The 72,089-nt window shown below is 42.6% G+C and overlaps 1 protein-coding gene across 1 annotated transcript; it reads right to left on the reverse strand.

The window, feature by feature from the left end:
* Nucleotides 1-13,321: 13,321 nt before the first annotated feature.
* Nucleotides 13,322-38,021, reverse strand: LOC147610162 (uncharacterized). Its single transcript, XM_086786457.1, has 3 exons — nt 37,658-38,021; nt 24,094-24,398; nt 13,322-13,628 (listed from the first exon to the last, which is right to left on the reverse strand). Exons 1-3 carry the CDS (start codon nt 37,847-37,849, stop codon nt 13,463-13,465), a joined length of 663 nt encoding a protein of 220 aa, XP_086642583.1. The 5' UTR covers nt 37,850-38,021; the 3' UTR covers nt 13,322-13,462.
* Nucleotides 38,022-72,089: the final 34,068 nt, after the last annotated feature.

The following is a 72,089-nucleotide window of genomic DNA, read 5'->3' on the forward strand; positions in this document are numbered from 1 at the left end:
CCCTAAACCCTAAAACCCCTAAACGCTAACCCTAAACCCCTAACCCTGAACCCTAAAAACCTCGAACCCTAAAAATCCCAAACCCCAAATCCCAAACCCTAAACCCTAACCCAAACCCCAAACCCAAACCCTAAAACCCTAAAACCTAACCCTAAACCCTAACCCTAAATCCTAAACCCTAGACCCTGAACCCTAACCCCTAACCCCGAACCCTAAACCCTAAAATCCTTAAACCCTAAACCCTAAACCCTAAAATTCTTAAACCCTAAACCCTAAACCCTAAATCCTAAACCCTAAAACCCTAAAACCTTAAACCCTAAATCCTAAACCCTAAAACCCTAAAACCTTAAACCCTAAACCCTAAACCCTAAAACCCTAAAACCCTAAACCCTAACTCGAAACCCGAAACCCGAAACCCTAAACCGTAAACCCTAAACCCTAAACCCTTAGCCTTTAGTTTGCGTCGGCCACGTATTTTTCGGCTAGCTATTGTCCTCGTGAGGTGGGATTTTGGACTTTTTGGTCATAGTGCGTGGCCATCTTAAGTTCATACTATTCACACCTCAACACCATATCTTACATACACTCCACTTGACATCACCTCACTATCACGTAACCGACCCCCGAAAAATTTATTTTTTGCTGCCCCGCAGCTACTTTTAGCTGCCGCCAACCACAGCTACCGGTTATTTATCTTTATCACTCCACAACCGCACACCTGAGAAAACCCAAAATCCTAAACCCCAAAACCCCTAACCCCTAAACCAAAACCCCTAAACCGTAAACCCCAAACCCAAACCCCAAACCCTAAACCCTAAAAACCCTAAAATCCTAAACCCTCAACCCTCAACCCTAAACCCTAAATGCTAAACCCTAAACCCTGAACCCTAAACCCTCAACCCTAAATGCTAAACCCTAAACCCTAAACTTTTTCGGCTTTGCCAACAAAATCTCGAGCTGAAGCATATACCTAGACCTATGATTTGCTGGAGAAATCCAGGGAATCTGCACTCCTATCTTGTTAGATCAAGGGTTCGAACCTCTAATTTGTAACTTTCTATTTTTAGTGTAAATACTATTTTTAGTAAGTACTATTTTTAGCGTGGACCCACCTTGTAAAGCAACCTTTGGGAGCATCGGCTTAACAGCATATGAGACCTCCCATGCTTGGTTCTGCTATCGAGAAAACCCTTCACCTATTTTATGCATCTCTCTAGTCTTATAGTTACCTTATGTAACTTATTTTTGCATGTAGAGTCAACATGTCCAATTTAGCCTAATGGTTAAGGCTTGTGACTCTAATGAAAGGGGTCATGAGTTCAAAACCCTTAGTTTGCATGAGATGCTACTGAGCTTCTTTTATTTGTTTAGAGAGCTCTACTTATCCGATTTGAGCGCCGTTTCGCGTTGGATTCTTCATGTCCCAAGCTTGCTTTTTCACAACAAAAGGCTGAATTATCCCACATGCAAAGAGGCAAAAGCTAGCCCTCCCCTCTCTACATAAGGGAGAGCTCTCATTCTTGTACTCTCAAACTTGGGTTTTCCACTGAAGAGCTCACTCTAGAGCGAAACTAGTCTCAAGTTAATACAAGAAAATGACTTTTTTAAGTCCTTTTTGTCTCTTAAATCAAATTTTGTCTTGTGTTTTTGTGTATGTTAGGCACTTAGTCCTTTTTTGGGCTAGTAAAGTGTCTTTCTTGTGTGTGTGAGTAAGGCCATTGTTTTGGTGCTTAGCAAAAGGCACTTGGTCATTAATTTGGCTTAGATAGAGTCTTTCTACTGAGTATGCTCCTTCGATCTGGCATAATATCATATTGCGTGGTATTCTAAGTGTCATTTCGATTCATGCACCTTCCCTTCCCCTTACCTTTATTTTGGAGGGCAACTAGTCGTTCTTTTGCGGCAATTTGTTGTCCCCATGTCTTAGCCTTTGGTTTGGTGGGCAACTAGTCGTTCTTTTGCGGCAATTTGTTGTCCCCACATCTTAGCCTTTGGTTTGCGTGGGCAACTGGTCGTATTTTTCGGCTAACTATTGTCCTCGTGAGGTGGGAATTTAGACTTTTTGGTCATAGTGCGTGGCCATCTTAAGTTCATACTATTCACACCTCAACACCATATCTTACATACACTCCACTTGACATCACTTCACTATCACGTAACCGGCCCCTGAAAATTTTATTTTTGCTGCCGTAGCTACTTTTAGCTGCCGCAGCTACCGGTTATTTATCTTTATCACTCCACAATCGCACACCTGAAAAAAACCCCTAAACCCTAAACCTTTGCTATCATGGTGCTTTTGAACAATATCCCAGAGGCAGCAAACGAAGGTCAAGACAACCCTTCTACCAGCCAGGGAGCGTTTCAATTTGCTAGTGGAGAAAGAGAACGTGCTAAGCGAAGAATGGATGATTCTACAGATACTGCTAATGCACAGAACCAATACAGGTTTACACTTGGTGCTTCATCATCATCCTATGATCACCTTTTTGCTCTACCTACTCTTCCCATCGCTCAACCTTCTCACCTTAAAGATTTCTTGAAGAAGTCTATCGAGGAGTACAAGAAGATGTTTTTAGCTTTTGAGAAAAGTCAAGCTTATCTCAAAAAGCTTAGAGAGCAAAGAGAAGAAGGCACCGTACCTAACAGTCTTCGACTCAAACCACCCCGCCTTACTGTGCAAGATGAACAAGGACAGGCCTTTCTCAATCAAACTCTACAAGATCTTTGTAATAATTACAGGAGCAGCTGCTTGGAAGTCCTCATCGAAGCCCAGGCAAAGCTGATAGAGAATCAAGAAAAGAAGCTGGATGCTTATGCCTCCACTTTTGAAGCCAGTCTCCAGGAAATCCTGAACCTCATGGCTGCTTTAGAACTCATGGACAGCCCACACGCTTTATGGGAAAACACCATGAAGACTTGGAAGAACAAGCTGGTCAAAGATGTCAAAACTACCATAAATAATTTCAGGGTCTCTCATTTTCTTAACTCTAAGATCAAGCAAGTTGCTTTCACCAAGAGGAAAGCTGCACAGGATCAAGCCATGGGAGATGCAGAATCTCTTCCTACTGAACCCTCTATAGCCAAGCTAGTCAAAGAGCAAGTTTAGAAGCAAGTTCAAGCACAAATCAACAAGCTAAAGAAAAGTCTAGCAAATGACACAGGTGGGACAAACAAAAAACGAAAAGATAATCAACAAAAGAAAAGCCAGAACAATAGCCAGAACAACAACAAGAAGAAAACTAGAAGCAACCAAGCTTCTAAAAAAGGCAATCAACAGAAAGACCGGCAAAACAACCACCAAGGTAAGCAGCAGGGAAACAAGCCAAATAAAGGCAAGTCTACCTAGCCAAAAAAAGGCAAGTCTACCCAGCCAAAAAACCAGCGGGAAAACCGGCAAGGGGGTGGAAATCAACCAAGAATTGTATTAACTATTATGGTGGTGGTGGTGCAGTTGCATTCTCTAGTAGGTCTTGTGTTTTTGTTCGTGGCACCCTTTCAGTTCAACACGTCCTTCAGAGCTCATCACTTCAAGCTACATCGACAGATGGGGTATGCATTTGTGCATGCATCCCTTTTTTTAACATTCACACAGGTTCAACCACCATGCTTGTCAGCTCCGAATTTGGGACTTTGGGATGTCTTTTTATGGCCATCGCATCCATCACCCTCCTTATTTGCCTTGCTCGTGTTGTGGCCACCACAGCAAAAACAAACAATTTCAAGCGCATAGGCATTGGATGATTGGCACTACTATCATGGGGTAAGCATTATCTAAAAATACAAGCATTGCATTGGAGCAAGTGCTCAGTGTTTGTGTGTGTATGTGTGCGTGTTGCATGTTGGATGGTGGGGGTAGGGTATCGTGATTGATCCCTCCCATTTGAAAGGATGTTGCTTGGTACCAACAAAAAAAAGCCTTGCATTACAAAAAAGAAAAATGGTTAAGAATCATTAGAGCGCTTTTTCCATACTAGAACAAAAAATGAGAGGGACAATTATTTACAACTTGGATTCGCCCAAAGGGTAGAGCCAACCTCTCGCTTGGGAGAGGCTATGGGTGTGATCCTATAAGCTTTCCCCAAATTTAAAGGGTGGGCAATGGAGCCTACCCTTGAACATATGGAATGTAAATATGTATACAAACTATTATCATTTTAAGAGGGTAGAAACAAGGCATCCTACCCCTATGTGTATGCAACATAAATATCTATAAAATATTTGTGTGTGTGTGCTTGTGTGTGTATGTGTGGGCCGAGCTTTTTCCCTTTTATGTATGTATGTGTGGATTTGATGAACGAAAAAAGAGGGGACAATCACAAATGTTTTTTGAAAGTAAGTGTAGCCCTCCTCACATAATCTGCAATTTGAAGATAGCCATATTGGATTCTTATTCTTAAATGATTTGTACCTAAGTAGTTAGAGCCTCATAATTTCATTGCATGCATGAATTGGAAAGAGAGTGGATTTGAGATATACTTAGACATGACCTAACTGGTGTTTGCTCATAGGAGTTTGGTAGCTTTATTGAATAGGTAATTACCTTATAAGTTTGCCATTTCTTGGGGAAGTGTAGAGTTTAAATATACAAGTAAAATCCCAAATGTTATAAAAGCATGAGCATTGAGTATAGAAACTCGCCATTCATAGAATGGGAAAACTTTAAATTTAGACGTGAAAACCAAAATGTTACAAGAGTAAATGCTTGTAATTTTTCTCTAAGTAGAGTTAGCAAATTAAAATCTACCTTCGTGATTTTAGGGAGCTTAGCTCCCCTCATGCCTTTTAACAAACATCACAGTGGACAAGGTTATTTTTGACAAGTGGCCTTGGATGTACTCTGTGTGTGTGTGTGTGTGTGTGTGTGTGTGTGTGTGCACCCCAAGTTTCCAAGCATTCTCTCAAATAAGTGACTAACAAGATCATTGACATACACGTGGATAACTGTTGGGAGCTGTAGTGCTCAAAGAACCCAACTCTTGCGATCTAATTTGCTCAATTAAAGTTTAGATATCCTGGTTCAAATTTTGGGTTGCCTTGAGCTGCAATCTTTTAAAATATAAGCATTTATTTATACATTGTGGCATTTCAACAAAAGCTTACAAAAAAAATGTAGTTGTTGTATGAGTAGCCTTGGATTTTCCCAAGTAGGAATATGCTTTGTTTAATTTTTTAGATTATAATATTCTTTTTCTTTGACATCTATCTAACAAAAGTCTTGGTTTACCTATTTTGAGTGTTGCTAACTACTCGATCGCCATCTCCTGGATAATAGGTGTTGTAATTATTGAGTCCTACATCCAGAAGTATTTGAAAGAGAAAAGGGTAGATTAAATTTTTTCCTTTATGTAAAAATCATAACTCATTAGCTTGATGTTTTTACTCCTTCATGCTCGCAAAATTTTTTTTTCCCTTGTAACATTTAGAATTGTTCAGAATCTTGTACTTATATAACATTGTATATATGTGATCAGAATGACCTTTTGTCATGGGCTCCATCCCCCTTAATAACCCCCTTGCACTGATCTCTCTCTCTCTCTCTCTCTCTCTCTCTCTCTCTCTCTCTCTCTCTCACACACACACACATTTAGGTTAAGTTAAATTACGTCTCATCAAGATCCTTCACACGCCAAATTGGACTTCCTTTTTGCTTGTCAAATTTGGGGAACCTAGTTGAACCCAATGTTTTGATTTAAGTATAAGAAGGGGATGTAAAGGTTCCTTGCAAAAGAATTCTCCTAAAAAAATTGTATTGTTAAGATTGTGAAGTAATGGCCTTTTTTTTATTTTTTCTTGTTTGGTGATAACCGGTGTGTTGTTTAAAATTTTGAAGTTAATTACTCAATACACTAGCAAAGGAGAATGTTGCATTATGAACTCATGCATATTTCTATTTCTTTTCAATTGGTGAGAAGTGTATTTTTTGAATTTGTGAAATCTCTCTCTCTCTCTCTCTCTCTCTCTCTCTCTCTCTATATATATATATATATATATATATATATATATATATATATTAATATATATCTCGCTAGTCTAATATCTTGAAATGCTTATTCTAAACCTTTTTCTTCTTGAAGGGAATGTAACAACATGAAAAAGTACACAAAGTGATGTATGGACTAGATAACCATGTGAAATTGCTTTCTCACCTATTAGTCTCATGATATATGTAATTTATGATGTTATGGAGACCCATAAATACAGTGATTTCTTGTGGAAAACAGAATCGTTTTGCTGTCTTGAACTCTTGGTGATCATATGTGTTATTTTAATGATTAATTTGAGCTATTTGCTGATAGAAATTGAGTGCTAGGTTGATTGCTAAGAGGTAGTTCCCCTACCACACATGACCTTCAAATTATTATGAATGGGCCACAATATTGTGGGCAAAAGTTTTGCACATTTTTTCTAACTTCAAAATTTGAAATTTTGTCTAAATCACATTCTTTTCTCAAATAAATTTTACTTTCCTTCTTGAAGGAGAACACTAAATCTCAAATTTATTATAGATGATAAGATAACCTCTCTCTTTTCTTGAAAGATATTGCATGTGGCACATTTTGGCATACAACTTGCAAAAAAGGCCACCATATAAATGAAGGTAAAAGGAGTGTATCCAATTACATGCTTAGCACTAGTCTTAGCAAATTTCAATTAAGGAAGGCTCTCGTATTGATTGGATTGTTTCTTACTATTACATCTCAATGTATTTTCATGCTTTGGGTAACCCTCTTAGTGAGATGATATCTCTCTAGATGGTTTATAGTTATGAGCATTGATAATAATACTCAACTTGTTAAGCACTATATTGCAAAATAAGTAACACATATCATGTTTAAAGCCTTTAGAGGCCTTTATAGTGGGTGGAAGTACCTAAAAATCCTAGTTAATGATCCATGTTTTGGGAGAAACAATGAGCCAAGGAAAATAGGTGCAAGAACTTGAAGATGGAGGAAGCCATGGCATGAAGAGAGAGAAGCATTGGAAAGTAGGAAGTGGCTATGAGAATTGGTTACTAAATTTTGATCCTATGTTTTGAGCACATAGTGAAAATTCACCAAAGTGGATAGGTGTAATGGAAGCCCATTACAATCTCAACTATTTCTATCTCCTTTTAAATTTATCCTTTTTACTAGTTTTGTCCACCCAAATGTGAAAAGGGCTAAAGTTGGAAGCTGAGCTATAAATGTGGGCATTATCCTTTTTACTAGTTTTTTCCACCCAAATGTGAAAAGGGCTAAAGTTGGAAGCTGAGCTATAAATGTGGGCATTATCCTTTTTACTAGTTTTGTCCACCCAAATGTGAAAAGGGCTAAAGTTGGAAGCTGAGCTATAAATGTGGGCATTGCTAGTAGAATGGGACTCTTTTTTGGGTGTATCTATATTGAAGGAGCTTATGCAATGAAGTTCTCTATCATTGTCTCTTCTCTAAGCCATTTTTGCTCCAAGCATTCTTGCTTAAACTCAATCTCTTGTAATCTTTATGATGAATAGAGTATTGCCATGGCTTCTCTCTTTTTGCCTACAATTCAATCAATGTATGATTTGTGTTAAGCTTTGCTTGAAGGGATGAATTAGTTGCTTAATACTTAGTGTATGCTTGATTAATGAAGTGGATGCTTGATGCTTGAATACTTGTGTACTTAATTAATCTTGACATGGGCATACTTGAGAATTTGCCTTGCTTGCAGTAGTGATGTAAATGAAGAAATGAATAGAATGCTTGGTTGAAGTCTTTTTTGCTTATGCTTGTATTGATTAGGCTTAAGAGGGCAAGAATTGTTCTTAAGTGCTAATCTAATCTCATTTTCAATAATGGGCAACCATTTGAAGGAGGCTAGGACAGTGCATGTGGGCCTTTGATATATGCTTGTGGGTTCACATCAGTACTCTTTTCATCATTGATCACACATTGCTTCTGAGTGTTGTGGGTAAGACAAGAGAGTGAGTGGGTTAGCACATTCATTGCTAATCCACTCAATAAGTGAAGTGTTAGATAGGTGGAGTCATCTAGAGTCAAACCCAAGGGCAGGCTAAAGATTCCCACATTCTAACAAGGTGTGGATTCTTACATGAGCAAGTTCGAGCGAAGCTCTCCTAAGTCGAGCTCTTTATTTGAGGAGTGTTGGGTTAGAGCCACTAGCTATGGTGACCTTAACAATGGCACCGTAGATGGGGAGCTCTAATATAAGCTAGTGAGTCTTGGGTTTGCTTTGGGTAGTAGATTGCTTCATTGGTTGCAAAAGGGTGAAAGCAAGAAAAGGTGGTATAATTTTGACTATCTTGGACAGTACCTTGAAGGTGCTAGAGAAAGTCAATTCTAACCATAGTATATAAAAATCTAAGATGTGTAATAGTATTGAAAAGTGTTATTTATGCACATAAGTACTTCTAAGGCTATTGGTAATGCCATTGGCGCTATTCTCAAAACTCAAAAACATCTTTCTTTTTCTACTTTTTGAAGTACCTAAAAAGTACTAAAACTGTATCACATTTTCCTGCTTTTATCCCAAAACCATTAGATTAGGGCATTGGATTGGGTGTGTGATCCAAAGGCCAATATTAGATTATGATTTGTAGTTAGTGTCTTTAATGCAAAAAAGAGAGTTGTGGAACTCAAAAAGCCCTCACTTTGGCATAACAATTGAGTGTCTCTCTCTCTTGAGTAGATTAGTGCTTTTTAGAACTTTATTCACTTTGGCATTTCAAAATTTAATTCAAGTTTAAAAGTCTTACATAGTGTAGCTTTAGAGTCCATTAGGCACACTATAATTGATAAAATTAAAAAGTAGGTTCACATAGGTATTTTTCAGCTTCATTGTGTGTTTTTTGGCTTGTAGTACAGATTAGAATGTGAAAAGCAGTTCTTTGCATTTATATGATTAAAAATGTATTGTACATGGTATGCATTGGCCTATAGAGTGTATATCTACTCTTTGGATGACCCATTGACAAATGTGGAAAAACAAGGATTTAGGATTCTACTTCTTCCTATCAAATGTGCTAGGGCATATGCCTAGGGCGTGGGGGATTGTAGATTGTGCATGTAGCCCAAGGTGTAACACATTGTCGATGGACCAACTTTCTGATTTTGTCAAAACTAACAACTCAATAGTGAATAACACTATATGACCTATCTGCCCACAAAATTTGAGCTTCATTAGAGCTATCGATGAGTCATCTAGATTGTTAATTTTAGATGGGATGATAGACCTTGTGTGACTAGCATAAGGTGCCACAGTACTCAAGGCAATAAAAAGTTTACCTAAACATAAGCTAAGTCCAAGATTGTGTGGCTGAAAATTGATATTGTAGTCCTAATGTTTCGGGAGAAATGGAAAGTAGACTACATGTACAAGTGTGGGCACAAGGTTGAGGATTAAGAGAAGTCAATGCCAAAAGAGAGGGAGAGTTACAAGAGAAAAGAGGAAGCAGCAATAGGAATGGGAATGCAGGAAACTATTTTTAATGGCTTTTCCCACATTCAAGTAAATCTCGCCTAAGTGCAATGTAAATACATATTAAGCTAGAATGTGGGCTCGTAAGAGTTCCAAGTTGTAATACTCTTAGCCCATTAATGTGATTTATCATTTTTTTTAAAGAATGTCCACTCACATGTGAAAAGCCGAAGTTATTTGAACCTAGGTATAAAAGTGAATACTCTTTATAGGAATTAGGGGCATTTTGGTCATTTCTCTCAAAGAGATCTCCAAGTCTAGCTCTCCTCTATACTAAGCTTACCTCAAGCTTCCATAGCTCGAGCTCTCATTGTAAGTGATCTATTCGATTAATGAAGTGGGCAATAGCTTCTCTTTTCTTCTCTTTCACTCTTACAATGGTTATGTGAGCAATGCACGTTCTTTGCTTATGTGTGATCAAGTAATTGATGCATGAGCGTGTGCTTGCTTGCTTGCTTTGTTGATTAGCATTGTTCTCTTTGATTAGAGTGGTATGGGTTGATTGTATTAGCATTTGGGTTTGCTTGCTTTCTTCATTATTCTCTTTGATTAGAGTGGTGTGGATTGAGTGTATTAGCATTTGGGCTTGCATTAAATCATTGTATGTATGTGTGGGCATGTTTAGATGAAGGAAGGCCTGTCTTTGAGTGCTATTTCATTCCTTCATTGCTTTGATTAGAAGTAGGGTGAACTTTCTTGATTAGTACTTGTGGGGTCATTAACTAATCTATTTCACTTGTGGGCAATCATAGGGTGAAGAGAATAAATTAATAGCCCATGTGGACTTTGATCGAGTGTGTGTGGGCTCTTGAATGTGATCATTAATAGCTTAGCACATTATTTGAGAGTGAGGTTGAGTCAATTACAGTTAGTGGGTTAGCTTATCCATAGCTAATCTATTCAATTAGTGCAATTGAGTTAGTGTGGAGAAGTGACCATTAGGCTATCCAAGTGCAGTGCTGGAGATTCCTTTGCTTTGACAATGTGAGGTTTCCTCCATGAGCTAGCCGGGTTAAGCTCTCCATAGACACTCTTCTTATTATGAGGATTGTTGGATAAAGCCGTTATGCAACCCAATAATGGTGCAGCTTTACTACTACTGCTGGGGAGCATCAAGTCTTTAGTTGAGCATCGAGTCTTTAGTTGAGCATTGGGTCACATGTTAGGCTCCCTTGGTTACAAATCCATTAGATTAGGACATTGGGTTGGGTGTGTGATTCCAAGGCCAATAATAGATTAGCTTTATGGTTAGCATTTTTAATGTAACAAGAGAGTTTTGGGACTCAAAATACCCCCTCACATTGGCATAGCGATTAAGTACCTCCCGCTCTTTAGGAGTTTAGTGTTTTTTATGGTTTGTTAACTTTTTCATTTCAAGTTTTCTGTGAAAGTTCTATTGACATGGGAACTAACCTCGAAGGCCTCCGCTCATGAATAATGTTGCAAAAGGTAGATGAGGCGAATTTACGTATCGCCATCACTGTGGAAGATAGGAGCGGTGCAATAATGGTATGAGAATGCACACTGATAGGTATGCCAGAAAGTATCTATATATAAGGGAGATGTACACATTCCTAGACGGGTTTAGTGGATACAACCAAGTAAAAGTGGCATTAGAAGATCAAGACAAAAAAGCCCTTATAACAAAATAGAGAGTGTTTGTAGCCACACAGTTATGATGTTTGAGCTAAAGAATGCCCCCACCACCTTTCAGCGGTAGCGGATGGTTCAGGAAATATTCTATAACTATCTAACGAACTTCATGAAAGTCTTTGCGGATGATTTTAGTGTGGCAGGAGAAAAGGCCAAGCATCTATAAGGTTGTTCTTGCACAGATGCAGGGATACAAGACTAAAGCTAATCCTATAAAGTGTGCTTTTGTTGTGAGGTCAGGAGTCTTACTAGGGCATATGATCTTGAAAGAAGGCTTAACCATAGACCCTGATAAAGTAAAAGCAATCACGAAAATGGACACACCATCTAACCTTAAGCAATTGGAGAGGTTCATAAGAAAAATAAAGTGGTACATCATAAGATTTCTCAAGTACTTGGCTCATGTAGCAAGTCCCCTATATCATGTAGCAAGTCCCCTATATCAAGTACTTGGCTCATGTAGCAAGTCCCCTATATCATCTCCTCAAAATGGACGTGACGAGAACCTCACAAGGGCTCAAAGAACAAAACCCGTGAAAGCAAGAAGCACATAGCAAATAGTGCCCTCTAATAGCAAATCACCATGGCCACCAAACAATGGGCAAAGAGAAGGTAAAGGGATTGCAATTTTTGAAGCTTGTGTTCTTCCCAGATTTGAACGAAGCACTGCATGCAAAGTGGGAAACATCCCTAGGATTTGGTGGGATGATAAAACAAGATTGGGATTCCGTTGCAAACCTTGAGGGAGCAGAGCAATAGTTGCAAGGTTTTGCCCTTGAGTTGGTAGTGGTGGTACACTTGGTGCATAATCCACGCTTTTGCAATTGTCGATCTATGTATGCTCCTTGACAGATCCTTGAAAGATTTGTGGCATCAAATTCTCTTCCCTCTGATTCATGATAGGTAACACTAGTCAAGATCATAGACTCAAAGAAAGGTGTTATCATGAAGCATGTCCCTTTTTTTATGCTCATATACTGGTCACCTTGATAGTTGACCCATACCTCCAATGCAAAGGGGGATGGAACATCCTCCATTTTCATTGTGAACCAGTTCAAGGTGTCTACATATAGCTTGGCTCCGTATTTGTTATGCCTAATGTATTTGAACCATATGTCAAATTACAGACACCTCACTTGGCCATGTGGTGGTGGAGTTTGTACTTCCAAATCATAGAAGTTATCCCCATGAGGACGGATACTTTGCTTTCCAATACACAAGATATTTCACTTGAGTCCGAAGATGTGTCTTCTCTATCTAGCTCAACGAGCTCTACAAATCTATCGCCACTTTCTTGGTGGGAAGGGACCCCAGTAACAATTGAAGATCCAAATGTAATGGTCCTTCTAGATCATGAATGCCTCTACATAGATGCCTATTTGATAAGTCTTCAGAAGTTAGCACATGATCACCAAGAGTCTAGGATAGCAAAAACATCATATTTTCCACACGAAATCACTATATTTATTGATCTCCATGACATCACAAATTACATATATCATGAGACTAGTAGGTGAGAAAGAAATTTCACATGGTGATCTAGTCGATATCACTTTTCGTATTTTTTCATGTTGTTACATTCCTTCAAGAAGAAAAAGGTTAAGAATAAGCATTCCAAGATATTAGGCTAGCAAGATATATATATATATATATATATATATATATATATATATATATATATATATATAGAGAGAGAGAGAGAGAGAGAGAGAGAGAGAGAGAGAGAGAGAGAGAGATTTTACAAATTCAAAAAATACACCACTTCTCATCGATTGAGAAGTCAAAAGAAATAGAAAAATGCATGACTTCACAATGCAACATTTTCTTTTGCTAGTGTATTATGTAATTACATTTCAAAATTTCAAACAACACACGGCTTATTACCAAACATGAAAAATTAAACAAAAGGCCATTACTTCACAATCTCAACAATACAATTTTATTGGGAGAACTCGTTTGCAAGGAACATTTATATACCACTTAAATAGTCAAGTCAAAACATTGGGTTCAACTAGGTTCCTCAAATTTGATAAGTAAAAAGGAAGTCTAATTTGGTGTGTGAAGGATCTTGATGAGACCTAATTTAGCTTAACCTAAATATGTGTGTGTGTGTGTGCGTGTGTGTGCATATGCACATAACAAAGAGAGAGAGAGAGAGAGAGAGAGAGAGAGAGAGATGGGTGCAAGGGGGTTATTAAAGAGAATGGAGCCCATGAAAAAAGGTCATACTGATCAACGTTATATAAGGATGAGATTTTGAACAATTCTAAATATTACAAGGAAAAAAAATTGCGAGTGTGGAGGAGTAAAAACATCAAGCTGATGAGTTATGATTTTTACATACAAGAAAAAATCTACTCTGCCCTTTTCTCTTTCAAATACTTTTGGATGTAGGACTCAACAACTACAACACCCATTATCCAAGAGATGGCGATGGAGTAGTCAGCAACACTCAAAACAGGTAAACCAAGACCCTTTTGTGCAACCATTAGAACAATTCGTGAATTTATAACTCCGTACCTGTTCATGTGCATTGTACCAATTAGAAGGCTAACATTACCATTGAAATGACATTAAAATACAAATTTCAAAAAACCCTATAGTCCTTTTGGAAGAGAAGACTTTGGTTGATCACGTTTAAATTTTAATCACCAAAAACCTCAACTCCCTGGTTCTGTTATTCTTTATTTAGAATGGACTGTTGTAAAGTTCATATATTGAATCCAAGCCCATGAGCTTGATATTCATTGCCAACATTTCAATCTAGATTTGGGTAGCCATTCTCCTCTCTTATAGCTATTTGCAACAAGATATACCCTAGTTATGGGAGTTCATACTTGGATCCCAAGAAGAAATGCTATGTGTTTAATTCTTGTTGTTGACGATGATCTTTCTAAAGGCATCTATGTAACCAATCCCCTCTTGTTTTGCCACTAGCATCATTAGGTACCTTGAATTCAAATTTGAACACCAAGAAGAATAATTACAAAGACCTATTAATCAGCTTTTAGTCATGCCTAAGGACTTAAGGAGAGCTAAATTAGATTTCAAAGGTTTAGCTAGTAATTTAAAAAATCATGCTTGGTGGGGCAAAATCAATTTGTGAGGTTTCAATGATCATAAAGAAATAATCTACTGGTGGCTCTTTTGCCTTCAATGAAGAATGCCACAAGTAAGGTATGCCCTTGCCATTTGTTGAAGGCTGCTCATAAAAGTACTTATACTCTTCTTGAGGCCTCACATCATACATATAATCCTTCCAAAGATGGGCTAACTTTTTGAAAGGCAAAATTGCTAAACTTTTCAAGGATAGACAAATTTTTGCTCTTCGAAGGAAAGGATCCACTTTTTAAAGATCATTGAGTAAATTTTGTTAGATAGATGTCAAAGAAAAAGAATATTATAATCTAAAATTCAATGAATATCCAAGGCCACCCTTCCAAAAATGATCCTTAAAGGGGTTAAATTCAATGAATATATAAGGCCACCCTTCCAAAACAATACTTATGGGGTTTTTTTTTTGGCAAGGGAGATATGGGTGACTGAACCTCCCTCTAGGGGGAGATTGTGAATTTAATTCTCCAACCTATTCCAAGATATGAATATTGTGTGTACGTCTCAATTAGAGATAAAGATTATTTTTTCTCTGTGTTTGTCGCGTTTAATTAGAATTACTATGTTCAAAGAACCTTCTTTAGAGATTTTAAAAAAATTCCTTGAAGGCTTCAAATTTTAGCCTTGGACCACGTTGGGCATTACTAGTGTAGAGGATGGTGGCCTTATTGAACAAAGCATATTCCTACTCGGGAAAATCCAAGGCTATTCATGCAACTAATAAATTTTTTTTGTAAGCTTTTGTTGAAATGCCACAATGTATAAATAAATGCTGATATTTTAACCAAGATTGTAGCTCAAGGCAACCCAAAATTTGAACTAGGATATCTTAACTTTAATTGAGCAAATTAGATCGCAAACTCGGTTCTTTGAGCACTACAGCGCCCAACAATTATCCACGTGTGTGTCAATGATCTTATCAATCGCTTATTTGAGAACGCTTGGAAACTTCAGGCGTGCACGCGCATGCACACACACACGTACACACACACACACTACATCCAAGGCTGCTTGTCACAAATAACCTTGTCCACTGTGATGTTTGTTAAAAGGCACAAGGGGATCTATTTAAGCCCCCTAAAATCACCAAGGTAGGATTTTAATTGCCAACTCTACTCATAGAAAAATTACGAGCATTTACTCTTGTAGCATTTGGGTTTTCATGTCTAAATTTAAAGTTTTCCCATTCTATGAATTGCTAGTTTCTATACTCAATGCTCATGCTTTCATAACATTTGGGATTTTACTTGTGTATTAAAACTCTACACTTTGAAGAAATGGCAAACTTATAGTTGTAATTACCTAATTATAAAGCTACCAAACTCCTATGAGCAAACACCCATTAAGTCATGCCTAAGTATATCTCAAACCCACTCTCTTTCGAACTCATGCATTGTCACATGCACTCTGAACTCAGTGCATGGTGACAAGATGGCTCATCATCAGAAGTGCATCAGTTGTACAGTTTTAGAACCCAATAGGATGATATTTGTCGTACGCCGTGACCCCATTGTACATCCTCAGTCCAGGATAAGCCAGGCACGAGCTACGTAGGTCATTCCTCAGCCTTAGTGGGTCAGTCAGTCAGTCAAGTCCCTTAACCCACTTGGAGAGAATCATTCATGCATGTAGAGTCAGTAGAAGCCTTAGGGTTTGCATCAGAAAGCACTCTGCATCTTGCATAATATGCATACATATGCCTGTGCATCATTTAGAACATCCCCAAAGCCTTAGGGAATTTACTGGGATTTATCAGGTATTTTTTCCATATTTATTGGTATTTATTTATCATTATTTGCATTATTGGGCATTTATAAATATTAACTTTATTAAATGACCAACCCCCAGTTAGTATAAATAGGCTTGCCTAGAGCCTCTTTTGCTCATTCAGTCTTCATTGTGCTAAGAGCTCTCCTCTCTCTTGCTCTCAGCCCAAGACTAATCCAACCCTAGAGCCCATAAGCTTGCTTCTCCAGCCCTTGAGAAACCCTAGCTTCATTCAGCCCTAGGTGCTTGCATTCAGCCCTGATTCAGCCTCAGTTCAGGCCCAGATTCAGCATACCCTTCAGCTCAGTTCCACGCCAGAAATCAGTAGTTTGCAGCCTGCAGATACCTGCGTTTTGGTGCAGCCGTACAGCAGTCCATCTGCGTTTTGCTCCAGCCGTACAGCAGCAGCCCTGCAGTCCCCTGTTGCTCATGCGTTTCAGTCCACAGCCCTCTCTAGCCCTCAGCGTTTCTGTCCACAGCAGATTCCAGCCCTGAAGGTTCAGTCTACAGCAGTTTCCAGCCCTGAAACAGTTGTTTGCATCAGTGTCCAGCCTTCTATGCATCATCAACACATTCAGCAGTCATCTGGTGAAGGTAACACAACATTCATATGTGTTTTCAGCATTCTAACAGTGTGTAGAACAGTCCACCTTCTTCTTCTTTGAGCCTCAGGTGTGCAGCCCTTCCTCATGCCCTTGGGAGGAGTGCATAGGCTCGAGATCAAGTCATTGAGGTGTTTCTACAGCAGTGTACAGATCAGCCGCTCTCCGATCCTCCGAGATCTTGCGTTTGGCTTATCTACAGTCCAAAGTCATTCTCTCTAAAGTAATAAAGCAAATACTATCTCGTTATCGGGATAGGGGGCCCTTCAGTGGGTAATTCGGGACCCAATCTGGTGTACAGTTCTCATCTATCTCTCTCTCAACTCTTTAAAGTTTGAAGTAAATGAAATGGATTGCTAAACTCACGAAACTCAGGATACAGAAGACGGTGTGAGCATATTGTGTGACAGGATCTTCCAATACAAAGACTTCCGCTGCATATCACATTGGTATTAGATTCAGATTGTCCACACACACCGTATCCTAGCGTGGGGGCATCCTTGGATGGTTAGATTGCGTTCCGGCACGACCACCGACTTCAGCATCATGTCTACAGGAGAGAGTACTCATCAGCCGGAAGACGTCTCCCCCGAAGGAGACCTTGTTCTTCCGCCTACAGCAGACACCATAGCTCTTCTTAGAGCTCAGAACCAGCTACTCATGGAGCGTCTCCCACTCTTGGAGGCAGCAGCAGCACGTCCTTCTACACCTCCAGGAGCACCCGACTACATCTCCCTCTTCTTTCAGATGGAACAACAAAGGAGAGAGGACGAGGCCCGAAGGCGAAGAGAAAAAGAAGAAAGACGGGACTATGAGGAAGCCCAACGCAGGATCGACGAAGACCGGCGTCAGGCTGAACTCGCCGCTCGGGAACACCAACGTGAGCTTGATCGAGAACGTATGTTACTCGAACACCAACGGGAAAAGGAGGCCATACACCTGAGGTATCAGCAGCTCTCCTCAGTCTCCCCAGTCATAGGTGTCACCAACCAGCATCCCGCAGCAGCAACCACCATCATTCGCAGTCAACCAAATTTCAGCAAGTATGATGGTAAGTGTGATCATTCTTCAGTTAATCAATTTGTTCATCAGTTTAATGCTCATTTTCCATTAGCTAGGATCACAGACCCTCAAGACAAAGTCCACTTAGCGGCTCCCCATCTCACTGGTGAGGCAGTCACTTGGTGGCAGCATTGGTCTAGTATTCATACTGACCAAGCCACAGGTGTCACAGCCTTTGACTGGGACATCTTTGTCCATGACCTGAAGACCAGATTTCTCCCGCCCCAGTACATGACCGGTCCGAAAGACGAGTTCTACGGACTCAGACAGAACGGTTCCCCAGTGCTTCAGTTTTCCGGTAAGGTTATTACTTTAGCACAGCAGTTATTGTTATCTGAGCAGGCCAAGATGGAGCAATTCATTCGTGGATTGGACTCCAACATTCGGTTCACAGTTCGTAACTTTGAACCAAGTACTTATGACCAGGCTTTGACTCTCGCTCAGAATGAAGAAATGAAGCTCAATGGGGGCAAGCCCAAGCAGACATCTCAGTCCAATACCAAACCCCAGCAGCAGCAATCAGCTGCACAGACAGGGAAAGGTAACGCATCTTCTAAAGATGCTAAGAAGGACAACAGTAATAGCTCCAGTTCAGGGGGTAAGAAGGATAAAGAACCTAAGAAAACCCCTGATGAAAAGGCTAAAGCAGGCATTACTGGAGGTTATCTTCCTCCAGAGGAGCAAAAGAAGTACCAATCAGAAAATAGATGTTTTTTCTGTCACATTATAGGGCATGGTAAGAAGGATTGCCACAAATGGCAAGCGGCACAAGCTGCCAAAGCCCCTTCTGCCACAGTTGCCACAGCCTCCCCAGCTCCTCCAGCCCCGCCTACTACCTCAAATGCAGTTCAACTTTTACCTTCCATGCATCCTATGCCATCCGTGGTATTTGATGCTAAGCAGGAGGGTGAGAGCGATGCTGCTCAGAAGAGCCTTATCCGAGCTTATGGCTCTGCCCAGGGCCGACAGTTTGTAGTCCTTTTCGATATGGGTAGTTCTGAAGACGCCATCTCTCCCCAGTTGGCTAATAAATTGAACTGCACTTTAGTCCCATATCATCTGGATGTGGACGGGTTTACACCTGGTCTTCGCACTCACATTTCCCAGAAGGCACAGCAGTTTGCCTTTGAAGTTCAGAAGGCCTCATTTCAACGAGATTTCATTGTCTCACCTTTGTTGGGGTGTGACATGATCTTAGGAATTCAGTGGTTCCGTCAGTATGAGCCTATTCCCAATTGGGGACAGGACACTTTTACTATTTGTAAAGGTTTTCCTGAGCCTGTCATGATTCGGGGGGATAGAAGCATTCTTGGCATCCCATTGATTTCGCATCTCCAGGCCCGACGAGCTATCCGCAAGGGAGCAGAAGGAGCACTCCTTTATGTTCGTGCTCAAATAGCCCCTCCCTCATTAGTAGCATCCATTACATCTTCAGTCCCTCAATTAGCAGACCTCCTGTCCAGACACCAGGACATTATGCTTAGGGACGATCTCCCACCCAGTCTCCCACCCTCTCGCCTTGAGGACCATCACATTGATTTGGTCCCTGGATCAGATCCTCCTAGCAGGTTTCCCTATCGTCTTTCCAAGACTTTAGAGGGCGAGTTGGAAAAGCAGTTATCTGAGCTTCTCCGAGCCGGATTCATTCGGCCTTCTTCCTTCCCATTTGCTGCACCTATCCTATTTGTCCAAAAGAAGGACAAGTCTGCACGCCTTTGTGTAGACTACAGGGCATTAAACAAACTCACTATCAAGAATAAGTTTCCTATGCCCAGGATAGAGTACATTTTGGAGCGTTTAGACGGTGCTAAGTTTTTCACTAAGATCGACCTCAAGAGTGGTTACCATCAGGTCCGCATTTTTTAAGCTGACATTCCAAAAACAGCTTTCAGGACAGAGCGTGGTCACTACGAGTTCGTAGTCATGCCTTTTGGGCTTACAAATGCACCCGCAACGTTCAATAAGATGATGTCTAGGATTTTCGCAGTCCACATTGGGAAGTGTGTCTTCATATTCCTTGATGACATACTAGTCTTCTCAGCCACTGCGGAGCAGCATGAGAAAGATGTGAAGAAAGTCTTGCAACTTTTGCGAGATAATCAGCTCTACATAAACGCCAAAAAGTCTATCTTTGGTGTTAAGGAAGTTCAGTATTTGGGCTACATCATCGGTTCCGATGGGATTAGACTGGACCCCTCAAAGGTTCAAGAGATCTTAGATTGGGATATTCCTAAGACCGCCCAAGAAATCCGTTCATTCGTAGGTCTTTGTCAGGCCTATAGCACACATGTCCATCAGTTTTCCAACCTTGCAACACCTCTTACCGACTTGCTCAAGGGGGTGAAGACTCGCAAGCAGAAAGTCTCAGTTACAGGTAAGGCACTTGATGCATTCCGTGCACTCCAGAAAGCTGCCTCAGAAGCACCTGTATTAAAGTTAGCATCATGGGACGAACCTTTCGAGGTCATCACCGATGCCAGCAATGTAGCCATAGGTGCAATCCTCCAGCAGGACAATAGACCCGTGGCTTATTACAGCAGAAAGTTGGATGTTGCCGAAAAGAATTATTCAGTATATGACAAAGAGCTTTTGGGTGTGATCACAGCGCTCAAACATTGGAAGCCTTTTCTTTATGGACAGGCTTTCACAGTGAAAACAGACCACCAAGCACTTAAGTGGCTTCAGACTATGCCAAGTGCCCAGTGGAGTGATCGACAGGCCAGGTGGAGCCAAATCTTCCAACAGTTTGGAGGTATGATTGAATACATCCCTGGTAAGCATAACCCAGTAGCAGATGCTCTCACTCGAAAGTCCAGCATCCAGGCAGTCCAAGAAGCTACCATTCTCGAAATCACGGGGAAGGACTTGGATAGTATGAAAGACCAATATGTCGACTCCCCTGAGTTTGGTACTCAGTATAGTTTGGCCCTCACTTCTGAGCCTGGCCACTATTCAGTACAGAACGGTTGGTTGTTCTACAAGAACCGTCTCTGTGTTACTCGGGAAAAGCGTTCTGCTCTTCTCCACGATGCCCATGACTCCTTAGTTGGAGTACATAGGGGTATCAACAGTACTCTCGAGAAATTAGAACGGTCCTTTTATTGGCCAAAGATGAGGCGTGATGTCTATGCACATGTACAAGCCTGTAAGATTTGTCAAAAAGTCAAGGTTCCCCATACAAAGAAGGCAGGTTTACTTCAACCTTTGCCTATCCCCGACGGACCTTTCATCGACATATCTATGGACTTTGTAGGGCCTCTACCAACATCCCGTAACACTCAGTGTTTTACCATTGTGGATCGCTTTAGTAAGTTCTGCATGCTCATCCCATGCAAGCATACGGCCACAGCCGAGGACGTAGCCCGTCTGTTTCTCAAGCATTGGTATCCAATTTGTGGTTTGCCTAGCACCATAACATCAGACAGAGATTCCAAGTTTACCTCGCATTTCTGGAGGGCATTATTTGAAAACTTTGGAACTAAGTTGCAGTTGTCTAGTGCATTCCATCCCCAGACAGATGGCCAGACAGAAATTTATAATCAGTTGGCCTTTGATGTCCTCAAGTCATATTGTCATGACCAGCAGTCCAAATGGGAGCACTATCTTCCGTTGGTCCAAGCTATCTTGAACGACACTCATTCATCTAGTGTCGGACGGACTCCATATGAAGCAGCCTTTGGTCGCCGTTTTTCTTCTCTTTTGACGAGAATGGTGTCTTCATCTTTAGAGGCTAATAAAACCACGGAAGCATTTTCCGAGATCATTGAGTCAGTCAAAGACCGCTTGACCAAAGCTCAGGAAGCATATAACAGACAGGCAAATAAATCTAGACGAGATGTCCACTTCAAGGAAGGGGATTGGGTCTATTTGCGTATCATGAAGCAAAGATTGAAACAAGTGGGCAAACGTTGTCCCAAGCTTTCATTCCGAAGTTTTGGCCCTTTTCCAATAGTTAAGAAGATAAGTGATGTCTCAATGAAGTTAAAGTTGCCTGCCAGTTGGACAATGCATGATGTTTTCCATGTTTCTTGGCTAAAACCATATGTTGGTCCAGAAGTGTTTGATGTTTCAGATGAACAGCAGCCAAACGTGGTAGACGAGGCAGAAGTTATTGAGCCTGAACAGATCCTTCTTCATCGATGGAAGCATGGTTCCGATCGACGGATTCGTCAGTTCTATACGAAATTCCGAGATCGAGGCACCCACGAAGCCGTATGGCTCGACGAGGAGTTCTTCCAGGAGTATCCCCAGTTATTGGCGGACTACTTGGAAGCCATGAACCTGCCGCGCCAAGCTAATCAGGAGGGAATGTCACATGCACTCTGCACTCAGTGCATGGTGACAAGATGGCTCATCATCAGAAGTGCATCAGTTGTACAGTTTTAGAACCCAATAGGATGATATTTGTCGTACGCCGTGACCCCATTGTACATCCTCAGTCCAGGATAAGTCAGGCACGAGCTACGTAGGTCATTCCTCAGCCTTAGTGGGTCAGTCAGTCAGTCAAGTCCCTTAACCCACTTGGAGAGAATCATTCATGCATGTAGAGTCAGTAGAAGCCTTAGGGTTTGCATCAGAAAGCACTCTGCATCTTGCATAATATGCATACATATGCCTGTGCATCATTTAGAACATCCCCAAAGCCTTAGGGAATTTACTGGGATTTATCTGGTATTTTTTCCATATTTATTGGTATTTATTTATCATTATTTGCATTATTGGGCATTTATAAATATTAACTTTATTAAATGACCAACCCCTAGTTAGTATAAATAGGCTTGCCTAGAGCCTCTTTTGCTCATTCAGTCTTCATTGTGCTAAGAGCTCTCCTCTCTCTTGCTCTCAGCCCAAGACTAATCCAACCCTAGAGCCCATAAGCTTGCTTCTCCAGCCCTTGAGAAACCCTAGCTTCATTCAGCCCTAGGTGCTTGCATTCAGCCTTGATTCAGCCTCAGTTCAGGCCCAGATTCAGCATACCCTTCAGCTCAGTTCCACGCCAGAAATCAGTAGTTTGCAGCCTGCAGATACCTGCGTTTTGGTGCAGCTGTACAGCAGTCCATCTGCGTTTTGCTCCAGCCGTACAGCAGCAGCCCTGCAGTCCCCTGTTGCTCATGCGTTTCAGTCCACAGCCCTCTCTAGCCCTCAGCGTTTCTGTCCACAGCAGATTCCAGCCCTGAAGGTTCAGTCTACAGCAGTTTCCAGCCCTGAAACAGTTGTTTGCATCAGTGTCCAGCCTTCTATGCATCATCAACACATTCAGCAGTCATCTGGTGAAGGTAACACAGCATTCATATGTGTTTTCAGCATTCTAACAGTGTGTAGAATAGTCCACCTTCTTCTTCTTTGAGCCTCAGGTGTGCAGCCCTTCCTCATGCCCTTGGGAGGAGTGCATAGGCTCGAGATCAAGTCATTGAGGTGTTTCTACAGCAGTGTACAGATCAGCCGCTCTCCGATCCTCCGAGATCTTGCGTTTGGCTTATCTACAGTCCAAAGTCATTCTCTCTAAAGTAATAAAGCAAATACTATCTCGTTATCGGGATAGGGGGCCCTTCAGTGGGTAATTCGAGACCCAATCTGGTGTACAGTTCTCATCTATCTCTCTCTCAACTCTTTAAAGTTTGAAGTAAATGAAATGGATTGCTAAACTCACGAAACTCAGGATACAGAAGACGGTGTGAGCATATTGTGTGACAGGATCTTCCAATACAAAGACTTCCGCTGCATATCACATGCATGCAATGTAATTATGAGGCTCCAACTACTGAGGCATAAATCATTTAATAATAAGAATCCAATATGGCTATCTTCAAATTGCAAATTATGTGAGGAGGGCTAGACTTACTTTCAAAAAACATTTATGATTGTCCCCTCTTTTTTCGTCATCAAATCCACACATACATAAAAGAAAAAAAGCTCGGCCCACACGTCCACACACAAGCATACACATAAAAATATTGTATAGATATTTATGTTGCATACACATAGGGGTAGGATGCCTTGTTTCCAGCCTCTTAAAATGAGAATAGTTTGCATAGATATTTACATTCCATATGTACAAGGGTAGGCTCTCTTGTCTACCCTTTGAATTTGAGGAAAGCTTATAGGATCACACCCACAGCCTCTCCCAAGCGAGAGGTTGACTCTACCCTTTGGGCTAATCCAAGTATATAATTGTCCCTCTCATTTGTAATGTAATTACGGCTTTAACGATTTTTTACAATTTTCCTTTTTTGTAATGCAAGGCTTTTTTTTTGTTGGTACCAAGCAACGTTCTTTCAAATGGGAGGGATCAATCATGATACCCTCACCCCACCCTCCAACACACACACACACACACACACACACACACACACATTAAGCACTTGCTCCAACACAATGCTTGTATTTTTAACAAGGTCATGTGAATTTTTTTTGTGAGAAGTAGAGTAGATAATGCTTACCCCATGACAGTAGTGCGAATCATCCAACGCCTATGTGCTTGAAATTGTTTGTTTCTAGCTGTGGCCACAGCACGAGCAAGGCATATGAGGAGAGTGATGGACGCAATCGCCATAAAAAGCCGTCCCAAAGTCCCAAATTCGGAGTTGACAAGCATGGTGGTTGAACCCGTGAATGCTAAAAAAAGGGATGCACACACAAATGCATACCCCATCTGTCGATGTAGCTTCAAGTGACGAGCCCTGAAGGATGTGTTGAATTGAAATGGTGCCACGAACAAGAACACAAGACCTGCTAGAGAATGCAGCTGCACCACGACCACCATAATAGTTAATGCAATTCTTGCCTTTTTCTTTTGCTAAAACATGCTTATCCTACAAAACGAGGTGTCTGTGTGTGTGTGTGTGTGTGTGTGTGTGTGTGTGTGTGTGTGAGAGAGAGAGAGAGAGAGAGAGAGAGAGAGAGAGAGAGAACGTTTTAATGTAATTTGATCTATTTGATGGGGGTAGGATTTGAACACATGACATGTTGAATAGCAACTCCATTAGGTAAGCAATCTACCACATGAGAGAGATAGAGAGAGAGAGAGAGAGAGATCTTTGTTATCTTGTAGTAATGATCCCAAAAAGAGACCACATATTTCTATCCAAGTGGAGTGGGATTCAAGCAAATAACATGTTGAGTACAAACTCCGTGAGCTAACCAATCTTGAGAGAGAGAGAGAGAGAGAGAGAGAGAGACAATCAAATTGCTCTCTCTCTCTCAAGATTGGTTAGCTCACGGAGTTTGTACAAACTCCGTGAGCTAACCAATCTTGAGAGAGAGAGAGAGAGACAATCAAATTGCTCTCACGAGTTGCAACAAGCTCTTCCCCTTTTTTAAAAATGCAGATGGTGTGTAGCTTTTTTTGGGGGGGGGGGGGGGGGGGGGCGAAGGTGTACACACACACACACACACTCACTCACTCACTCACTCACTCACCCACCCACACCGCCCCTCAATCGAGGTCGCCAATAGTGTTCACGCCCACCACGACTAGGGACTTGGCAAAATGAAACACTTCACAAATTGGACTACCACCAAACTATAACAAGCCCCTTGGTAAAACTTAAGAAAAAGTTGCATGCCAACCGTGAAGGACTTTTAACTTTTAGTACTTGTTCTACTACACTCACTTGAATATGATGCATTATTACGTATCATACTTCCCCCCTATTTACAAGTTATGAACTATTTTGTGGCACATATAACAAAATCATCTTAAAAAAAAGGAGATTAAATAACTTAAGCAACGTCAAGGCATGACATCTAGGAATGCACATATTAGTTATCACACGACTAGAAAAATAGAACATTCACTTCCTAAGAGCACATACATTAGTGCACATACATTAGAAAAATATAACATTTACTTCCTAAGAGCACATACGTTAGTGCTAAAAGTCAATCACTCCTTAAGACACTCTGTTTTTTTAATAAAACTTGAAAAGCATGAGTTTTTGTGTCCTTGGCAAGACCAAGGCCAACAATATAGTCCTTTGAGGGCATTTTTTATAAATTGTTGAATGTTTTGTGTCCTTTTGGTTTCATGACAAAGAGCTATGTTGTGCTTAGAGGTGACCCTAGTGGCAAGACAAAGTAGGAACTATGTTTTCTTGAACACACACCATATAGGAAGAATAAGCATAGCATGGGTGACCTAGTGGCAAGACAAAGAAGGAAGTATATGTTTTTGAATACACACTATACAGGGAGCATAAGAGTAGCATCCGCACCCATAAGATGGGCAAAATATGTTAAATTTCATTGGTTGAGAGAGGTCTAGGGAAGCAATTGTTTTCTTCTATCATCAAATATATGTGCATACATCGCCTCTCTAATATCCACCCTCTAAATTAAGTAGCAACTAGAAGAGTACCCCTCTAAACTAAGGACTAACCCACAATTTCTCCCCAAAAAGAGTTTGACTATAGCATTTGTTCATGCCTATGTTTGCCTAGTGAAAAAGGTAATCTTGATGGATTACAAGTGCAGAGGAGAATAACTAAGGGTTGCAAACTCAATTGCATAGTAAAATAAAGGTATACAAATCTTAATGGCTTATGTCTCAAGAGAAGGGTTGCAAATCTAATACAATAAAATAAAGGTATACAAATCTTGATGGCTTTTGGTTGGAGACCATGGTACTGCACCATTTTTTTGTGCAGCGAGGAAGCGAGGAGGTTGACACACCAATGGAATGTGCCACCTTAAGCGAGAGCTTGCATTGAGGGGGCGGGGTACACGATTAAGAGATGTTGTAGTGGTAAGTTATTAGCCCTCTCAACAGAAGGGCTTGAGTTGTTGGTGCTCCATCTCTTTTTTAAACTTGGATTTGGGATTTGTTTTTGAAACCATTGTGCACACACAATTACAATTATACACATATACATGTAGACACATACACTTCATGTATATGCGTACATGTCTAATGTGTAATTGTAATAGTGTGTGTGTGTGTGTGTGTGTGTGTGTGTGTGTGTGTGCAAGTGCATGCGTTTATGTGTGGGTTTAAATAAGAGCCAAAAAATATAAACAAGGCCCAAGAATGTAAATTAAAAAGGGGAGGGGGGGGGGACTCTACCTCAGATCCGAACATGGGTGTCCACCTTGCAAGACCATAGCCTTACTGTCACACTATCACGATAATTTTTCTAGTACCTCATTTTGAAAATACTTATTGTTATTCATGCAATTTTTTGGTGTGCTCGTCGAAATCCCTACTAGAGACCAATCAAATCCCCATTCACAACAGGGGGCCACATCAACCAAATTGGGCCGAGTTTACTTTTTTCCAAATCCAATGGCTTGCATTCACTCAATCTTTGTGTTTATACTTCCCCACCCTAGATCCAAAACTTAGCTTGTAGAGGATCTCATGCCCTTTAGTCTCTTAACCACCCTTCTAATTGAAGTTCTTAGCTTTCTATAGAATTTTCCTTGTTGCCCTTTAGTACCTGCATGGACAGGGGGTGTTGGGGTAAAGGCATAATGCCCACCCTTATAGTGTGTACAAGCCCATAAGTTATAGTACATAGTACACTTAGTACTTTTAATGTACTAAGTGCACTATTTGTACTAGTGCAATATACATGTGTGATAGGGGAGTCACACACTCATGCCTCATGAGTTGACTTATCCCCACAACTCTCTCTCTCTCTCTCCGTTTGTTCTTCTCTGTGTATGTCTCCCACATAACTCTTAACCCTAATTCTCCCATCAACTCATGTGTGGGAGACATACACAGAGAAACAAGGGAGAGAGAGAGTTGTGGGGATAAGTCAACTCATGAGGCATGAGTGTGTGACTCCCCTATCACACATGTATATTGCACTAGTACACATAGTGCACTTAGTACATTAAAAGTACTAAGTGTACTATGTACTATAACTTATGGGCTTGTACACACTATAAGGGTGGGCATTATGCCTTTACGCCAACAACCTCCCACTTAAAGGCAAAGTGCCCTTAAGTAAAGGAAAAGAAAAATCAGCATGTACATGATAATATACAAGGCCATATCAAGGCTGAAAGTGGCCTCATCCAATGCCCATCAAGTGTCTGCAATGAGCAAACCGCTCCGGAGGCAAACTCTTCGTCAACAGATCAGCCGGGTTGTCATCCGTATGAATCTTAACAAGCTGAATTTGCTTGTTCTCTATCACCTCTCTGATGAAGTGATACTTCACATCCACATGCTTCGTCTTTGCATGAAAGACAGGGTTCTTTGCCAATTGAATGGCACTCTGACTGTCACAATGCAACAATGGAATATCCCCTGTATAACCCAAATCAACCACTAACCGAGATAGCCATAATGCCTCCTTGCAAGCCTCTGTGGCTGCAATATACTCGGCCTCTGTAGTAGATAAGGCTGTGCACTTCTGCATCCTGGATATCCATGACACAGCACCTCCTGTGAATGTAAATACATAACCAGTAGTAGACTTCCGGTTATCTGGATGACTAGCATAATCCGAATCTGTGTAACCATGCACTAATGCATCCTGTTTGCCAAAACAAATGCACAAATCCTGTGTGCCCTTCAGGTATCTCATGACACCTTTCACTGCTTCCCAATGCTTCTTGCCAGGGTTGGCCATGTATCTAGAAACCACTCCCACATGTCCGGCCTAGTAGCAACCATGGCATACATGAGACTGCCACAAGCTGAAGCATACGGAATCTTGGCCATATCAGCCCTGTCTCTATCTGACTGTGGGCTGTCCATAGCACTGAGTTTCACATATGGAGGCAAAGGAGTACTAGTCTTCTTCCCCCCGTCCATATTGAACCTCTGCAAAACTTTGCCAATGTATTCCTTCTGAGACAAATACAACACATGCTGATTTCTGTCCCGAAGTATCCGCATACCCAAGATGTGATTTGCATCACCCAAATCCTTCATATCAAAGGTTTGATGCAGCCTCTGTTTCAAGGTATCCATCTCCTTACGAGATTTCCCGGCAATCAACATATCATCAACATACAAGATGAGGATCAATAGACTGCCATCCAAAGCTTTTTTGGTGTACAAGCAGTGATCTATGTCACTTCTCCTGAATTTCTGAGATTTCATGAATGTATCAAATTTATGATACCATTCTCTTGGTGCCTGTTTGAGCCCATAAAGACTCTTTTTCAGCTTGCATACAAGCTTCTCCTTTCCACTCACTGCATAACCCTCTGGCTGCTGCATATATATCTCCTCATGGAGATCACCGTGAAGAAAAGCAGTCTTCACATCCATCTGAATCAAGTCCAGATCATCATGTGCAACCAAAGCTAACACAGCTCTAAGTGTGGTCATTTTGACCACCGGAGAGAAGATCTCCTCAAAGTCCACACCATATTCCTGCTTGAAGCCCTTAGCCACTAACCTGGCTTTGTATCTTGGCTTTGCATCTGGTGCAACTTTGAGCCTGTAAACCCACTTGCATGGCAAAACCTTCTTGCCTGCAGCTATGCCAAGCTCAACAAGCATACAAACTTGAAAAGCCCCTTGAATTAAGATCAATTTCTGATCATTCATGGTACATTGACGCACATGAAGGCATCCAGAGTGTTCACGATGCTTCCCCCTGGCCACATATACATCAAATACATGAAAGCCCCTTGATTTACAAGCACATTGAGTGCTTGTAAGGCATCAGCACATTATCCACAGCATCAAATGCGATTGCCTTCGTGCAAATCAACCAAATCGGCACAAAAGCCCTTTGATTTGCACTGCAATTTTGCCCAAATGTGCGATTTTTCACATCATACAGCATGTATGAGTGCTTAATTGCACAATTACATCAAAAGCCCCAAATTTCGACATCCAATTTCCTGCAAATTAATCCTGATTGTGACCAATTTCCTGCAAATTGATCCTGATTGTGACCAATGTCACCCAATTTTGCCAATTTTGCTCAAAATTTGAGCAATTGGGCACCTGTATTTGCTCAATTGATTACTGTACTTGCTCAATTGCAAATCCCAAAAAAAAATGAAGCATATACCTCTGAAATTTCTGCAGAAAAGGGGCGTTGAATTTGCTGCTGTTGTATTGATGCTGCTGCTGCTGCTGCTGGAAAACTGTGCAGATGGGGTGCGACTAGTCTAGTGATGCCGATTGCGTGGTCGAGGCATTTAAGCTTGATGAAGGCGTAGCAGCGGGAGGCCCAGGGGCAAGCGTAGGAGATGTAGAGGTGGTATCGGCCAGCGACGGCAGGGAACGCAGCGGAGCTCTCGCGAGAGATGAAGTGTCGGAAGGTGGAAGGGGTACGCTTGAAGGCACTACCGTTGCTCTCGCGTGTTCGTTCCACGCTCATCCGCCCAACACTTCGCCTAGCACAGGTCGCTTCGCTCGCCTGGCTCCAGTGATTACGTTGGGTTCACTGCCTTCGCTTATGTTTCGATTGCCAGCCGACGACTCAACGCTTCTCGCCTATCGCTTCTTCGCTCCGTTGGACTTGCTCGGGACAGCTCCGTCGGATCCAGCGCTACACGTTTGCCACGTATTCGCCTAGCGCCAGCTACACCCGTGCGTGCTCTTGCGCTTCTTCACTTGATTGGCTGCGCCTGACTCCTTGTCCGCCTGGCTACTGTGACCTTGATACAAGCTGCTCACACTGAAGGGCTTTGCTGCGAGTGTTGATGCCCTGCAGGCCTTGCTGCGAGTGTTGATGCCATAGAGTATGACAGCAGCAAAGCAAGCAGCTCGTTCAGCTATCAAGGAGAAGAGGGAAGAGGGAGGGATCACTAAGCTCTGATACCAGTTGATGGGGAGAATTAGGGTTAGGTTAAGAGTTCATGTGTGGGAGACATACACAGAGAAACAAGGGAGAGAGAGAGTTGTGGGGATAAGTCAACTCATGAGGCATGAGTGTGTGACTCCCCTATCACACATGTATATTGCACTAGTACACATAGTGCACTTAGTACATTAAAAGTACTAAGTGTACTATGTACTATAACTTATGGGCTTGTACACACTATAAGGGTGGGCATTATGCCTTTACCCCAACAGGGGGAATTTATTTTAATAAGTTACCATGTGGGTTCAATAGAAGGGATTTTTGAAATCCTTAATTTACACAATCTTCACGCATACAAGGGTGACATTTAAAGGGGGTATTCACGGATTGAATAGAAAAGGATGTGTTTTATCCACAAAAAATTCATAGATAAAGGATTTTACAAATAGGCCTTGAACATCGCACGTGATATAGAGAGTTTACATATAATGAAGAGTGACGTGATGGGGGGTTTCCATTTACTATATTGACAGTACCTGAGATGTGACGACTCACATCCATTCACATGCTTCACACTGCACTAAGGTAACTACCACACTAGGAATGCTAGGAGGCTAGGGGGCTAATCAATTGTGAGCTAATTCACCCATTAAAAGCTCATTATAACAGGCAATTGGGGGGACGACGGCCCATGTCATGCTGGGACAGATGCCCGACAGCTCAAGGCCACCACGTCGAAGGGTGAGAAACGGCCGGCCAAGAGAAACCCATAACTTCCTTTTCCTCCAAACATTTAGCGCCCACTGCCTAAAAAAAGATGGTCGCGCATGGGAGGCCGGCACACTTTGGAGAGAAGTGGGACGGTGGACAGTGTGACACCACTGCTATGGACGCAGTGCCTGATTGGCTAGTGAGGGAGAAAAAGGTGACCAAGTGTCCTAGTGTGACACGCTTCTCCTTATGGGATCCTGTTACTGGGGGGTGCCACGCGAGGGGTCCGCAGCGCTCTCACTTTTTCCCTTAAAGCTGCCCGCTACAACCCCCACTAGTTGCTCCCCATAAGAAACCAGACCATCCAGCTTCATCACATCACACACACAGCATCATAGAGCATAACATCAAAAAAGACTAATCATCACACAAGGAGCATGAACATGAGGGCCACGCCCTTCCACAATCAGCCAGACAAAGATGTTTATACATGGCAACATAATAAATGATACACCACAAAACCAACCAAGCACCCTGCACTCAGTACCTAAGGGAAACCTCACGGGTGAGAACCCGCTGTAGAAGTACGTCAGACCACGTGGTGTGTGGCTGACGGAAGCCTCTGCTATCCGCCTGCGAGCCGCCTCTGCAACTCCGTGTAGGATCCCCAACTCTGCTGTCCGCCTTGGAATCGCCCCCGCAACTCCGTGTAGGAACCGCTTCCTGCAATAGAGAGTCGATGACGAATCAACCCATGTACATCGCCATCTTCTCTTCACCTGCACCCCTTTGCTTCACCTGCAGCACAAGCCTCTGCTTTACCACACAATGCTTCTGCTGTTGCGCTCCAACATAGCTACAGAGAACAGGCAGTGCACACACATTCTTTAAGCGCGGCTGCCCTGCAGTCTCGATAAAAGGCTCGGCTGTTTACAGCCGCACACACGCATGCGGGCTGCCCTGCGCCTCTACCCTCTGCACGCACACAGCCTCGCAAGCTTGCTCCTGCGCTTGCTTTCACACTTCTTCGCCTGCTTACTGACGCACTTCCTCGCACACACCCTCGTATGCTTGCTTTCACGCTCTTACTCGCAGACTCTGTTGCATGCTTGCTCGCGCGGCTGCCCTGCAGTCTGGATGAAAGTCTCGCTATTTACAGCCGCGCACACACACGCATGCGGGCTGCCCTGCGCCTTTACCCTCTGCACACACACAGCCTTGCAAGCTTGCTGACGCGGCTGCCCTGCAGCCTAGGAAGAGAAACATGGCTTTTTGCAGCCGCGCACGAGCTGGTCAGCACCTCCTCCTCCTGCACGCGCACAGCCTTGCCTGCTTGCTCACACGCTTGCAGGCTTGCACACGCACTTGCTCGCTCGCAGGCCTGCTGACGCGCTTACTCGCACACACACTTGCATGCGAGCCTTCTGCGCTCTCTGTCTCTGCAGCCTGCTGGACTCGAGTGCTTCGCTCTTCGCAGCTGAGCACCCTTGCTCACGCGCTCGCTCGCATACACCCCTGTAGCTCGCTCACGCACTTGCTCCTCTGTTGGACTCGAGTGTGTTGCTCTTCGCTCTCTCTCTCTCTAGAAAAGATACACCCGTGTGTCCTCTGTACGCCTGGCCCCCACCTGCCTTTATTAAGGCATACACCACATGAAATTCTTTCACATGGTAAGGCCGCCCAAGGTACACTTGCACAACTGGACCTTAATGCACCCACTAAGGCCCGGTTCCCATGGAGTCTCAATGCGTGATTCCGTCCACCATCATCTCAAGACTGCAGCTCGTGTTCAAGTCTTGTCTGCACACGAACTCGGTCCACTTCTCATGGAGTCTCAATGCGTGATTCCGTCCACCATCAAGACTACAGCTCGTGTTCAAGTCTCGTCTGCACACGAACTCGGTCCACATGAGCTTCCGTTGTCAAGCGGAGATTGGTCGTCGTCCAAGATGACCTCGCTTGACGAGAACCTCGTCACATTTCCTCCCCCCCCCCCTCAATTCCGGAGCCTCTTTCCATCGAGATCTCTTGAGAGGATGATGCTTATGCTCAACCAAGGTAGCTACAATCAGCTGTGCACCCTTGCCCACCGCTTGCTTCAGTTATAGGGCTGATAAGAGCTTGGGGTATGTTGCTGGCTGTTCTGTGGTAGCCTCCCCACTACCCTTATCCTTGAATCACCCAAGAGGAGGAGCTGTTCCGAATAGGAAGAGATCAAGGCCTTAGCTTCTTGCAACCAAACTTGCCCACGCGCAATGTCAAAATCGTCCATTTCGCATACGCTGAAGTCTGTTTTGTGAGTAACCTCACCCACAGTAATTGGAACGCTTTTGGCCTTCTTCCCGACCTCCTTGTCTGGTGAATTCACAGCTTTCATCATGGATCCGGGATCCGCTTCTATCTTCATCCCACACTCCTTTGCTTTTGCTGGAGTGATGAAGTTGTGAGACGCCCCGCTATCCACCATAGCTCTTACCGGTCTACCATTCAGTATGGTTGAGACATTAAGAAGCCGATTACACTTCAATTCAACTTGAGAGTCCACTGCACTCAGGCGCTGAATAGTGCCCAAACTCTGGACACTCGTGGAGGAGTCTACTTTGCTGGATGCCTTGTAGAGCTTGCTTAGGTGGACAATCACGAGCATAATGATTGCCACTGCAAATAAAACACTCCACCTCTTTCGCTTTTCCCGTCGACTTGCTTGAGCCCGCTCCTGACCTTGAGGACTCAGTCTTTCCGTTGCCTGATCCTCCTTTCTTCGAAGAGCTGGCTTCATTGCTTGTCTCTTTTGATGTGGAAGTGCCCCCGCTTCCGCCACCTTCACAATCAGACCTCTTACCCTTAAAGCCACTCTTGGCGTTATCTTTGCCTCCATTCGCAGATGCCCGCACCCACCGACCTTTTGCTTTGAGAAGAGCCTTCACCTTGTTGGCCAGGCTCCTTGTAATCTGTCAGCATGTCGGCTGCAACATATGCCACAGCGAGAGTGGTGACATTTTGTCTCTGCAGATCTGCTTGGGCCCAACCTTTGAGCCTATGAGTGAAGTGAAAGAACCCGTCTTCCTTAGAGATGGTCCTGATCTGCAGCATAAGGGCTTGAAAGGCCTTCATGTACTCCCGGATTGAGCCGGTGTGCTCCAAGCTGTCGAGGGCTTGTCTTGCCTTCCATTCGGCATTCATGCGCAGAAATTGTTTCTGCAAAGCTGCCTTCAGCTCATCCCATGTCGAAATAGCGAAAGTATTTCTTCCGTTGTCCACATCTTCCACGTAATTACGCCACCAAAGCTTGGCATCTTTGGTCAAAAAGGTGGTCGCATAAAAGACCTTATCTGCCTCTGCAGTAAGATTGGCACTCTTGAAAAATTGCTCACAGTCATACAAGAAGTTCTGCAAGAGCTTCACCTCTTGTGTGCCATCAAAGGGCTCGGGATCCTTTGGCTTGATTGCCCTCGTAGACGAGCCAGCTTTGGCCCGAACCTCTCCTTCTAATTGCGCCACCTTGATCTTCAAATCTGCCACTTGCCTATTGAGGGCAGCCACCTCCATTACCGCACTCGCATAAGCTGCATCCAGCCAGATGACCTCCTGTTTGAAGGCATCCGCACTTTGTTCAAGGGTCTGCAACCTTTTCTCCAACTACAACACCCTTGCCTGAGTGGGAACTCTTGGTGGTGGTCTGCCCGCCAAGCCAGATGCCGCAGCTTGGGGTAGAGCCTCTCGAGGCTCCCACTCTAGCTCATGGTCCAGAGCATCTCCTCCATGCACGGACTGGATGTCACTCTCATCCATGTTGTAATGTATGTAGCCCTAGCTAGTTCGAGGGTTGAATCGCTCTAATACCACTGCCACGTGAGGGGTCTGCAGCGCTCTCACTTTTTCCCTAAAAGCTACCCGCTACTTCACCGTGTTGGCCCGAAAGAATCACAACCCCCACTAGTTACTCCCCATAAGAAACCAGACCAGCCAGCTTCATCACATCACACACACAGCATCATAGAGTATAACATCAAACTGCAAAGACTAATCATCACACAAGGAGCATGAACATAAGGGCCACGCCCTTCCACAATCAGCCAGACAACTTCACTAAAGAGGATCCTTGTTTATACATGGCAACATAATAAATAATACACCATGAAACCAACCAAGCACCCTGCACTCAGTACCTAAAGGAAACCTCGCGGGTGAGAACCACTGTAAAAGTACGTCAGACCACATGGTGTGTGGCCGACGGAAGCTTCTGTTGTCCGCCTGCGAGTCGCCTCTACAACTCCGTGTAGGATCCGCAACTCTGCTGTCTGCCTTGAAATTGCCTCCGCAACTCCGTATAGGAACCGCTTCATGCAATAGAGAGTCGATGACGAATCAGCCCCTGCACATTGCCATCTTCTCTTCACCTGCACATTGCTTACAGCAATCCGAATCGCCTCTGCAACTCGGCCCCTTTGCTTCACCTGCACAAGCCTCTGCTTTACCACACAATGCTTCTGCTGTTGCACTCCAACATAGCCACAGAGAATAGGCAATGCACACACATTCTTCAAGCGCGGCTGCCCTGCAGTCTGGATAAAAGGCTCGGCTGTTCACAGCTGCACACACACACACATGTGGGCTACCCTGCGCCTCTACACTCTGCACGCATGCACCCTCGCAAGCTTGCTCCTGCGCTTGCTTACACACTTCTTCGCCTGCTTACTGACGCACTTGCTCGCACACACTCTCGTATGCTTGCTTTCATGCTCTTACTCGTAGACTCTGTTGCATGCTTGCTCGTGCGGCTGCCCTGCAGTCTGGATGAAAGACTTGCTGTTTACAGCCGCGCGCACACACGCATGCGGGCTGCCCTGCACCTTTACCCTCTGCACGCACACAGCCTTGCAAGCTTGCTGACGCGGCTGCCCTGCAGCAAGGAAGAGAAACACGGCTGTTTGCAGCCGCACACACGCGCACGAGCTGGTCAACACCTCCTCCTTCTGCACACGCACAGCCTTGCCTGCTTGCTCACACGCTTGCAGGCTTGCACACACACTTGCTCGCTTGCTCGCTCGTAGGCTTGCTCATGCACTTACTCACACACACACACTTGCATGCGAGCCTTCTGCGCTCTCTGTCTCTGCAGCCTGCTGGAGTCCAGTGCTTCGCTCTTCGCAGCTGAGCACCCTTGCTCACGCGCTCGCTTGCATACACCCCTGCAGCTTGCTCATGTGCTCGCTCCTCTGCTGGACTCCAGTGTGTTGCTCTTCGCTCTCTCTCTCTCTCTGCAGAAAAGATACACCCGTGTGTCCTCTGTACGCCTCGCCCCCACCTGCCTTTATTAAGGCGTACACCACATGAAATCCTTTCACATGGTAAGGCCGCGGTTCCCATGGAGTCTCAATGCGTGATTCCATCCACCATCAAGACTGCAGCTTGTGTTCAAGTCTCATATGCACACGAACTCGGTCCACTTCTCATGGAGTCTCAATGCGTGATTCCGTCCACTATCAAGACTACAACTCGTGTTCAAGTCTCGTATGCACATGAGCTTCCATTGTCAAACAGAGATGGGTCGTCCTCCAAGATGACCTCGCTTGACGAGAACCTCGTCACGGGAAGGGGGGGGGGGGGGGGGGGGGGGGGGCAATATCTCATACTTGTTAAACCCCCTCTATGTAGAGGTGTCATAAGGAGCACTTAGATTTTCTTATTGATGTAAGAGCTGACTATTAGAGTGCTACCTCAGTACTAGGAGGAGCTTAACAAATTTACCTACTATATAAGAAAACAACATCTATAAATATACATATACTTCAGCGAAAAATGGTGTATCTTGCACACAAAATTTAGCTAAAAATGGTTTTTCTTGTAGGCAACCTTGAAACAGTGAAATGAAGGTTGAAATGCTGCTATTTTATACGAAATAACCATGTGTGTGTGGTAGAGCTAGTCGTGTTCGTACATTCATGGCCTCTTGCAAAGACGAGTGGTGGAGCTGGGTGATAGTGGTGCTTAGTCTCCATAAGCACATGGAGGGACTTTTTGCTAACGTCCTTGTAAAGTGAGCACTTGGGGCTTTTTGATATTTTTATGGGTTTGAACCCTGAAAATATATTTTACTGCCAGCAGTGCTCGACAAAACCGGCATTTACATGTAATTTTACCGGCTGGATTTCAGAAAAACCGGCATTTACATGTAATTTTACCGGCTGGATGTAGGGCTGAAATTCATTAGTTTTAGTGTATATTACCGGTAAAACCACTAAATTTAACACAAAATACAGGTTGTATTTTTCAAAGCCTTTATTTTTAAGGGCTGGGAAAAAGGTTTTTGTTGAGCAGTGGAGAGCAGTATCGAAAACGATGAGAGAAAGAGAGAGTCTCTAAAGAGAAGAGTAATCTCTGTATATTGTGTACATGAAAGAGAGAGATTCCTACGCGTGTGTGTGTTAACTGAGAGAGAGAGAAAAACACATACTCAAGGACTTAAGGACGGTTCGTGAGAGAGAGTGTGTGTGTGTGTGTGAGAGAGAGAGAGAGAGAGAGAGAGAGAGAGAGTGAGTGAGTGAGTGAAATTGAGAGGTGAGAGAAGAACCTGCCAAAGGGCAACGTGGTCGACGATGTGAAGGCCAGCAACATCAAAGCGACCGGCAAGAGCAGCAATGGTGAGATGCTTGTAGAGATTGAAGTCTCCCAGCACGAAGGGAATGGAGTAGCCCGCAAAAGGAATGCCCACGCCCAGCAGCCACCACCACCCCACCCCTTCTAACACTCCCTGCACACCCATCTCTCTCTCTCTCTCTGTCTCTACAAACAGCAGAACGACTGATGCACTTCGTTGCTCTCTCTCTCTCTCTCTCTTAATTTGGGAACTTGGAAGTTGGGTTATCTAGCTTCACGAGTAGATGCCGACTTACCGAGTCTCTCTCTCTCTCTCCAAGTTTCGCAAGATCCAAAACCAAACTCCTCCGAGTCTCACTCAGTGTTCGAAAAAAACCCGAGTTTAGTGTAATTTGCACCTGCAACTTCTGAAATTAACCTTCAAATTTTTAACTTGAAGGTACAAAAACCTGCAAAATTTGGGAAATTTTAGAAGGAAAACCTCCAAAATTTGAGAAATTCTTCAATTAATAATTTCCCAAATTGCTAATGAAGGTTATTAACTTTTTGGCAAAATTATTTTTTTCGAACACTGGTCTCACTCTCTCAAAAAGTCAACCCACGAGAATAAGCCCACACCAAAAAGTCAAGCCACAAGCCACGAGAATAAGTCCCACGGATGTTGACGCAATGTGATTTCTGTCGAGTGCTCTGAATGTCAACGTGAAGAAATTCAACCAAGCGTGGAGTAACTATGAGTCTCTTAAGGTAGCGAAATGCCTTGTCATTTAGTGACGCGCATGAATGGATTAACGAGATTCCCACTATCCCTATCTACTACCTAGCGAAACCACAGCCAAGGGAACGAGCTTGGAAAAATCAGCGGGGGGAAAGAAGACCTTGTTGAGCTTGACTCTAGTCCGACTTTGTGAAATGACTTGAGAGAGAGAGAGAGAGAGAGGATAAGGAGCCGGTTGGGTGGGGGCCAACGCCGAGGGGGTTGGAGGATGAGTTGGGAGGGGTGGCCGGGGATGTGACATGCCCGGAAAAAAATGTCGGCTTGGACTAGCGACCCAAACGCGGTTGGTGCAGGGGCCAAACTTGAATCTAGCACTCGAGCGCTTAGACGCGGATGGGCTAGCTAGCACATCTGAACATGTATGATGTGAAATGTGTTAACAAAAAAAAAATTATAGCCTTGGAAATGGGGTTCAAACAGGTTTTGGCATGGTTCACGAAAATGGCCATGTTTACTCTTTTAAAATCTAATGGTAGATCTAGCCTCCATTATCACACCCGGGCTTCACAGCCATTGATCCCACGAAAATGGCCATGTTTACTCTTTTAAAATCTAACGTCAGATCTGGCCTCAATTATCACACTTGGGCTTCACAGCCATTGATCCCATGAAATGGCCTCATTCAATGCACCATGTCCTTTATACATGAGGGATAGGGGGTGTGCACACTCTTGAGGCCAAAGGATAATCTTGTGAGGTCTTTGGAGTTAGATAATCTTGAGGTCATTGTGTTAGGTAATCTTGAGGCCAAAGGATGTCGGTTGGAAGGAGGGAAATTGGAGTTGTGCATTTTAAATGGTCTTGAAAATTGGTTTTTTTTTGTTAATTTTATGATTTGATTTAAAAGTGATGTGGATTCTACATGGATTCTAGGTGGATAGCTTTAGAATTGAGAAAAGGGTTGACCCCTCCTATGACTACCTGTTCTAAATAGAGTGTGAGTTTTCTAAATTTAGAGTTCGTACACACCACACAATGTGATGGTCTTCACATTAGACTTAAAGTCCTCACAATATGATGACCCACGATAGGTTATCCCCCTCACCTACCTTCTAAAGCAAGAAATATCTTTTGTAAGCGCTACAAAAATGTGTGTGTGGGATAGGTATTTTATTGTTTACAATTAAGTACCATGAATGCCACTAAAGCTCAGTGGGATGGGGTTGTTTAATAGTGGAGTAATGTTAACCTTTCATACCTAGAAATGACACTCATCACCTAAGCATGTGAATTGGCTCTTAATGGTGTTCATAAAAGATAGTGGTCACACTAAAATGAAGTTCCAACTTAGTAGCATTAAGAATATCTTTGTGACTTAAATCAAAGTGAAAAGGAATTCAGCACATTTAAGTTGGGAGTCAAGTCACATTACGAAGGTTGCGTTAATCTCGAGTCCCACTCTAGTGTTAGTGGGGTGGTCAAAACCCCACTAAAAACCCCGATATTACCTTCACTTTCACCTTCACAATGTGAAGGTAAAAAGTGAGTTTTTTTTTATCATGCTAAATTGAGAGAACAAGCTAATTTCAATAAACTAGTTGTTGAGGCAATCGATTTCACTAACTGTGAGTCAAGGACCATAGCTAGGCCAAGTATTCCTAAAAAGTTCTCCAAATTGAACTCACAAACTTTTTGGGGAAAATAATTCAATCGCACTAAACTGCAAGAACCAACTTGTTTCAATAAAACACTTGCTAAGGCAACTAATTTTATCTACTCGTGAGTCAATGATCATGACTAGGCCAACTATTCTCCATTTAGTTAAAGGACTCCCAATTGAACTCACAAACTCTTTTGGGAAAATAAGCGAGCTTTTTCTCAAGAAAATAGACATAAAATGTTTCATGCATCTTCTTCCTTGCATGTTTCAATTCCCCGTAGCACCTACATGTATGATATCCATCCAATCCACTATTTATTCCATGTCCCATGCATAAGAAAGAGGACCCTTTCCCCTTTTCTCTCTTTATAGCGTTCAACATCATGAGCTTCTGTAGAGGAGGCACTGCATAACTAACTAGGTGTGGTTGGGGTTAAGGGACTTTCAGCCCTTCACCCTGACAATGGAAATCCCTTGCCCCCAACAACACCTAGCTAGGTACCTAGTGCCTCCCATCTAGAAACTTATGGTGTTGTCGATGAAAGCTTGAGCACCCTTCATTAAATCAAACATTCGTGCCATATCATCCTTTGGAAATCAATGCTTCAAGATGAAGTACGAGCCTCTCTTCCTAATTGAGAGACTTGAAACTGAAGAGTGCGCGCGAAGCATGTGTGTCCGTGTGTGGAGTAGCACAGACATGGAGAAGAAGAAGAAGACACAAGATGTGGACTCTGAAGAGTGCCGCGGGAGCATGTGCGTGTGTAAGCACATAGAAGAAGAGGCGCAGAGAAGAAGAAGAGAGGGACAGTTGTTTGTGGACTCCCTTATTACAACTGTGTGTAGGGTTTTGAGTCCTTATTGATATATGTAAATGAATGGTCAGTGTTAGTCCGGTTAGTCTGACCGCCCAAGTATTGGGCTTGGCACATTGGGCTTTACCACCCCAACAACCTCCCACTTAAAGGACAATGTGCCTTTAAGCTGGGGTGAAAAGGTATATGTATATATACAATACAGGTAGATTGACCATCTACCGTACACACATAAGTGCCCTGCAATGTGCAAACCGCTTTGAAGGTAAGCCTTTTGTTTAGGAGATCAGCAGGATTGTCATCTGTGTGAACCTTGACAAGCTGCATACGCTTATCATCAAGCACTTCACACAAGAAGTGATACTTCACATCAATGTGCTTAGTCTTTGCATGAAACACTGGATTGTCATCTGTGTGAACCTTGACAAGCTGCATACGCTTATCATCAAGCACTTCACACAAGAAGTGATACTTCACATCAATGTGCTTAGTCTTTGCATGAAACACTGGATTCTTGGCCAACATGATAGCACTCCGACTATCACAATGCAAAACAGGTATCTCACTAGTTATACCCAAATCTCCCACTAGACGAATAAGCCATAATGCTTCCTTGCATGCTTCTGACGCTGCAATATACTCTGCCTCAATGGTAGACTGTGATGTACAACTTTGCAAACGAGATCGCCATGAAACAGCACCACCAGTGATTAGAAAGACATAGCCAGAAGTAGACCTTCTGTTGTCCAAATCTCCTGCATAATCTGCATCAGTGTAGCCAACTACACACGCTTCCTTTTCGCCAAAGCTTATGCACAAATTCTTCATGCCATTCAAATACCTCATCACTCCTTTCCCAATGTTTCTTGCCAGGGTTTGACATATATCTGCTAACCACTCCCACTGCAAATGCAATATATGGGCATGTAGCAATCATAGCGTACATCAAACTGCCAATCGCAGATGCATAAGGCACCTTTGCCATCTCAGCCTTTTCTTCATCAGAATTGGGACAACCTTTGCCAGATAGTTTCACATATGAAGGCAATGGAGTACTCAATGCCTTCCCACTTTCCATATGGAAACGTATAAGCACCTTGTTAATGTATTCTATCTGAGACAAATATCTGTCTCGTTGAATACGCATGCCCAAAATATGATTAGCATCACCCAAATCTTTCATGTCAAAATTAGCATGTAATTTTGATTTTAAGGCTGTTACATCATCACTGCTTTTACCGGCAAGTAACATATCATCCACATATAGGATCAAGATAATCAAGCTGCTATCTGTAGCTCTCTTAGATCAAAGTCACTTCTTTTGAAGCCTTGAGACAGCAGCATGAATGAATGGAACTTATGATACCATTCCCTTGGTGCCTGCTTGAGACCATAAAGACTCTTCTTGAGCTTACACACCAAATGCTCTTTGCCTGTCTCAACAAAACCCTTTGGTTTGCTGCATATAAATATCTTCATGAAGATCACCATGCAAAAACGTTGTTTTTACGTCCATTTGGACAAGCTCCATGTCCTCTTTTGGCAACCAATGCAAGAACACATCGAAGAGTGGTCATTTTCACAAAACTGGTGAAAATATCTCATCAAAGTCCACTCCTTGCTATTGCTTAAATCCCTTGGTAACCAGTCGTGCCTTGTACTTTGGTCGACCATCATTGGGAGTAACCTTCATCTTATATACCCACTTACATGGCAAAGCCTTTTTCCCACTTGGCAAAGACACCAAATCCCATGTAAGATTTTTATGCAGTGAGTCCATTTCTGATTGCATAGCTTTCTCCCACTTGACTTTGTCATCTTGCAACATAGCCTCTTTATAGCAGGAGGGCTCTCCGCAATCTGTTAACATGACATAATCCAAGGAAGGAACATATTTGTCAAGAGGCCTTGAAACTCTTGTAGACCTTCTGAGAACTGGTTGAGTCTGTTGTTCCTCAGCAACATCTTGTGGCATAAGAGGATTCTGACCAAGTTGTTCAACATTAGGTGCTTGAGCCCTATTGTAAACATGTCCATCTTCCTGAAAGATAACTCTTCTTATCTCCACTGCAGGTACAAGCTTTGTAGGCACCATTCCCTTGGTACCTGCTTGAGACCATAAAGACTCTTCTTGAGCTTACACACCAAATGCTCTTTGCCTGTCTCAACAAAACCCTCTGGTTTGCTGCATATAAATATCTTCATGAAGATCACCATGCAAAAACGCTGTTTTTACATCCATTTGGACAAGCTCCATGTCCTCTTTGGCAAAACCAATGCAAGAACACATCGAAGAGTGGTCATTTTCACAAAACTGGTGAAAATATCGCATCAAAGTCCACTCCTTGCTGTTGCTTAAATCCCTTGGCAACCAGTCGTGCCTTGTAATTTGGTCAACCATCATTGGGAGTAACCTTCATCTTATATACCCACTTACATGGCAAAGCCTTTTTCCCACTTGGCAAAGACACCAAATCCCATGTAAGATTTTTATGCAGTGAGTCCATTTCTGATTGCATAGCTTTCTCCCACTTGACTTTGTCATCTTGCAACATAGCCTCTTTATAGCAAGAGGGCTCTCCGCAATCTGTCAACATGACATAATCCAAGGAAGGAACATATTTGTCAGGAGGCCTTGAAACTCTTGTAGACCTTCTAGAACTGGTTGAGCCTGTTGTTCCTCAGCAACATCTTGTGGCATAGGAGGATTTTGACGAGGTTGTTCAACATTAGGTGCTTGAGCCCTATTGTAAACATGTCCATCTTCCTGAAAGATAACTCTTCTTATCTCCACTATAGGTACAAGCTTTTTATGCATCTTCTCTTCATTGAAGTAAACGTCATTGCTACGAACAATCTTCTTGGCTTCGGGATCCCATAACCGATATCCCATCTCACCAGAATTGCCATAGCCAAGAAATATACATTTCTTTGACTTAGGAGACAATTTGTCCCTCAACTGTTTAGGAACATGGCAATATGCTTCACAGCCAAACACTCTAAGACGCTTATAAGAAGGTGGTTTTCCTGACCATAGCTATTCCAGCAACCTTCTCATCCAATGCCTTGTTAGGAGACCTATTGATAAGATGGACTGCAGTGGCTAAAGCTTCTGCCCAAAACCCATTAGGCAACCCTGAGTTGGACAACATGCTACGTAACTTCTCCTGTATGGTAAGGTTCATCCTCTCAGCTACACCATTCTATGGAGGGTTATATGGAGCAGTCAACTCCCTCTTAATGCCTTTCACTCACAAAAGTGCTGAAAAGCCTTGCTGACATACTCTCCACCATTATCTGACCTCAAGCACTTGACTTTCTTGCCAGATTGATTTTCCACAAGTGTCACAAAATTTTGAAACTTTGAAAGAGCCTCGTCTTTCTTCTTGAGAGGATACACCCACACTTTCCTTGAGAAGTCATCTATGAATGTAACGAAGTACTTGGAACCTCCCATAGATACACCAGGCATAGGTCCACACACATCACTATATGCACTAACTCTAATGGCTCACTTTTCCGAGTTCTTCCCTTCTTGTGTGGTGATTGTGTTTGATTACCACACGCATAAACACATCACTATATGCACTAACTCTAATGGCTCACTTTTTCGAGTGCTTCCCTTCTTGTGTGGTGACTGTGTTTGTTTACCATAAAGACAATGTTCACAAAAACAAAAAAATCTGAGAAATCGAAGCCAGGCACATAACCAAAACGAGATAAGATTTTCATTCCTTTTTGAGACATATGAGCCAACCGACGATGCCACAATGAAACACTTGGCTGCTCGGTTAGACAGATTACATGATTTTTAATATTGGACACATGCAACATGTACAAAGTCCCTGAGACTTTGCACCACGTGCAACTACTAAAAACCCTTTGGTGATCTTCCATGAACTATCACCAAACATGCAGTGATAACCTGTGTCATCCAACTATCCCAAGCTCTTGGTGAGCTTGGGCACATGTCTCACATTCTTCAGAGTAAAGGAGGAACCATTGTGAAACTTAAGTTGCACATCACCAACTCCGAATATTTCGCATGGGAAATCGTTGCCAAGACGAACGCGGCCTCTGCGAGTGCTGAACCACTCCATGTGAGGAGTCACATGACAGGATGCTCCTGAGTCAAGGACCCAATCTTGCAAAGCACCATCATCTGTGGCAACCAGAAAACCTGAATCTATGGCTGATGTGAAGCAGATATCCCCATCAGAATCTATGGCTGATGTGAAGCAGATATCCCCATCAGAATCTTCAACAGACATACTGTTGATTTCCTCAATCTTCACATTGCTCTCTTTTGGCTTACTTGTTTCTTGCTGCTTCTTTTCCTTGCCTTTCTCTTGCTTCCATTTGTGGTAGTCTTTCTTCATATGGCCCTTTTTGTGACAATAATAGCACTCAACATCTTTGCGTCCACGTGAGCTGCGAGATTTACCTCTCTCATTTTGCTTGCCCTTTTTAGCAGATCTACCACGAACAACAAGAGCACTGCTACCACTTTTCGAAGAGTCCTGGTTCTTTCGATTGATCTCTTAAGTGAGCAAGCTTCCCTCTACATCAGCACTTGAAAGACCATCATCAGGAGTAGAATTACTAATGGCTGTGCAGAAAGTATCCCAACTTTCTGGCAACGTAACCAGCATGAACATTACTTCAACAGAATCCTCGAAATTGATTCCCTGTGCAGAAAGATGTGTGAAAATCGTATTGAACTGATTAAGATGATCGGACATAGGTGTCCCTTCCTCCATCTTTAAATCCACCAACTACTTCAGCCAATACACCTGCGAAGCTACACTTTCTGATCATACAGTTCATGCAGCTTTGTCCACACCCCATAGCTAGTCTGTTCCTTGTTGACATTAAAGTACACATTCTTTAAAAATGTCAGCATAATGGTAGACCGAGCTAGCTCATCCAGCTCCTCCCATACAGCTGCCTCCATATCTTCTGGCTTTATCCCCTCAACTTTATAGGCTTAATCTGCTTTTTTTGCACGAGAACATTGTAACAGTTCTCCACCCAAAAATGAAAGTTTGTACCATCCAACTTCTCAATGTTGAACAGTCTCCTATGAAGAAGAAGACGCCATTTCTGAATGTAGACTATATAACCAAATTCTGGAAAAATTTCGACAGAGTCTCCCCTGTAAAACTGACCTGTGAACATAAAACAGATGTGTACAAATTACTGAAAAAGCTGATAAAGAGGCAAAACTAGCAAAACAGAATACTAGACTGCCACCGTCCCACTGATTACTGAATCTCCCTCCAAATTACTGTCTATGACCACTGTGTCAAACGCATACGCATATATATGACAGAAATGCCAATAATGGCGGGTCAATAGATACACACCAAAGATACACACCAAGACTGCACTAACCGCATAAGAATACATCCTATGTCGATGTAGAAATCTAGGGAATGTCGAGGGGGCACGCTCCAGTACCTATATCACCGAAAGGATCTCAACATTCGAGAATCCCCCAGCTTTATAAAACCTTCCACGACCCTCAAACCACGACCCTCAACAAAGGCTAATGCAGTTCTGTCTCAATACATCAACCGCATAAGACATACATCAACCATAGAAACCAAATTTTTGTAACTGCAACAACGGCGGTTTGTCTGATTAACAGACCCACAATGCCTTATACAACAAAATGCATGTATGGACAAGAAACTGTATACTGTAGCAGAATGCTGCAATCTGCACTGCTTGGAAACCTGTATCTGCAATAGCTATAGATCTGTATGCTGCTGAATGATAGTTGTCAACTCCAGATCTGCAAATCATCACCTGCAGAGCAGAATCCGCATTGAAGTGAAAGTGTAGATCACTTTCATGGACCTGCGGGACTAAACGACGTGCTCTGAATGCTATCGAATATGTGTTTTTGCGCCGGCCTTCTCTTTGCACTACCCTTCTCTTCGCGCTACCCTTCTCTTTGCGCTACCCTTCTCTTCGCGCGCTGCTCTTGCCGAGCTGCGCGCTGTAACTGCTACCGCCTGTGACTTTGATACCAATTGAAGAGTGCCACTGGAGCGTGTGCGTGTGTGAGCGCCGCAGAAATGAAGAGGCGTAGAGAAGAAGAAGAAGAGAGAGATAGTTGTTTGTGGACTCCCTTATCACAACTGTGTGTAGGGTTTTGAGTCCTTATTGATATATGTAAATGAATGGTCAGTGTTAGTCCGGTTAGTCCGATTGCCCAAGAATTGGACCTGGCACATTGGGCTTTACCACCCCAACAGACTCCTTGTCACAATAAGTGACTAGGGTTTGAGAGAGTCCTTATTAGTTAGACTACAAAGAATGGTGTCCGGCCGCCCACTTACTTAGGGCTGGCACAATGGGCTTTACCACCCCAACAACCTCCCACTTAAAGGCCAATGTGCCTTTAAGTAATGGGGTGCCTATATATATATCTACATATACATACAAAAATGGTAGAAATGATTGTCCGAATGCCCATCAAAGTCCGATAATGTGCGACGAACCGCTCTAAAGGAAGCCCCTTTGTAAGAAGATCTATAGGGTTTTCACTGGTGTGAACCTTGGCAAGCTACATCCGCTTGTCCTCCAACACCTCACGAATGAAGTGATACTTCACATGCTTTGTCTTCACATGAAGCACTGGATTCTTTGCTAGCTATATAGCACTTTGACTATCACAATGTAGCACTGGCATCTTAATGCTTATGCCCAAGTCTCCCACTAGACGAGCAAGCCATAAAACTTCCTTGCAAGCCTCTGACGCTGCATAGGATAAGAAAAACCCATTGAGTGGTTGAGGTTTCTCCCGCATTGTTTTTTATGTTTTATTGCTTTTATGCTTTTTCAAGTACCGTTCATTATGCTTACCTTCATTGTTTTTTGTCATTTCATGCTTTCATGCTTTTCGCTAACATGTAATTAGTAAAAAATAATAAAAGAAATAAAAGGAGCCAAGGCGACTGCAGCAGCAGAGGCGAGAAGGGTGGTGGTGAGCTTGCCGTAGGAGGCCGTGTGGAAAACGAAGATTGGCCGACTGGCCGGTGGAGTGGAGGCGACCGGCCAGTGGCGTGGAGAGGGCTGGGCACGGGCCTCAGCTGAAGCGAAGGCTGCACAGCTGGCGAAGGACCAGCCGAGCCCGTCGAAGAGAAGGAGAGTGAAGGCCGGCCGTGTGGAAGCGTGGAGGCGACTGGCCGGTGCGAAGTTTAAAAAAAAAACAAAAAACAAAAAACAAACACACAACCGGTGGGTGGCTGTTGGCTGACTGGTTCGAAGGCGGCGAAGGATTGACAAAGGTCGCGTGAAGGTAAAGTCAGCGTGGAGGCAACTACGAAGGGAGGCGAGTGAAGGCGGCTGGCGGGGTGCTTGGAGCCAAGGAGTGGCTGGCCGTAGAGAGTGAAGCTGGTGCGAAGGTCAGCATGGAGCGAGCTGGGCACGGGCCGTAGAGAGTGAAGCTGGTGCGAAGGTGGCAAGAGCCGGTTCGAAGGTGACAGTAGAAGGTGGCCGGCTGAAAGCAGAAAAGGAAGGCCGAAGCGGTGGCTGTGGTTGCGAAGGCGGCTGTGCTGCAGCTGCAGCTAAGGTGTGAAGGGCTGGCCGTAGAAGAGGAAGTGGCCGGCTGTAGGCGGTGGCTGTAGCAAGGAGGAAGCGAAGGAGAAGTTGGGCCAGGCGACTGGCTGTAGCTGTCGGCTGACTGAGAGCGAAGGCGGCTAGCATCGTAATACTGGCCGGCGTGGAGGGTAGCTGGCTGTGAAGGGAGAGACAGCTGGCTGTAGAGCTGACAGTAAGCAGGTGAAGGCGGTGGTGACGAGTCGAAGGTGTAGAAAAGAAGGTGCCTGTGGTGGTGAGGCGGCATCTGAAAGAGCATTGAAGGCGGCATCTGAAAGAGCATTGAAGGCGAGCAGAGTGGAGGAACGTGCAGAGGAGCCAGCTGGTGGTGAGGCGGCAAGAAAGAAGGTGCACGATCCGGCACCGACAGAAAGATAAGGTTAGTATCTTTTTATTATTATTATTATTATTTATTTCCTTGTTCTTTGTAATTTTTTGAAAAAAAAAGAATAAAAATTAAAAAAAGAAAAAAAATAATAAAAATAATTTGTGTTTTATTTTGAGTTCATATTTTTTTACATAATTTATATTTTTTTAAAATTTTTTATAAATTTTTTTACATAATTAGTGTAACTTGTATTTTTTTAAAATTTTTTGTAATTTTATACATCATTAGTATTTTTGTGTAATTAGTAAAAAAATAAAAAAAATTAAAAAATTAAAAAAAAAGAATAGATAGTTACACACATATCCAGGTTAGTTGCATTTAGTGGTTAGGTAGGGTAATATATATATATATATATATATATATATATATATACACACACATACATACATACATACATACATATATATATATATATATATATATATATACATATACATACATACATACATACATACATACATATATATATATATATATATATATATATACATATATATATATATATATATATATTAAAAAAACAAAAAATAAAAAAAATAAAAAAACCAAAAAACCAAAAAAACCCAAAAATTTGACCTTATGCACTTGCGGTCGGGACGTCATATAGACACTACCATAGAGCCTAGGACACCTTCTAGAGTACCTACGCAGGAAAGTGGGACCCAATCGGTAGGAAATTTGGCAGATATTGCTGAAACTTTTTCCGAATCCCAATCTGATACCCTTTCCAGAACAACTAGCTCATTGTCCATGGACAATCTAGGGCCGTCAAATAGTCATCCCTTAGTCCCAAATAGGACACCCACAAGATCTTTTAATCCATTTGAAGCCGACACCATGGGGTTACCACTCAATGTGAGACTTCAATATGTCTACACGAATGCTCAAGGAGCTGAGATCTTTAGGGATCCACAACAACGGTATCTTGTTAAGATCGCATACTTTTTCTCAGAGCTTGATAGAGCACCTCTAGTCAATGACCAGGGTAACATGTACATGGGTGGAGATGGTGTTCGCTCTACGAAGTCACCTATCATACAGAGAATGTAGACAAATTAGGGGAGCTCTCTAAAAGCGAGTTCTTAGACTTATCAAAGCTTTCCAGAGCAAGGGAGTCTAGAGATGATTGGCTCATTGAGCCAGACATGCCTGGACCATCCAATGCCCAGTCCTCAAAGCCATCCATAGATGATTTACTTCTTGTAGATCTAAATTTGGAAAGGGACAGGAAAGGCAAGAGCAAAATGGATCAGGGGGCTGAGAACCAATGGGAGTTTGTACGACAAATTCCAATGACAAAGGTCTTACAGGATGACCCACTTCAAGAGGTCTATAAGGACTCTTTAAAAGGATATTATGCCACAACTAGATTGCCAAAGCTAGATCTTCCTCTAGCACTTGTGGTGGTAGTTGAGAAGCTTGCAGGACACATGAACCGAATCGTTGATAAATGGGCCAATGAATACCGAACCTTAGATTGGAAGGAGATTCGGGAGCTCACGTGGAAAGGACAACCATTATTCATGGAAGTGTTCTCAACAAATACAGCTAAACCAGGAGAGACAGCCTTTCTTGGAGAAACTGTTGCTCCTCCCCTAAGAGAATTCACTAGAGAGGGACCCTCAACATCAAAGTGGACCACTGCAAGTAGCCCAACTCTAGCACCAAGATATTATCCTACACCAAAAGTGCGACCACAGATCACACCACAACAACGTTTTTCTCACTATGACAATCAGAGGGTAGGGGAGCCAACTCGGCCTTCCATAAATGCACCTCCTGAAATGCAGGTAACAAGATCTTTGGAGGGGGTTGGTGAGGCAAGTAATAGGGGGTTGGTGAGGCAAGTAATAGGGAACCCACACCAATTTGGGATGCATGTGGACCATCTTACCAAAGAGAGGAACAATTCCCACTGAGAGTGAGAGGCCGTAGGCCCTATGATGAGAATTCAAGACAAGTAAGGCCATCAACTCTTCAGAAACTGGTAAAGAAGTACGAAGGGTCAGGAGATCCATATGACCATGTAGCAGCATTTAGGCAAGCAGTTCGAGCTGAGCAAGTGACTGACAAGCATACACAAATTGAAGGATTTGGGCTCACTCTTGAGGGAAAGGCCCATGCTTGGTTTCAGGCACTAGAGGCTTCAGACAAATCTTCTTTACGAGTTTTGAAAGAGAGATTCATTGCTACTTTTCCTTGATGGGGATTCAACATGACACGGTAGCAAACATCTACTCTTTCAACAAGGCGAGACTGAGAGTGTTAGAGATTGTGTAAATAGGATGAAGCAGTACATTAATCGTTGCCCAGAGGATGAGAAGCCTACCCAGAGTCGATTAATTTCTCTCTTCTTAAAAGGACTCAAAAATTCAACACTGCATACACATCTCTATGCAAAGAAGCATACAAATTTCAATGAGTGTTGCCATGATGCTATGGATTTCACCAATAACTTCAAATTCCAAAATGGTACTGGCCCTGAGGTGAAACCTAGAGATCAGTGGGGTGATGACCAAAGTTCAGGGTCTAGCGCACCAGTAAATCCAGACCAGATTGCTAACCTAGTACTAAGGAGATTGGGACAAACCTATCGCCCACCCATGCAGCCACAACAACAGCAGCAGCGAATGAGGAGTGTACTACCTACAGGTCCTCATCTTTGTGGAGCATGTGGCGGTAACCATAAAACCGAAGAATGTAATACCTTTTCTCCTCTAGTCACAAACCAATCCACAAAGAAGTGGTGCCAGGCCTGTGCTTGGAACTTTACCCACACCACACAGGAATGTACGCGCATTGCAAGAGGTTCTGTTTTTGTGGATAAGGTGAACGAGACTCTAGATGCCATCATTGATGCTCATAGAGTTCGCATTGCAGCTTTATCTGAGCTATCCCAAGAAGCTTCAAGAATACCCAAACCCTTGTGAGAAGAAGATGAATCTAGCTGTACATCAGCAACTCATTAGGGAAGCTCGAGGGACCACCTCCACCTATCCCTCAGGGCCCAACCTCTCTTAAGCCAACATTAGAAACCATACCAGAAGTGTCATCAAGTCGGGAAATGAAAAGTGAGCTCATCTCACAATCACATAGCGAGAAGTCTGCATCAATTGACACCCCATTGAAAGAAGGTATTCTGCCACCACCTAGCCTTGCCTTCCCATGCAATGATGAAGTTATTGATGCTAACGAGGACATGGCAAATGAGATGTGGGCAGCAGTTCATGAGAAAGTTAATGAGAATATGTCCTCTATTATTTCACCTCCATTCTCTGAGGTGGATTTTACCAGGAGCACAGAAAACAACTTGAGACGCCCAAGCATCCAGGAGGAAGTTCAAACAATCGTTTCTCCTAGAAGTAAGCATACAATGAAAACCTTACCATCATATTTGGGCGAATATGAGAACTGTTCTCAAACCTTGAAGATACCCTCCATGCATAGAAGGTTGACAAAGGAGATGGATAATATGGGTATTGTGCAAGCTATTTTGTCAGCACCAGTGGCTTGTACCTTACCTTTGCTTGATTTGATAAAGCTTCGACCTGAGTTGTGGAATGATATTGCCACATGTTTGTTAGAGCAGGTATTGCTACAAAAGGGTCACCATCATTGTACTATACACCCTGAGACAAAGCATGTTATGCCAGTTCCTATCAACAAAGTAGGAAAATTTTGTGAGGACGATCAGGGAAATGCTACCCTCCTATTAAAAGTGCGAAAAGTAGCTTCAACTGCAATACTTGATAGTGGTGCAGGAGTGGGCATTGTGACAAGGTCCATTTGGGAAAAGTGGAAAAAACCAGCTATTAGGAGTACCAGGATGCGCTTGCACCTAGCAGATGGAAGCTTAGAACATCCCCTTGGGCTGCTTGAGAACATATTGGTCACCATATGTGGGATTGAATATGAGCACACCTTTGCAGTAGTGGATTTTGGAAAACATCCAAACTATGAAGTGATATTGGGTAGACCATTCATGCGACAATTTTAAATGATTCAAGATTGGGGATACAATTATTTGTACCTCTGACATGATTCTATCATCACAAGGGTCAACCTAAAGAATCACTCATATCGTGATGTAACAAGGTCTCCAATAGATGAGTTTGATTCTGCTTCATCTGAGGGCTCAAGAGTTATATTGTCAGATGGGCAAGAAGATCTGTGGATGTGTGGAGCCTCATGTAAGGATTTCAGCACTGAGAGACTTAAGGGTAATCAAAGTGTATCAGATGAGGCATACATTCCACAAACCTTCCCTGAGCACTTAATTGATCCACTAGAATGGAGTCATGTCCTTGCAACATTATCGACATGTGCTTTACCTAAGCCAATTCAATTTTGTGACTCAGATGGATATGACATTATTCCTATACGAATGGTACAACCACGTGACCTTCTAGAAGTTTTGTATTATGGGGATGCATCCACAACAGCACTGCATGTAGAGGAAGTCTCAGTGGAGGATTTAACACTCGAATCTGCTAATGATGCTGATAAGGAAGATGGATGGGACTCTGATTTTGATAATGATGTGATAATCCCTGAGGAAGAGTTAGGAAAGGCATGCCTACTCTTGAGAGGAAGGGAGGTTCAAGTAGAGATCCCTCGAAGCCGACCTAAACGTAAATGCTGTAAGAGCCATAAGAGAATCCGTAAACAAGATGAGAGGGAACGATGTGAGAGACTACAAAAAGAAAAGGAGGAGTTTAAGAATGAACACTCTCGACCACCACCTCACTTCTCAGGAAAGAACGGATATCTATACTATGTCCAAGCACAGGATAGTATCAAAGACGAAGTAAAACGATCAGATGGATTCCAACCAGGAGAAAAGCTAAAAACTGTTAGCAAAAATTGCAAAAAAAGGAAGAAACCAAAACCAAAACTCAAGTCTCAAACCGATTCAAAAGAGAATGTCGGAAGTGCAAAGATAACGGTTGAACAAAAAAATCTAATGCAAGATCACACAGGAGAGCTCAAAACCGCATGGTCTTCAATGAGTGACGACTCAAGTGGACAAGAACAGGGTCTCAATGTTTCCCCTAACACTCTTCAAGATCGGAAGATTGCTCTTCAACAGCCCATGCGACAAAAACCAAGCGTGCCAGGGGTTTCATATGATGGTCCAGAAGATGCAAAAAAAATTAATATCGCTAAGCCAGGAGAAGAGCCTCGCTATGTGTGGATTGCCACAGACTTGTCCTTAGATGAGGAGAAGTTATTAATTCAAACAATAAAGGAGTGTTAGGGGCAAGGCAAAGAAGGCATTTTGGAAGGCACAATGGACGACAAGTGTGAAAGCCGGATTGAGATCCGAAGAGTTGTGGCCTTTTAGCCTTTTGGCGATCTATGTATTTGGCGGATTAGTTATCATGCAGCGTGTTCTGTAGGAAGCGCAAGATTCAGTATTTTGTCATATGTTTTGGCAGTTTGTAGTAGATGAAGTTTCAGTTTCTGTTTCGTTTTTCCTTCATGATGATGTAGCCTTGTTTTGGATTGATGAAGAAGCAGAATTTTCGGTGTCTTTGCAATTCATGTTTTGTTACATTCATTGTCTTTGTTCATGAAGAATGTTAGTGATGATTCTCTTCTCTTTGGCACGCGAGTAAACACTGGCGATCACGGTGATAGTGGTGTGATACCATGGTCGAATTCATCATCTTCTGTGCATGGGTGACGTTTCGTATCTCCAACAGAATTCAGCGTGAAATCAGATAGTCAGCCTGGAGAGGTCACAGCAACCCACTCGCATTTACAATTTGAGGTCAAATTCATCAAGATATGGAGAGGAATATTGGAATGTTTGGGCTCAAGGTGCAGCAAGTGATGACACAGAAGGGGCAGACCAGAATGCATATGTAGAAGACTTGGAAGATGTGGAAGAATATGATGGTTCAGACGGAGAAGATCGTCGAATTAGGCAGTTTATTGGAGGAGCATTTATCCATGGAGCTTTGCGGTCAAGAAGAAGACTGCAATTTGATCCTTTAGGAGCACCAAGACAGTTGCGGGTGCGCATTCCATTGGCATTCTCAACACCATCTTCGGTGACACCACAAGTGTCATCAAATTCGTCATCTTCAGTTTCAACACCAGCAAGTCCAGCGTCTCCGAGAATGGCGGCAGCTCAGGCAAGGCAAGACCTCCGAGTCAGATTCAAGACCTTTTCAGGAACGTCTAAAGAAGACCCTGATTGCCATATAGCTCAATTTGAGAGGAAATGGCAGGCCAGTCAATTTGACGGAGTGTACGATGCCCAGACCAAGAGAATGCAATTTGAAGCCACCTTGGAAGGCAAGGCTATGCAGTGGTTGAATAATTATGGAGCAGCACATTTTGCTGACTACAATGCATTGAAAGTGGCATTTCTGAATAGATTCCGGAAGGAGAAGACTCCTTTTGAGGTACTCACAAAGCTGAAAGAAATTCAGCAAAAGAAGATGTTTGTCGAGGATTATGCTCAAAAATTCAACAGGTATCTTAATCGGTTAACTGCTCAAGAAAGACCGACACATGAAATGCTGGCTGGATATTTCATGAATGGATTGAGGAAAGAATTGCGACATGCAGTTGCAGGAGTAGATATTGCAGGAGGAATGGATGACTTAATTGAAACAGCTACAAGGGCTGAGAAAAGGTTTGGAGTGGCTTCTTTGAGAAAGTCTTCTAGGAGAGATACAAAGAAGAAGTCTAGGAGAAGCAAGAGGTCAAAAAGTGATGACAGTGATGATGACTCTGGTGATGATTCAGAGGAGTCAGAAACAGATGAATCTGAGGATGAGGAAAACTCTGAAAATGACAGTGATCAAGAATCAGACAGTGAGTCAAAGAAAAAGTACCGCAAGAAGAAGCGGAAGGAGAAAGAAAAGAAATCCAAATCGGATGAAAAGGAGGCTGAAACCAAAATGGAGAAGTTGTTGGCTAAGAAATTGAAGGAATTAGGAGTCACAAAGGAAGTCAACAAGAAGAAAGATCAGTGTGAAATTTGTGAGAAATTCCACAAGACAAAGGATTGCTGGTATAACCCGAATTACAGGGGACCGGTTCCACCAAGAGTCCAACAAGTCATGGCAGAAGCTAGTGGAGTTGTTCCTGAGCAGCAAAGTCCTCAGCAAAATGTAGGTTGGTCAAATCCCATGAATAATTGGCGACCTCAGGGAAGGCAGTTTCGTCCTCGGTTTAATCCAAATTTTCGTCCTCAATGGCAGGGTGGTAGACCACCTTGGGGACCAAATTGGCAGCAGACACAGTCACAACCAAATTGGCAACAAGGTTGGCAAAATAATCAACAGGGATGGCAGCAACAACAGCCGAATTGGCAGCAACCTACACAAAGCTGGAATCAGCAGAGTTGGAATTCACCACCGTGGATGCAGCAAAATGCAACACAACAGTTACCTCAGTTGACAGCACCAGTGACAACTCAGCCAAGCACTGAGAATGTGCCAACAACAAATGTAGTGAACATTGTGATGGCTGAAGAAACATTAAAAGGAGTGGAAGTACTGGAATGCATGCCGGAATGCGATTGTTCGGATTGCAACAAATTAAAGGTAGATGCAATGGCTGTCACCAGATCAAAAGCACGATTGAAAGCTCCCATAGATTGGGAAGAGCAGAAGGATGTGCGGAATGAAGTAAGCAAAGCAGTTTTGAAAGAGCAGAAGAAGCTTACCCATAAGGAAGCAGAAGAGGAAGACTCTGATAAAGTTCTTGGGAATGGCAAGTCAGAGGATTTGTTTGAGCGTCTTATGATGACACCAATGCATTTCACACTGGATCAGCTACTTTCTTTGGTTCCGATTTTCAGAGACAAATTTTACTCAGCAACAAAGGGTTTGTCAAGCAAGCAAGGCATAAAGACATTGGAGGATAGTGTGGATGCATATCAAGTGGATCCGGAAGATGTTGACTTCACAATTCCGACTGTCAAAGTTCATTGGAATGAACAGGTATATCAGGATGTACTGCTTGATGGCGGTTCAGGAGTCAATATATTGGCAGAGTCAGAATTCCTCAAAATGAAACATGTTAAGTTGGAACCAGCACCGTTTCAGGTTAGGATGGCAGATCAGAGACGTGTGCAGCCAATCGGAATGTTGAGGAAGCAAGTAATTAGAGTGCAAGACTTGAGTTTTCAAGTAAATTTTGTTGTCATCAGAATGAAGGAAGAAGACAGTTCTTATGTCATGCTATTAGGCAGACCTTGGTTCAAGACAGCTAGGCTGAAACAAGATTGGGAGAAGAATGAGATTGTGATCAAGAAGGGAGGAAAAGTGGCAAAAGTGCCAATGATTTCTAAAGTGACAGTTCCAAACTCCATAAGACCAATGTTGGTTCACACTCTCAATTTGGCATCAGAGGTGGAAGATGTAGAGGAGACTGAATTCTTTGATGCCAATCCAATAGTCATTCCAATTTTTGAGGTTGATGTGGTAGATATTGTCAGCAGATATGTTGATCGGAATGCAAAGCAGAAGGCTCATTTGGATACTGGACAGCAAAGTTCAGAAGTGTTTAAAAAATCAGAGGAGGATGTTCAAGAAGAAGATTTGACACCACAAGAGGCAATAGATAGAGCTGAATCTTTGTATGATAAGTTAGAAAGCAGCATATCAAGGGTCCAAGAGGATGACCTGCAAGAATTGAATCTAGGCACAAAGGAGCGGCCTAGGATGGTCAGAGTGAGTGTCAATTTAGATGACAAGTTCAAGGAGGAACTGAAGGCATTACTCATTGAATTCATAGATTGTTTTGCATGGGACTATTCAGATTTGAAGGGAATGGATCCAAATGTGTACAAACATCAGATCAATTTGAAAGAAGATGCAAAACCAGTAATTCAGCAGAGATACAGAATGAATCCAAATTATGCACAGCAAGTCAAGGCTGAATTGGATAAATTGTTGGCAGTAGGATTCATTATACCAGTTGATCAGGCAGAATGGTTGTCACCAATAGTAGTCGTACCTAAGAAGTCAGGTAAGATCCGGGTATGTGTCGACTACAGGAAGCTGAATGCAGCGACAATTGCAGATCCTTTTCCATTACCTTTCATGGATTCAGTATTGGATGATGTAGCTGGGCATGAGATGTACAGTTTCTTGGATGGTTTTTCCGGCTATAATCAGATAAGTGTCGCACAGAAGGACATAATGAAGACAGCATTCATTACAGAATGGGGAGCTTATGCTTACACAGTGATGAGCTTTGGACTAAGAAATGGTCCACCATCATTTTCCAAAGCAGCAAACAAAACTTTTGAGCCTCATTTGACGACATTCATGCGGATTTTCATGGATGACTTCTCGGTGTTTGGTCAGAAGGATAAGCACCTGGAATATTTGAGGAAATGTTTAGAGAGATGCAGAATGTTCAGGATGGCACTTAATCCATACAAATGTGCAATTGCAGTTCAAAGAGGCAAACTATTGGGACATATTATTTCAAAGGAAGGCATGTCGATTGACAGGGATAAAGTCAGTGCCATTCAGAAGGCTGCAGCTCCGACTGACGTGAAAGGAGTCTTGAGAGTTGTTGGCCAGGTTAAATGGCACAGCCGATACTTGAGATATTTGGCGGATGTGACAGCGCCTTTGACACATTTGACAAAAAAGGATGTGGAATTCACGTGGGGAGCAGCACAGCAGAAGTCATTTCAGTTGCTGAAGAAAATGCTGGTGGTAGCACCAATATTGCAACCGCCGGATTGGGAATTGTCATTCCATGTTTTTGTGGATGCTTCTGATAGTGCAGTAGGAGCTGTTTTAATGCAGGAAAAAGTTAAGGGATGGTACCGACCAGTGTACTATGCAAGTCGGATGTTGAAGCCAGCAGAAAAGAACTACACAGTGACAGAGCGAGAGGCATTGGGAATGATATTTGCTTTGGATAAGCTAAGGCATTATTTGCTGGGCAATAAAGTGATTTTTCATGTGGATCACCAAGCCTTAGTCTTTTTGGAGAAGAAGCCAAAGCTGGAAGGCAGATTGGCCAGATGGATGTTGTTGCTTCAGGAGTTTGACTACATTATAATTCATACTCCAGGAAATCAGCATGCAGTAGCGGATTATTTGAGTCGGTTAGAACACTGGGAGGAATCACCAGGAGTGTCAGATGATTTGCCAGATGCAGAGTTATTTCAGGTTGTTGGAGAAGTTTATGACAACTGGTATGACCAAATGGTGCAATTTTTGACAGATGGAATTTTGCCATCAGTGATGTCAACAGACCAGAAGAAAAAGTTTGCTTTGAGAAGCAGACCATTCTTAATTATTGCTGGATCACTGTACAGAAGAGGAGCAGATCAGATTATAAGGCGGTGTGTTCCAGATGAGGAGCAACAGTTAGTCTTACAAGAAGCACATTTGGGTGCAGCAGGAGGTCATTTCTCGGGTGAAATTACAGGCAGAAAGGTCATGCAAGCAGGATTATGGTGGCCATTTTTGCTCAGGGATGCATATAAGTATGCACAATCATGCATTCAATGTCAGAGAATGGGTCAACCTACACAGTCAGATAGAATGCAAGATCATCCAGTTTTGCCTTTGGAGCCTTTTCAGAAATGGGGACTAGATTTTGTTGGTCCAATTAAGCCTAAAGGAAGAAGGACAGGAGCCAGATACATATTGGTGGCGACAGATTATGCGACAAAATGGGCAGAAGCAATTCCGCTGAGGGATAATAAAGCTGCAAGTGTGGCTAGATTTTTGTACAAGCACATCATGACTAGGTTTGGATGCCCTATTGAATTGGTGTCTGACCAGGGAGTGCATTTTCTGAATTCAGTTATTGAAGAGTTGACTTCCAAGCATATGATTATGTATAAGAAGTCTACACCATATCATCCACAGGCGAATGGGCAGGCGGAAAGCACAAATAAAGTTCTTGTCAGAATTTTGAAGAAAATTGTGTCAGAAAATAGGTCAGATTGGGATGACAAGTTGGATTCCGCATTGTGGTCATTCCGTACAGCTTATAAAGTGGCAACAGGATTGACTCCTTTTCAGCTTGTGTATGGTTTGGAGGCAGTTGTCCCAATGGAATATATTATTCCTAGTTTGCGGATTGCGGTTAAGCATCGACTCAGTCCAGAGGAATCAGTACTTCATAGACAGAGGCAGTTGCTGAAGCTGGAAGAAGACAGATTGGTGAGTGCTTACATGAATCAAGTAATGCAGAACAGGAGGCAGGCCTGGATTGGCAGGCAGATTAAATTCAAGATTTTTCAGAAAGGAGATTGGGTGATGATGTACAATTCGAAATTGGGCCAGCATCCTGGTAAGCTGAAGCTGCGGTATTTTGGGCCGTATCAGATTGTCGAAGAGATGGGTCAAGGAACATTCCGATTACAGGATGTTTTTGGAACAATGGTGCAGAAGCCTGTAAATGGATTCAGGTTGAAGAAATTTTATGGCAAAGTGCCTGAGATCCCGAGATGGATGTTAAATAAAGCAAGTGATGAGGGAGTTAAGTGTGTGAATGTTGAGATGGAGCACAGGGGTGTGTCAGGTAGTCATGAAATTTTGCCTGACAAGAAGGCACCTGAGAAGGAGAAGCAGCTGACAAAATTCTGCGTTGATGACAAATTTCAGAGTCATGGCAGAATGCAGAATTGTGAAGAGGAAGAACTGCGGAGAGTCTTGGAGGCGGATCATAGTCGAGGTCCAGCAGTGTCATTCATTGAAGGCAGAGCAGATGTCAAGCCAAGCGGACATTTAAAGATTTCATCGATTCTGCACAGTATGGCTACAAGTCCGCAGAAGGATTTCCAGGAGGAGGAGCAGAAAAGTTTGGATGATGCTGATAAAGGCACAGGGGAGCTGGATAAAGACGAGAAGACAGAGGAGAAGACAGACAAGGAGGCAGTGAAGATTTCGGAGAAGGCACTAGATGCGGATGCGGATCAAGGGACTGCGGGTAACGAGTCCGCCTAGCGCTCCACCGGACAGTGCCAGGTGTTAGGGGCAAGGCAAAGAAGGCATTTTGGAAGGCACAATGGACGACAAGTGTGAAAGCCGGATTGAGATCCGAAGAGTTGTGGCCTTTTAGCCTTTTGGCGATCTATGTATTTGGCGGATTAGTTATCATGCAGCGTGTTCTGTAGGAAGCGCAAGATTCAGTATTTTGTCATATGTTTTGGCAGTTTGTAGTAGATGAAGTTTCAGTTTCTGTTTCGTTTTTCCTTCATGATGATGTAGCCTTGTTTTGGATTGATGAAGAAGCAGAATTTTCGGTGTCTTTGCAATTCATGTTTTGTCACATTCATTGTCTTTGTTCATGAAGAATGTTAGTGATGATTCTCTTCTCTTTGGCACGCGAGTAAACAAGGAGTATCGCGATGTTTTTGCTTGGAGTTATAAAGACCTCAAAGGAGTTGATCCAAGCATATGTCAGCATACAATTCCATTGCGAGACAACGCAAAGCCTTCCAAGCAACGTCCTTATACTTACAATGAGAATTTTGCACGAAAGATAAAAGAAGAAATAGACAAGCTCTTAGAGGCAGAAATAGACAAGCTCTTAGAGGCAGAATTTATCTATGAGATTGAACACACTGAATGGGTCTCCCCTATTGTAGTGGTGCCCAAGAAAAATGGTAAACTTCGAGTATGTGTAAACCTCAAGAAGGTAAATGCAGCCACTGTACGTGATCATTACCCACTTCCAATCACGGATCATGTTCTCGAATGAGTTGCAGGGAAAAAGGCATATAGTTTTTTGGATGGATTCTCCGGTTACAATCAAGTGTCAAATTGATCCAAAGGATCAACACAAGACAGCCTTTGCTACTGAAGATGGCATCTTTGCCTATCGTGTTATGCCATTTGGTCTAACAAATGCACGAGCAACCTTTCAGCGGTTAATGAGTCATGTATTCAAGGAGTACCTTAGGCAATTTCTTGAGATCTTCATGGATGATTTATGTGTTCACTCACAAGAGCGTGATGATCATATAGAACACCTTAGACTTGTGTTTCAAAAGTGTCAAGTTTATCGTATATGCTTGAATCCTGACAAGTGCAAATTCATGGTAAGACAAGGAAAAATTTTGGGCCATATTGTTTCTCGCAATGGGATTTCAACAGATATGGATAAAATTGATGTCATTGTCTCATTACCTCGGCCTATCAACCCTAAAGGGGTACAAACATTCATGGGACATTGTGGCTATTATCGTTGATTCATCTACATGTACGCTGTCCTAGCCAGACCATTATATGCTCTTCTTGTAAAGTTTAATTGGACTGATGAGTGTGAGGAATCCTTTGAAAAGTTGAAGCAAGCATTAGTGACTGCACCCATCTTACGGGCACCAGATTGGAACCAAATCTTTCATGTCCATATTGATGCTTCAAACTTTGCAATTGGATGTATTTTGGCTCAATCGGCGGGAGAACATAATAAGGATTTCCCAATCTCATATGCTAGTCGACAGTTGAACAATGCTGAGAAGAATTATACCACAACAGAAAGAGAAGGTTTGTCAATGATATATGCAGTGAAAAAGTTTCACCATTATCTTTTGGCAAACAAATTCATATTTTTTGTGGACCATCAAGCATTGCTATATTTGGTGAATAAGCCTTGTGCAACTGGAAGGATTGTGAGGTGGTTTATCATCCTTCTTGAGTTTGATTTTGAAGTGGCAGTCCGAAAAGGAAGCAGATCATAATCACCTCTGGCGGTGGGTGTGGATGATGATATGTTAGATTCAACACTTTTTCTTGTAGAGACAGCTCCTAAATGATCTGAATCCATCTTAGAAATTTTGACAAGTGGGCAGATACAACTAGCGGGTCCTAATGTGGACCTATGGCGACCATTCAAGTTAATCTCAGGGAGATTATATCGTCAGGGTAATGATGGAGTGTTGCGACTTATACCTAACCCTGACCAATATGAGGAGATCTTGGAATGGGCACATGCGGGTATCGGTGGAATCCATGCATCAGCTACTACTTGTGTGCGACGTATATCTCAGGATGGGCAATGGTGGCCTACCATGCATGCGGATACTGAAAAATTTATTCCTAACTGTGCTTCATGTCAAATTCAACAGCCAATTCATAATGTCACATTATTCCAAATTTCAACTACACCAAGTTGGAGTAAGTATATTGTGGACTATCTTCAGCATGGTCATACTGATCAAAAAATTCCTAAATATCGAAAGCATGCTATTGAAGTTGAAGCGGTAAACTATATGCTGATAGAGGGCCAACTCTACAAGAGGGGCAAGGATGGCAACTTACGCATGTGTGTATGTGAAGCTGACTACTTGAAAATCTTGACTCATGCACATGCAGGTGTTGGGGGTGGACACTTTTCAGACAATACCACAGCTAAGTTGATTAGGTGGTCTGGGCTTTGGTGGCCAACCTTACAAATGGATGCCGAAGAATATGTAAAACATTGTGATGATTGTCAAAGGACCAAACCTCCCATCACAAAGGACAATATGCCATTGCGGCCTATGTTAAGTACACGTGCTTTTGCAAAATGGGGTATTGATTTTGTCGGTCCCATTAAACCTCCAGCTCGTCACACGCATGCCGAATATATTATAGTCGCAACTGACTATTTGACCAAATGGGTAGAGGCAAAGGCTACAGTTAAAAATGATGCCAGAACCACAGCCAAGTTCTTGTAAGAGTACGTGTTTACACGCTATGGCTTACCTATTGAAATCGTTAGTGATCAAGGTGTGTACTTTGTGAATGAGGTCATAGAGTTTTTGCTTCAAGAATTTATGGTAATTCACAAGCGTTCTGCACCCTATCATCCCCAGACCAATGGACAAGCTGAGAGTACTAACAAGATTCTCTACAAAGCACTCACAAAGATTGTTGAGGGACATAGGACTGATTGGGAGCAAAAGTTGCACTCAGTTCTTTGGGCATATAGGACAGCCTATAAAACATCTGTGGGCACAACCCCATTTGAGCTTGCTTTTGGGCTAGATGCAATTCTTCCCATTGAATTTCTTGTACCTACTCTACGAGTTGCTAAACAATTGGACTGGACTGGTCATGAGCTTTCACAATACATTGATGAATTGGAAAAGCTTGATGAGACCCGCTTATTGGCGGTAATGGGGATGTATGCCGAGAAGAGGAGACAAAAGCAATGGTATGATAGAAATGTAACAACTGGCCGATTCAAAAAAGGGGACCTTGTGCTCTTGTACACACTTAAGAAGCATAAGAGAAAGCTCAAGAAACGTGGACTAGGACCGTTTGTGATTAATGAGCTTACTCCAAGTGGTGCAGTACATTTAGAGACACTAGAAGGTGAGCAAATGCCTAACTTCATTAATGGAAGTCGTCTCAAGAAATACAATGAACCATTAACTGAAGCCATGCTTCAACAAATGCATGCTGCACACACACGAAAAGAAGCACATGACCTACTTAAATGTCAGGCTCAAGAAGAGGCTAAAGCTAGAGTTGCAAAAGCCAAGGAGCATCGCAAAGCTTCTATGTTGGCCTTACAGTTGGCTACTGATGAACAATATGTCGATCCTTTCAATATTCAAGTGTGTCTTCATCTTCACAAGACTACCTACTTTGTCTCTGCCTTAATTGACTCTGGTGCAGATTATAATGTTCTCTCGTTTGACACATGGATAGCCTTGGGACAACCAACACTTGTGCACATTCCTATTGACTTACGAAGCTTCTCAGGTGAAGATAACCCTATAGAGGGAAAATGTGTCATTATGATGTCCATTCAGGATCACCAGATGTCAGTTCCCTTTTATGTGGCAAGTAAGTCCAAGGCAGTGGTAGAGGCTGTTCTCAGTCGATCATGGTTAAGTGCTACCAATTGTTCATTAGATTGGAAGAACAGACAATACAAATTGCAAATTGATTCTGATTGCGTATTGGGATCTGCTACTCCACGAGCTTTATCATGTCAAAAGGGTGGTGTTTCTACCTTACACAACACACTTTCAAAATCTGCTCTTGAAGCTCCAACACAAATGATGTGGATAATCGATGAGTCCTCCAGTGAGGGCCATGGCTGGCATGTTCCAACTACTCTAGTCACTGCTTAAAGAAGGCCAGGCAAGAAGGAATTATCAATTTGGCTACCCAAAGATGCGTACAAACTTGTACCATCTAGCCTAGTTTGCTAAGCCTCCTAAAAGCACATCTTTTCCAAGCCTAAACCTCAGATTATTACTCATTGGGTCCCAAAGCATGTTCTTAAAGCACAAGGTTATTATGAGGGTGCAACAGCACTTTGGCTTCCCAAATGCCATGGTTTGCTAGAGGTAAAAGAGTGTATCAATAAGATTACAAAAGTCGCCCTTGGTTTTCCATATCAGTGGGTGCAACGGAAGTCAACACAGCCTCTTCAAGATAGGATAGGTGGTTGTGACTGCACCTACAAATCTCCTTGTGTTGACCTGCCCAAAACAAGTATTGAAACACCAGTTGTCCCAATTCCTCCTTGTTATACAATTCCACCATCAACTTGTGTACCTAAGACAAGTCAAACTTTACATGAGTCTCCTTTGAGCATAGATTCTAGCACTTCAATGCCTAAATCCTCTTATCTTGCTCAAATTCCCCGACAATTGCTAACCTTCCCACCTCTTAAGAAGGACATACCCAAAACCAAAGATAAGGCATTAACACTACAATTGAAGCTCTTTGGTAGATGAGTGTTTGAATAGTCTCACATTTACTAATGTGGTTCCTTATGCCTTTAGAGGATTGTGTTCTTTTTGAGATAATCTTATCTAAAATGTTTTTGATTGGGATTGTAATGATGGATATGAGTGTTTCTAAATTTCATTGTTCTACGACCAGATAACTCCTGATGGATACTTGGCGAGATACATGTCCACCATGCATTGACCCTGATAGTACTCAACCTGAACATCGCGGGGGTTATAGTGCTCCTCCTTTTCAAACTCATTCTAGGTACTTTTATGCTCCCTTAGATGAAAATTGCTGTGGGCATCACTTTGTCACTTTATTCTATCAACAGCATCACCCATTTCTACATTGTCAAGAGTGTGGAGTGTGCACGACTCGTATTAGGAGAAGCTTCACACATTTGTTGGATATGCCGCTCTTACTTTCGACGATATGGCACGGGCTTAATGAAACAAATTGTGGGAATTACACCCCAACATCATAACCTTCTTAATGTGAGAATACCAGAGAGAGGACCAAATCAACGTAGATTACCTGAGGAGGTTCAAGCACAACAATGGAGGGATACATGCATAAATGACTTGCAACCACCTATCTTGCACGCCCTCCTTCCCCAAGCTCCAACATGTCAATTTTGGATCACTATAAGTACCTACATTGAGCAGTTCCAAAATCAAAATTGTCTGCTTAACCTTCCCATAGAACCAATGTCATATTTTAGCGAGGAAGCACTCCTTCCTCTACCACCTTCTCTAGAGGTCGATTTTTGTACAGGGTTGTCCTTGCATCTTGAGGTCATTGATACCATCTTTCTAGCAGAAGTGGACACAGATCCACCACCAGTGCAAGGGTAAGCTCATCGACTCCACAATAAGATCAACAAGCCAGGGCACTTTTCTCCCACTGGGTTTTTCCTCTCGGCTATATTCGGTGATTGGCACCAATAACAAATTTTATTCCTTTGTTTTCTTTTCTTGTTTGTTAATAAACATTTTGCAGAGATCTCAGCTAAACAAGAGCATACAAACACGCCCCAATAGTCCACCTACCGTGCAAACAAATTAGGAAGGGAGGAGACATGCAATGCCTACAAAGAGCAAAGAGAAGCAATCTGCACAACATCAATGAGCTCTACAAAGGTGCATTCGAATCATAATCTTTTGTTCTTTATGTGCTTTTAACTTTTGGATATATTACTTGCATGTTCACACACAGTTGGCTGGTTTAAGTTTTAGATTAGTTGTTAAAATGTGGTGAGTAATTTCTAGATTCTTAGAGGACTTAGTAGTAGAAGGTATTTCTATTTGAAGACGGTGTAGGATATATACCAATGGAGTATGCCAAGTTCTTATGCTCTCGAAGTAAATTAGTTATCCTTAGTGGTAGCTACCTCTTAGTAGGTATGGGCTAGGTGCTAGGATTAATAAAAAAATTTACGAAAATATGCCCTAAAAAATATATACAAGCGAATCGAGACATGACGTATTTACAGCCATGTGGAATGCTTGGTAGGACCTGGGGTTGTCTTAGCACCTTGGGGCCGATGCCTTGGTTTCCATGGGGTGAACACTGACGTCTAAAGATTTAGAAAAAAGACCTTCAAGGAATCTATCGCCTTGATAGATATTGGTAGGACTCTGGGATATATTATGGGCCCTCGAGACCGATGCCCTCATCTTCATGGGGTACTCCTTATGTCAAAAAGAAAGAAAAGGGTATGTCGCCCTTGAGATACTTAGCGGCCTTTAGATTCTCTTGGCGGAGGTCTTTTGGCCATTGCTTGGGTCTCATTGGGATGGAACCTTCCTCTTTATTCATCTTTAACACACGTACCAAAAGGGAAAAAAAAGAAGGAGAAGAAGAAAAGAAGAGGTCCAATCACCATTGCTCATATTTAGGAGTAGGTTTGCCACTTAGGAATAACTTAAATACTTGTAGGACATTGAGACTGCGGTCATAACCTGTGGTATGCAAGCACACTTGCCTTTGCATAGCACTATCTACCACTTAGTCTCACTTTGACTAGTTTTTACTCACCTCTTTTAGCACTCTTTAAAACTCTAATCAGCCTTTCACTTTGACTAGTTTTTACTCACCTCTTTTAGCACTCTTTAAAACTCTAATCAGCCTTTCACTTGTATGCTCACGTGTGAGATTGTCATTGCTATTTTTTTTTCAATAAAAGGCTTTACTTGTATCCATTGTTTTTGCAGCTTTTGCTTCTACCGCGCTCCAGGACATGCGCAAAATAGGAAGGGGGGAGTGTTGCGTGACGAGTGGACGAGTGAAGATCAATGCAAGGATGCAACAAAAAGATGCTTAGGGCTCTTGTAAAGAGTTCCAAGTTGTAGATGAGTGTGGGAGTGGGCTTGACAATAATCCCACATGGGAACTTTTGGGAGTTTTAGAGTTTTTGTATAAAAAGTGGCTCATTTGAGAGCTTAGACACATTGGGCTAAACTCATGTTTGAGCTCTCTTGAGACTAGCTCTCCCTCTTTTTCCATAGAGGTGCAAGCTCTTCTCTCTCCCCATCTACATTATTGTAAGTTCTTTTTTTTGTTAATTCAATGCAATGAGATGATGTTTGTTTGTCTCTCTTCTCATGTCTATTCTCTAGTGTGCATGTTTCTTTGTTGATAGTTTCAAGGTTTGTGTGCATGCTAGGGAAGTAAGTGCTTGAGAATGAAGAATGCTTTGAGCTTGTGTATGCAATAGCTTAGCTTTCTTCTTGTATTGGATGCATGAATGAGTGGGATGATGAGTGAGTGAGTTATGGCAAGATTGAGCTTGTGTGTGTGTTAAGTCTATGTCAATGGTAGTAGTATTCTTAGCATTCTCTCCATGACTCTGACTCTGAACTTTCGGAAGTTGAAGGTTCACCTCTTACCACTTTCTTACTCTTGATGTTGTAGTGGACCTTCTTATTCTTACCTTGTAGAATAAGATCACCTGTCTCCCACTTTTGAATTGCCTTCACTTGGCGAAGCCATGGCCTACCCAATATCAATGGGTAAGCCCTAGTATCAGGCTTTGTAGGAATGACCTGAAAAGTTGTAGGCACAGAAATACCACATACATCCACTCCCAAATTCCTGACAATTCCTAAGGTTTTCACCCTAGTATTATCAGCAAGTTTGATGCGATAGGGAGAGTTGGTAGAAGATAACTTTAAATCAGCATCTTTCATTATTTTTTCACTCATGACATTGATTGACGCACCTCCATCAATGTATGCATTAGAAATTGTTTGCCCCTCAATGATGACATCAATCACAGGCACATCATCTCCTACATCAATATCTACCTTTTGAGCCATAGGAGTCCCATTATCCCTCTTCTTCTTTTTCTTAGATTCCCTTGTGCTAGCTAGCTTACCCCATTCCTTTCTAAGCTTTGGAGAGAGTGCCAAAAGCTGCCCAAATGTGATTTGTGCTGTTTTCTCCCTAAGATCTGATAAGAGGTCATAACTAAGAGATCCTTGTCTAAGAGGAAAGTCAGATTGTCCAATTTTTCTCCTAGATGACTTCTTCTTCTTCTTATTTTTCTCCTCTTCTTCAGATTTATCTTCTTGTTCTTCTTCTTCATGACTCCTAGTTTTACGACGCCTTTTTGCCATTAATGGCATCAGTGTTTCCTCTTCTTCTTCTGAGCATGTTTCCTCTAAAAGTGCTAAACTTTTATCCTCACTTTTTCTCAACTTTGGACACTCAGTGCGATAGTGCCCCTTCTCTTGACACTCATAGCATGTGACACTACTTTTATCCCTAGGTTTATCCTCAGCTCGTGGAACCCTAGGTGGCCTTGCATTGACTAAGTGTAACTTCAAATCAGCAAATTCTGCCATAAGTTGTGCAATGTTATGATCCAAGGATGGATCTTGCACCTGAGATGTTGAGGCTATCTCTACTCGTGGTGGTGGGGTTGGCACACTCAGAGAAGATTGGAATGTGGACTCAATATGAAGAGTGGCCTCCTTCTTCAAAGCAATACGAAGAGCCTCTTTAAAATTAGTGGGATCTTTGCTAAGAACTTTTCCATGCAAGCAGGGATCCAAAGCCGTGATAAACTTGCTCATCTTAAGGTGCTCCATTGCTAAAGAACTCTTTGAATCTTCTTCTATAGAAGGTGAAGAAGAAGAAGCAACAACATGTAAAGCAGCTTGTTGATATTTGATGAACAAGGCTTCATACCTCACTGAAAAGGGAGAAACTGACTCTCCTTCCTTTTGGAAAATTTGATTCAATTGCAATAGTAAAGCATTTGGTGACTCCACTGTCCCAAATCTCTCCTTTATTGCTTTGGTCAACCTTTCCCAATCATTCTTGGACTCCTCTGGCAAAGCCTCATGCCAAGTTGCCACACCCTCCAAGAAATCTGGAAGTATTTCTGTCCTCTCCTTCATAGACCAACCCGTCAAGCGGCATGCTCGGTTAAACTCTCGGAGATAACTCCCCGGGTCTTCTCCTTCCGATCCTTGGAACACCGGAATGTTGAACATCTTGCACCAAAAGATGAGTAGCAACAAGGAAATTTTACTTTTTTCAAAATAACTTTTCTTTAATCATGCGGGACCTTGAGGTTAAAATAGAATAAGTAAAACTTGCCCGTCATCTCCACCAAAAGATGTGACACGAAGTTGGGGTTTGGACTTTGGTCACTTCTTAGAATCAAAACACACTTGTATGAAACCTCACAGCCTCCTCACCTCCCTTTCTCTCCCTAGATTAAGATAAAGATATACACATCAAAGGTGAGATCATAATTAATGGAAGGAAAGATAAAAGGCTCCGGAGAAGCAAGAATTTCTGCCAGTCTTGCAGCTCCAAACAAGAGGGCGATTCTTTGTTGGAAAAAAATCTTCCGACTCAGGATTATGTGAACAGAAACATACCGGGAATATTGGTAAGGTTTATCCGTTCGAATTGGGCGATTTGGTCGGAACATATTAAAGCAAATGAATATAGCAATCACTTACAAGAGGATAAGACACATAGGATTGGCCTTTTGATAAGAGATTAAGAGGAATTAATCATTATTAAGAAGAAAGAATGGCCAAAAGTCTATAAAAACAGAGATACACAGAGAATTGTAGTTTTAAATCCATATAAACTATGTAAAAGAGGATTACATAAGTGCGTAGAGCTTGAAGAGAGCTTCGCGCCTATATAAAAACTTTCAAAAACGGGCAACCAAGCGAAAAGTTATGAGCATTTTATTACAAGACTATAAAACTGTCAAAATTCACCTAAAAGTTAGCAACTTTGGGAGAAATTCTGATCATCAATGAAGTAAAGGATTAAGAAATTAATTACATGAGTGGAAAGAGCATATAAAGAGCTTCCTAGCCATATGATCAATTTTAGAAATCAATACCCAAGTGATGAGTAATTACCGATTGAAATTTGGGTATTGGACCGTAAAAACTGCACTTCCCTCTCTTTGCATGAAACCTCAATTTTCACATAGCCTCTTGCTTCTCATCTCCTTCATGATTCAAGCTAGAGGGTAAGGGTTAACATTGCTCAGTGGACAATCGTAAAGATTTACCTATGGTCCCCAAAGTCTTTCCACATGCTCATTACCGCTAAAACCATTGGTACCTCCAAAGGAGGGCGGCAATAAGGCAAGGGCTACCTTGAGAAGTCACAGGCCCACCAAGATAATAACTCCTTATCCCCCTTATCATGAATCATCAAAGAGGTCCAAAATTGGGTTAAGCATGAGGAGCTAATGCTAAATGAGATATTCACATGTAAAGAGAGTGTTTGAATAAGGGTTTGAAAGATAAGAGAATGGTAATGACACAAAATGCTCAATTGAGGAGGCTTCATTCATTGATTTGAAAGGGAGAGGAGGGATCCTTTTATAGGTGGAGAATCACCCTCTCTTCCATTGTTACAAATTACAACATAAAAATCTTCAATCCTTCAGTAACATAAGGGTAGATGTCACCATCAATTGTCCTCTTAGGCTAAGTCTTCTATTGATTATTAAATTGAAGACTTTTTGACTTTGAAAGTGTGATGAGATAATAGCCAAGTCTAAGTGGCATGCAGGTGGAGATCCCACTTACACATGGCAGAATTCTCCTCTTCCATGTAGGCATTCTAGAAGAATCTTTCCCAATTATGCACCTACACACACTCCTCCACATGCCTTCCACACTTCCCCCCAACTTGTAGCCTTATACCATATTAATAATACAATTAAAATCCATGTGAGCATGAAGGCCCACTTTTATTTTCCACATCACTAGCCTATCTACCATACCAAAGTATTTATCAAGCATACTTGTGGCATTTACAATGTGTGTACCCTAAATCAAGTAAAACCATTATATTTGAAGATAGAATGCTGTTATCGTGGTAGCCGCCAAGCCTATCTACCATACCAAAGTATTTATCAAGCATACTTGTGGCATTTACAATGTGTGTACCCTAAATCAAGTAAAACCATTATATTTGAAGATAGAATGCTGTTATCGTGGTAGCCGCCAAGCCGTCGCATCACCACACCGTTATTCCATTGTGGGCGCCG

This window comes from Cibotium barometz, chromosome 49, assembly GCF_041138505.1.
Source record: "Cibotium barometz isolate CiBa-2024 chromosome 49, ASM4113850v1, whole genome shotgun sequence".
NCBI lineage: Eukaryota > Viridiplantae > Streptophyta > Polypodiopsida > Cyatheales > Cibotiaceae > Cibotium > Cibotium barometz.

Coding starts and splice junctions, on each gene's coding strand:
- LOC147610162 (XM_086786457.1), bottom strand. CDS start 37,849: ATGGGTGTGCAGGGAGTGTTAGAAGGGGTGGGGTGGTGGTGGCTGCTG. Junction 24,399..37,657: donor ACCACGTTGCCCTTTGGCAG/GTTCTTCTCTCA, acceptor GTCGTGGTGCAG/CTGCATTCTCTAGCAGGTCT. Junction 13,629..24,093: donor ATTCGCACTACTGTCATGGG/GTAAGCATTATC, acceptor GCACATGAACAG/GTACGGAGTTATAAATTCAC.